The sequence below is a fragment of the Bombina bombina genome, chromosome 3, assembly GCF_027579735.1.
Source record: "Bombina bombina isolate aBomBom1 chromosome 3, aBomBom1.pri, whole genome shotgun sequence".
NCBI classification, from domain to species: domain Eukaryota; kingdom Metazoa; phylum Chordata; class Amphibia; order Anura; family Bombinatoridae; genus Bombina; species Bombina bombina.
The window spans coordinates 1,060,048,591-1,060,120,679 of record NC_069501.1 but is presented as its reverse complement, the minus strand read 5'-3'; the positions used below and the strand labels follow the sequence as shown (position 1 = coordinate 1,060,120,679).

At 40.4% G+C, this 72,089-nt stretch overlaps 1 protein-coding gene across 1 annotated transcript; it reads left to right on the top strand.

Moving 5' to 3' along the window:
• The first annotated feature begins 23,079 nt into the window (after positions 1-23,079).
• Positions 23,080-38,692, top strand: LOC128652612 (securin-like). The gene is made up of 2 exons (XM_053705544.1): positions 23,080-23,431; positions 38,151-38,692. The coding sequence occupies exons 1-2, from the start codon at positions 23,080-23,082 to the stop codon at positions 38,690-38,692; spliced, it is 894 nt and encodes a 297-aa protein (XP_053561519.1).
• Positions 38,693-72,089: the final 33,397 nt, after the last annotated feature.

The following is a 72,089-nucleotide window of genomic DNA, read 5'->3' as shown; positions in this document are numbered from 1 at the left end:
AAACGTTGCAAAGCCTTCAGAGAATCAGGTCTAGGCCACTCCAAGATGGCAGAAAGTTTAGTAGGATCCATTTCAAATCCAGATGCCGATATTACATAACCCAGAAAGGGTATGGATTTTTGATGGAAAGAACATTTCTCCAGTTTAGCAAACAGATGGTAATCTCTTAAACGTTGAAGTACTTTCCTGACGTGGTGCACATGATCTTGGTGACTTTGAGAAAAAATCAAGATATCGTCAAGGTATATGATGACAAAAATATTCAAAAAATCACGAAAGATCTCGTTCACAAAATGTTGAAAAACCGCTGGAGCATTGCATAGCCCAAAAGGCATGACCAAATACTCGTAATGCCCAAATCGAGTGTTAAAAGCAGTCTTCCATTCATCTCCTTGTCGTATACGGATAAGATTGTATGCACCACGTAGATCAAGTTTAGTAAATATAGTAGCTCCCTGAAGATAAGTAAAAAGTTCAGGAATAAGGGGTAGAGGATAACTGTTCTTGATGGTAATCTGATTTAATCCTCTGTAATCAATACAGGGTCGTAATCCACCATCCTTCTTTCCTACAAAAAAGAAACCAGCCCCTACAGGGGAAGAGGAGGGTCGAATAAATCCTCTAGCCAGATTGTCCTTAATATATTCTTCCAAAGCCACGTTTTCAGGTTTAGAAAGTGGATATGTCTTGCCTCGAGGATAGGTAGCCCCAGGAAGGAGATCAATGGGGCAATCAAAAGGGCGGTGAGGAGGAAGACGTTCAGCTTCCTTTTTGGAGAAAACATCCACAAAGTCATGATAAGGCATAGGTAGAGAATCGGGAGTTTCGATTGTGAGAGCAATAGTGAGTGGTAACTTGGTGATCTTTTGAAGACATTTAGTCAGGCATGTAGATCCCCAGGAGGTGAGTTCGCCACAAGTCCAAGAAAAAGTAGGATTATGCACTTGGAGCCAGGGTAGTCCCAAGATAATGGGAAATTGAGGAGTGGGAATGACATCGAAACAGATTGTCTCGGAATGAAGTATTCCTACAGTGAGAAGTAAAGGTTGAGTAGCAAACTGAATGTATCCGGAACCCAATGGATCTCCACTGACCGTAGAAACTGAAATTGAATATTCTTTCTTTAGTAAAGGTATAGAGTGAGTAGAGACGAATGTGGAATCAATGAACACTCCTCCAGCACCAGAGTCGATAAGAGCTTGGGTATGAATCTTACTATGTCCGGTTTGAAGGGTTACTGGAACAAAAAGTTTCTTGTATAGGGAATGACTACTGTTTTGGCTTAACCCAGTTCCCTGGACTAGAGTTAAGCCCTGGCTTTTACTGGCCTGGTAGGACAATCCCTTAATAAATGCCCTTTAAGGCCACAGTACAAACACAAGCCAAGAGAACGTCTTCTCAAGCGTTCAGTCTCTGTTAATTTTATACTTCCCACTTCCATGGGTTCAGCCTGATCTGGAGTAGGAGAGGCAGGAGTGACTGGATTAGAAAAACGAGGAGCCAAACGAAAAGGAGTTCGAGATGATGACCTCTGTGTTCTATCCTTTTCTTGTTGGCGTTCACGAAATCTGGCGTCGAGACTGATACAAAGATTTATTAAGGCTTCCAAGGATTCTGGAAGCTCCCGATACACCAATTCATCCTTGAGACGCTCCGAAAGTCCTTTACGAAAAGCGGCTCTAAGAGCTCCCTGATTCCAGGTAGTTTCAGAGGCCAGGGTGCGGAACTCAATTGCATATTGAGAAACTGGTTGACTACCTTGACGTAAATCCAAGAGAGTAGCTTCAGCAGCGGATGACCTTCCAGGTTTATCAAATACATTTGAAAATACAGAGAGAAAAGTATCAACATCCAGAAGTATAGGGTCATTCTTTTCAAGCAAAGGTGATACCCAAGCCAAAGCTTTTCCTTTCATTAAGGATATAAGAAATGTTATTCTAGAAGAGGGAGTAGCAAACAGAGTAGGGCTATTTCGGAAATGGAGACGACATTGATTGAGAAAGCCCCTACATTCTTCAGGATTCCCATCATATTTATCTGGAAGGGGTATCCTGGGACTCAGTTGTACCTGAGACTGGTTGTTTGAAATCGAAGGGGGTAATGCCTCATTAGGATTAGGATTGGGATTAGGATTGGGAGGTGTAGTAGCAACCAAATTTTGTAATAAAGCAGTTATTTGATCAAGTTTAGTGTCCAGGGATTGTAAGTGAGTGGCATGAGATCCTAGTAACTGTCCCTGGTGGGCCACGGCCATGGATAATTCAGTGGGGTCCATTTTTGGCCTGTTTGTAATGTCAGCCGTATAGGAATCAGTCCGGGGTGTAACCCAACTGCTAGTGTGAATAGAAAAACACACGCTAGCACACTGAGAAATAACCAGGACGTGACCCACTCAGGAAACAGACAAGATAGGTTTTCAAGAAATAATAATTGTTCCTTTAAGCAGGCTTGTAACAAACAAAAAGACAAAGTTCTCTTTTGCAGCTTGTAAAAGTAAATGTCCCTTTAAGCAGGTTTGTAACAAACAAAAAGACAAAGTTCTCTTTTGCAGCTTGTAAAAGTAAATGTCCCTTTAAGCAGGTTTGTAACAAACAAAAAGACAAAGTTCTCTTTTGCAGTTTGTAAAAGTAAATGTCCCTTTAAGCAGGCTTGTAACAAACAAAAAGACAAAGTTCTCTTTTGCAGCTTGTAAAAGTAAATGTCCCTTTAAGCAGGCTAGTAACAAACAAAAAGACAAAGTTCTCTTTTGCAGCTTGTAAAAGTAAATGTCCCTTTAAGCAGGCTTGTAACAAACAAAAAGACAAAGTTCTCTTTTGCAGCTTGTAAAAGTAAATGTCCCTTTAAGCAGGCTTGTAACAAACAAGAAGATATATATCCAAGAGAAGGTTTAAGGATAAGGCATAAGCAAGGTCAGGCAGGCAGAAGTCGGTATCCAAAAATCAGAAGCAGAGATCAGGCAAAAGCTAGGTCAGGCAGGCAGTAGTCGATATCCAAATAACAGTAATAGGGTAAGGCAAAAGCTTGGTCAGGCAGGCAGGAGTCGGTATTCAAACAACAGTAGAAGGGATTAGACAAGAGCTAGGTCAGGCAGGCAGAAGTCGGTACACAAGAGAAGCAATATATTCAAGTACTCACAGATGCCGGGGAATCAAACAAACAGGCCCCGAGTACGATCTCCCGCCGGAGTTTAAAGGCAGGAGCGGTGACGAATACAGAGGGGTGTGTCAGAGGATGCGTCACGTTGCTAAGCGACGTGACGTCATCCACACTGAGAAGCTCCGGGAGCCGCGGTGACACGGCGATGAACGGAGAATTCATGACATTACTTTTGAAAATACAGGGAAAGGGTTTTTTAAAATACTAACCCTGGAGCCAATGTTACAGTGAGAGCATATCTCTGCAAGGCGGTCTGCAGTGTGTTAACTCTCTGATAATCTTTGTTAATGTGTCGGCTGTCTTGGCGGACTTGTTAAGGCAATTTTGCTCTATTGTGTTCACACCAGCCTCACTGGTAACGAGATGTGAGACCAGTGTGGGGAAAGAAAGATAATACATCAATACAACAGCGAACTGCCATATTGGTCCCCTGTACTTTCATAAATAGAGGTTCCCTCACCTAAGAGAAGGCGGGGGAAGAGAGAGGAGGTGGAAGGAAAATAAAAGAGAGAATAATATATATTTTGAATTTATTATGCTTGCTACAGTTGTTATTTAATTTGTTGAAAAATTGTTTCTCTCTGATGTATAGTTCTGCTGTTAAAGAGATACTTGTTACAAGCCAATACATTTAGCTCACAGCAGGAAAACGATTATTACACTGTGGTTACATTTTGCTAGCCAGACAGGCATCTCCAGAATTTAACAGTGTTTTTTAACTAAAAAATGTGCTGAATTTATGCTCAAATGACTGTTTGTTAATAGAGACTGTTATATTAAAACCGGGGCTGAAGGGAGGTATATACATTTTAAGTCTGGAAGTTAATCCCAGTGGGGGGCGCAGAGGTTTTAGTGTGTTTCTTTAGTCAAATAGTGTTTTCAGGAGTTAAATACCCCAGTTCAGGTAGCTGGTTTATCTTCAGATAATTGGTGCTGTGGCGTCCTGTGGAGGAATCTTTTCTCCCTAATTCACCTTTTTTTTTTTTTTTTCACTTTTCTCACTTTTTTCTAGGATTTTTTTTTTTTTTTGTGTGCTATCAGAGAAAATGCGTATGCTCCTCTAGGGAGTTTACTACCAAAAATATTTTTACGAATTGACTACTGCGATTCTCCCGTTTCTATGGCTTAAATTCACTTAGTTTCAAGATATACACGTGAGCACCTCACAATTGTCTTTTGTATAATTCACTTCTTTGTTAGTGGACGTAGTCCGAATAAAACTGTTTTTTTTATTCACCTTTCTTTTTTTCTCTTTATTGTGCACGGTTCGTTCACCCTGATTTTCTATTCACTACTTTATGGATAAATACCTATCACAAGGGAAATCTTCCTCCCCCAGAATGCCGAGCAAAGTTAAAGATAAAAGAGTCAAAGTTCCGGAGACTAATATTGAGGATACAACAGAGTTATTGTCAAATCCTGTTGAGACTCACGCCTTGATTACTCAACTGTCTGATCTATTTTCTCCTCAATTTGACATGATTAAAAAAGAATTGGGTTCAATCTCTGCTGAAATTACCTCTCTTTCAGCGGAGGTAAGACAATTTGCTAATCGAATGCAGGAAGCTGAGAGTAGGATTTCTGACTTAGAGGACCAGGTCAGCGCCCAAGGTAATATTATCTCTCGACAGGATTCAAAAATTAATAATTTGCAGGGGCGGTTGGATGACCTCGAGGACAGGGCGCGAAGGAACAATATTAGAATTGTGGGTCTCCCAGAATCTCCGGAGTTTGATGATCTGTTGAAATTCACTTCTATGGTATTGCGGCAGAGACTGGGAGTCCCGCAATCAATGCTTCCCATTGCGATTGAAAGAGCCCATAGAATTGGTCAAAAAAAATCTCCAGAGTCAGCTCAGGGTAGATCCAGGATGTGTATATGCAAGGTATTGAATTTCCAAGATAAAATAGAAGTGGTGAAATTTTTCAAAAAATTGAAAGATCCTCTAATATTTGGTAATAACAAAGTCCTGTTGTTCCAGGACTTTTCAGTGGAAACCTCGCAGAGAAGGCGGACGATGGCTCCCCTCTGTACTCAGATTATTAATAAAGGTATTCAGGTGCGAATGATTTATCCCACTAAAATAATAGTTGAGTATGGAGGATCTCGCCTGATCTTCTCTGAGGTAGAAGAAGTTAAAGAATTTCTTAAAGATAAATAAGATGGATATGTGTTAGCGCTAGCATGATAAAATTAATTTTTAGAATACAAGAGTTGGTTAGAACTCAGATGTATTTACTGATTCTCTATAGGGTTGTTGTCAAAATTGACATGTTAAATGTCAAAAGTGAAGATTGTCTTTTTACTTTAGGCGAGATAAGGATGTTGCCCGTTTGTTTGGTTTTTGTGTTTTTTTGTTTTTTTTCTCTCCCCCCTTCCCCCCCTCCTCCATTTTTTAGGTTTGAATAAGCAAATTGTATTAATTAATGGAACTTAGGATAACTTCATGGAATGTGGGGGGGATCTCTTCACCCTCCAAACGCAAACTTATTATTAAACTTTTAGCAAGGAAAAAGTCAGACATTTCCTTCCTCCAAGAAACTCACCTGCATAAACAGGAAGCTAATAAGCTTAAGGTTAAATGGGTAGGGGAGGTGATAACCTCCTCAGTTAAAGGTAGAAAATGCGAAGTAGTAATCTTAATAAACAAACTTCTTGATTATAATATTATTCAGGCCGAGATAGATCCAGAAGCTAGATTTATTATCCTGCATATTTACATAAATAAAACTAAATTTACTCTGTGTAATATATATGGCCCCAATAAATTCAATGGAAAGTTTTGGGATAATATCAAGATTAAGTTGTTCCCATATGTCAAATAGAATCTAATAATTAGAGGCGACTTCAATATGACCTTATATCCGGAATTAGACAGGTTCTCATCTAAAAATTTATCGGAAAATAAGAGAAGTTCAAAATATTTTGTGAGATTCTGTAAGAAATTACAGGTCCATGATGTGTGGCGTGGATTGAACCCGGATGTACAAAGTTTCACCTGTGAATCTAAAGCACATAGAACGTTTTTGTGGATAGATCTCTTTTTGATTGCGGTTTCACTGTCAGGTGGGAAATTGGAGGCTGAAATAGGAGACATTATGATCTCCGACCACGCGATAATTTCGGTGTGTCTGTTTGTGCAAAATAGAATGGGTGATAATAGTTCCAGATTTTTTTATCCCAGGTTTCTCTCCTATGAACCTAGATTTATGTCCTGGTTAAAGGAAAAATGGAACGAGTACTACAGCCATAATGTGGCATACCTTCATAAAATTGAAACCTTTTGGGAAGCAGGCAAAGCGGTCTTAAGGGGGGAAATAAAGGGATTCCTATATGCGAGGAATAAGAAAATCTGCGCTAGAGAGGTACAATTAACTAATCAGGTAAGAAATTATTTTAGGAACTATCTTGGTTTTCGCTCTAGGATTAATTGGAATTGGAATTCTTATGTGAATGCTAAGAAAGAGAGGGATGCGGTTTTATTACAAAAACATCAGGAAGAAGAGGTGAAAATTAATCTGCGGTTCAAGAGTATTCATGGTAGTTCAGCGAAGAGTTTGGCAAGATTAGTAAAAGCCAGGAAAAATAAGAATCTTATTCCGGTGATACAGCATATGGGCAGATGCACTTCTGATACGGAAGAAATCGCAGGTATCTTTCTTGATTTTTATAGACAATTATATTCAGAAGGGGATTTTAATCGAGATAATGAAATTAACTTTTGGTCCACGATCCTGGTCCCTAAAATGCAATTAGAAGATTTGGATATGCTGAATGCTCCTATCACGGTTGAGGAAATCAGTGGTGCGATTTCACGGGTTAAACTGAATAAAGCAGCAGTACCGGACGGACTACCATCCGAATTTTACAAAACTCTATCTGAGCCGCTCATTCCAATATTAGAAAAACTGTTCAACAGTTATTTTATATCAGATAATATTCCCTCTTCATTATTTTCTGCTGCTAATATATCCTTGATCCTTAAAAAAGGGAAAAATCCAGAGGACCCGGCCTCATATAGGCCTATCTCAGTTCTCAATGCGGACTATAAAACTCTCGCTTCTATTATATCTCACAGGCTGGTGTTATGTCTGGAAAAACGTATTCATCTGGACCAGGTGGGCTTTATGCCAGCCCGGTCCTCCTCCAAGAATATTAGGAAATTAATAACTTTAGTTGACTATATCTGGAACTCAGAACAACCCAAGGAAAGATCCGATCTGGATAATATAGCGGTTTTCACACTAGATGCAGTCAAAGCTTTTGACTGCATCTCCTGGAAACATCTGTTCTCATCCCTGTCCAAATTCGGTTTTACTGGTAATTTCCTCAATTTTGTGCAAAAAGTATATCGAAAACCTGTTTCGTATCTATTAATCAATAGTAAGATCTCCTCTGAGATTCTTTTACAAAGAGGTACAAGACAGGGCTGCCCGCTTTCGCCTCTTCTTTTTAATATTGTATTGGAACCTCTGGCTATAAAGCTGCGACAAATTCTCCCCGGGATACCGTTGGGCGGTCAAAAGTTGAAAATATTACTCTATGCTGATGATATCCTTCTTTTCCTTAATAAAGCAGCTGATACAATCCCGTATGTGACAAATGCGATAAATCAATTCAGTACATTCGCAGGGTATAAAATCAATATGGAGAAGAGCGAACTGATGTGGCTAGGGACGTTGAAGAGAAATCAACCCGTAACTATTTTTCATAACGTGGATGCTGTTCGATATCTCGGGTTGGAGATTAATAGAAACCCGAAACTTTGGTATCAGGCCAACTTTGAAGGGTTATTTCAGAAAATCCAAGAAGATCTTAAGATATGGGCGGCATTCCCACTATCACTCTCGGCATCAGTCAACTTGATTAAAACAATAATCTTTCCAAAAATTCTTTACTATCTTCAAAACTTACCCCTGTTGATTATCAATAAGGATCTGAGGAAGCTGGCAGCTTGCTTTTCAAAATTCATCTGGAAATAAAAAAAATGCATCTCTCCCTTAATAGGCTTACGCAAAAATATACTAGTGCGGGACTAGCTCTGCCGAGTATCAGACTTTATAATTATGCCGCATTAAGTAAGTTCAATTTTGATTGGATCTCTCGATCCGAATTTTTTACTACCCTTGATATTGAATCATATATGGTTAAACCATGGTCACTGAAAGCCCTCATTCACTGTGCTCCTTACGCTCTCCCACCGGAGGTATCTTCACTTATTACATTTAGGAACATAATTGTAGCGTGGGATAGGATTTGTAAACTGATGAAAATTGATGCTTCCTTTTCTGAATACTTACCCATTAGAGGGAATCCATTATTTTCTCCTGGTATAGATCAGAAATGTTTCTATGACTGGCAGATTAAGGGACTTGAATATGTACACCAATTAGTTAATGATAATTTACAGATGCTCCCGTGGGAAACCATAAGGGAGCAGTTTTCTCTCTCTAGGTGGCAAAGGTTCGCCTATTTTCAGGCTCAGCATTTTGTTAATGCCCAGAAATGGTATAGATGGGAGGTCTGATTGGTCCGAGATTAAGATATGTATCAGTAAATTCATCCTGGGTGATTCTTCTATCTCTTTGATGTACGACATCATGTTGACGAAGCAAGGTATACTGGAGGAAGATAAACTAATCAATTCCTGGCGTCCACACATTATTTCTATAGATTTCGAGAAGGTTAGTAATAGTCTCGCGAGAGTCGCCAAACTTATGGTGCCTGTGAGTTGGAAAGAATCTCATCTAAAACTATTAAATAACTCCTATCTACCTCCGGCCCGTATGGCCAAGTTCTATCCTGATAAAAGTTTTCAATGCAAACATTGTGCTTATATTCGGGCAATTATGGTTGAAAGTCCAATTTTGGTATAACCGAGTTTTTGGATCGTCTATTGCCCTCGCGTTTGAGGATATAGTACTGCTCTTACCCGAAATAAGAAAAAGGGATAGAATGAGTATTCTTAATACAATAATACTTACAGTTAGATATAATATTTTTAAAAAGTGGATGGGGAAGAGCTCTCCCTGTTTGACTCAAGTCTTAAGAGATATACAAGCTCAGATTATTTTCGAGTCCTTTCATATACAGTTTGTTTCTGAAAGAAAAATTAGAGAATTTCTGGAAGGCTGGGCTCCGGTTATTAAGACATACCCAACCGGTCTCCAAAGACAGATCTTGAGACCCTTTGTGACCTCAGTAAGCTTTGCAGAACTGGTCTTACATAGGGTTTTTCCAGGTACTTGGATTAGAAATAGGAATATGGCAGAATAATCCTGGTTGTGGGTTGGTTCTGTGAGGAGAGGGGGGGTTGGTTTTCCCTTTCCCCTTTTTTTTTTTTTTCTCTCCCTGTCATCCTATTTTTGTTTTTTATACAGTGTGGAAAAATTAGCCACTTTGGTGTATCTCCTTTGGACACAGTAATAGTACTATTCCTCCTAGGAATATGTAAATATTGATCATTGATGATGTACTATTGATTTATGTTGATTGTGTGAAACCCTCTTTGATCCATTGAGATGATGAATATGTTGATCGCATGTTATTTTATATTTTGTTGTCTATATGCTTGACTGTTCTTGTTTTTTGTTTTTTTTTTCTTTGTTAATTGGCTAAGATTAAATAAAAATATTTAAAAAAAAAAAAAATTGCCCTTAGTGCAAAGTGCTCACGTGAGCTTGCGGGAACATTAACCAGCCACTTGTAAATTTGCCCCTTTACAGGCACACGTTAAAATAGTGCTCCACTTGTAATCTAGCCCTTAGTTGTGTGGATACAACTCAGATCCTATGTTATTTGAATGCTATTTTAACATTAGTGTTTATGGGGGGGTTTTCTTTTTGCTATTAAATGAACTAATGAAAAAGGGCTCAGAAGAACACTGTCAACACAGATTTAGACATGTCTTAACACAACTATAGCTCCTGCCAATAATCTAGTGGTAATTGTATTGTTAAATAACAGGAGATTGAGTCTTACTTTATACTGATTACTGTGTTAGATTTAGACAAATTCAAATCAAGACTAAACCAGATTTATTTTGTTTCCCCAAAGGCAAATGTCACAGGACGTGTTGTGCCGCTCTGATTTTATGAGATTTCTTTGTACTAATTATGTCACATTTAAACTGTCTGGGTGAATCAGGGTGATTATATCATGTGCTTTTAATATGTGCTCATCTGATTCTCTTTATTATTATTTTCTATTTGTCTCTGTCATATTCCAGCACTTGCTCTCTTAGAATATTGTCTTTTTTCTTATCCATTGGCTGACAAAATGTTATGTGACCCAGAAGCCAAGGGGTTATTGGAAGTATTACAGAGTAGTAACACGTTATATTCTATTAGAAAACGTTAATTAATATGCTATTGTGCTGCATAACAGTTTAAGGAGACAGTCTACTTGATTTTTTTGTAATGTTCAAAAAGATAGATAACGCCTTTACTACCCATTCCCCAGCTTTGCATAACCAACATTGTTATATTAATATACTTTATAACCTCTAAGATTGCCTGTTTTTAAGCCCCTGCAGGCCGTCCCTCATCTCAGTGCTTTTTTTAAGGTATTTACAATCTTGCACTACCGCCAGGCAGTGCTAGTTCACGTGTGGAATATAGATAACATTGTGCTCATTCATGTGGAGACTGATAATGGTTTCACAAGAACCAGCACTAATTGGATAAAATGCAAGATTAAAAAAGCTACAAAAAAGCCCTGAGATAAGGGGCAGCCTGTAGGAGCTTAGATGCAGGTAATTATAGAGGATAAAAAGTGTTGGTTATACAAAACTAGTGAATGAGCAATAAAGGGATTTGTTTTTAAGCAAAACCATTTTCAAGTAGACTGTCCCTTTAAGCTCCAAAGAGCACCACACTTAAAGGGACTTTGAACACTAGATTTTTCTTTGCATACATGTTTTGTAGATTATACATTTATAAAGCCCATCTGGGAGTGTTTTTATAACAATGTATAGTGTTGCTTATTTTTTAATAACATTGTGCTGATTTTCAGACTCCTAACCAAACCCCAAAGTGTCGGATGTATACGCTTGTTTACAAACTCCTGCTGGCTCCTGTTTATCTAATCTGTCTTTTCATATTCAGGGAAGGGGGGGGGGGTCTTTCACTGGGTATCCTATCTAACCTTATCAACAGTGCTAAACTTGGAGCTTCTAAGTACGTTTTTAAAAAGGTTTTATACTGGATTTTAGATCAGTGTCTGTGCATATTCTTCTTTATAGTAGTGTATAACACATGTAGTTATATGAAAATTGGTGTATACTGTCCCTTTAAAGGGATATTGTAGTCAGCTTTTTTCTTTGCTTCATTTGAGGATTAGTAGAAATTACCAACCCAATACTCCTTTATTCATTTCAGTTTAAAGGGACATAACATTGAAAGCAGTCTATGTTTTTTTGTTGTTGTTTTATATAATAGAGGACATTTCAAAATATGTTTTTTTTCCCACCACCAGTAAATCAAAGCCAGCTCTCCTTATCAGTGAGAATAAGTAGAAAGTACCAAACCAATACTGGTTTATTGAGTTCAGTTTAAAGGACATAAAATGCTTTAAGATTTTGGAAACGTTCCTTTTATACTTTTATTATTAAACTTTTCCTTGAAAATAACCAAAATGGTTTAAACACATAGATACAATCAGCTGCAGAGCAACAATGCACTACTGAGAGCCAGCTGAACACTTCTGGTGAGTTAAGAGACATGTGTATAGCCACCAATCACCAGCTAGCTCTAAGTAGTGTATTGCTGCACCTAAGTCTACCTAGGTATGCTTTTTTATCAAAGGGTATCAAGAAATCAAAGTAAATTTGATAATAGAAGTAAATTGAAAAGTCTCTTAAAATTGCAAGTTCTATCTGAATCATGAAAGATTAGTTTTGACTTTCATGTCCCTTTAAATGTAAACCGTTTCTAATTAACATTTGTAGTAAATATTCCTTTAACAAAGACAAACTTCTGAATAGAACATACAGTTGCATATTTTTTCTAGGTCAATAAGTTCCACGCCTAGGGCAGTAATATTAAGAGGGCTGGTGCTGCATAGTTTGAGAATGTGCTGCATCTACAATTATTTATGGAACATTGTAATACTTCTTTCTAACCATAGACAGCATTACATTTAGGTGTAATCTGAAGTTGAATGCTTTTCCACCATGTATGCACTGATCAGATAAAAATACATTGTTCGCTCAAGTTAATTACTGCGCTGACGCAAACAAAACCTTTATTATTCTATTCAACATGTAACTCACAGTGACTAAATTTTTTTTTGATATCACGTGTTTTTATTTTATTTTGTTTTGTTTGTGTATGCAAATTACTCTGTGGTGTACCTAAGAGTAAGAACTGGAAATTAGATATTGACTGATTGCTCACATGCCCTAGAGGAGGCCCAGTTAGGCTAAAACGTACGTCTTGGGTTTGTTGCTTTCCCTCACTCAGAGAAAATATGTCTGGTATTGTGGGCCTGGACTGTCTTTTTAGCAAGATCAGACTGATATGCCACATTATATTTCATCTCTGTGAAAGACATAGGGCTTGATTACAAGTGGAGCAATATTTTAACGTGCGCCCGTAAATTAAAATTTTCAACTGTTTTTTTATGTTGAAACTAGTCCTAAAGCCCGTTCACACGGGCCATTTTTTGGAGTACAGCGGTCCCACCCCTTGCTCTCTCTCTCCCCCTATCTTTTGCGCTCTCTCCCCCTCTCTTTTGTGCTGTCTCCCCCTCTCTTTTGTGCTCTCTCCCCTCTCTTTTGCACTCTCTCTCGCTCCACCTCTCTTTTGCTCTCTCTCTCCCCCCTCTCTTTTGCACTCTCTCCCCCTCTCTTTTGCACTCTCTCCCCCTCTCTTTTGCGCTCTCTCCCCTCTCTTTTGCGCTCTCTCTTGCTCCACCTCTCTTTTGCTCTCTCTCTCCCCCCCTCTCTTTTGCTCCCTCTTTCCCCCTCTCTTTTGCTTTCTCTCCCCCCTCTCTTTTGCTCTCTCTCCCCCTCTCTTTTGCGCTCTCTCTCCCCCCTCTTTTGCGCGCTCTCTCTCCCCCACTCTTTTGCGCTCTCTCTCACCCCCTCTCTTTTGCCCTCTCTCTCTCTCTCCCCCTCTCTTTTGCGCTCTCTCTTGCTCCACCTCTCTTTTGCTCTCTCTCTCCCCCCTCTCTTTTGCTCCCTCTTTCCCCCTCTCTTTTGCTTTCTCTCCCCCCTCTCTTTTGCTCTCTCTCCCCCCTCTTTTGCACGCTCTCTCTCCCTCACTCTTTTGCGCTCTCTCTCACCCCCCTCTTTTGCGCTCTCTCTCTCTCCCCCTCTCTTTTGCTCCCTCTTTCCCCCTCTCTTTTGCTTTCTCTCCCCCCTCTCTTTTGCTCTCTCTCCCCCCTCTTTTGCACGCTCTCTCTCCCCCACTCTTTTGCGCTCTCTCTCACCCCCCCCCCCCCTCTTTTGCGCTCTCTCTCTCTCTCCCCCTCTCTTTTGCGCTCTCTCTGCCCCCTCTTTTGAGCTATACCCCCTCTCTTTTGCTCTCTCTCTCCCCCCTCTCTTTTGTGCTCTCTCTCTCCCCCCTCTCTTTTACTCTGTCTGTCCTTTTTTTTGCTCTCTCTCTCTCCATCCCTCTCTTTTGCTTTTTCTCTCCATCCCTCTCTATTGCTCTCTCTCTCCCCCGCTCTTTCGCTCTGTCTCTCTCCCCTCTCTTTTGCTCTCTCTCTCCATCCCTCTCTTTTGCTCTCTCTCCCCCTCTCTATTCTCTCTCTCTCCGACTCTCTATTGCTCTCTCTCTCCCCCCTTCTCTTTGGTGGGAGGGTGGGTGTGGCCGGGCATTGCAGGGGCGTGGCCGGGCGTGGCGGGGCCGTGGTTGGCGCGACAGAGAGGGGAGAGAAATAGAAAGAGAGAAGAGAGAGGTAGAGACAAAAAGACATAGGAAAGAGCTAAAGAGGGGGGAGTGCAGAAGAGAGGGGGGGAGAGAGCAAAATAGAGGGGAAAGAGCAAAAGAGAGGGGAAAGAGCAGAATAGAGGGAAGAGAGAGCAAAAGAGAGGGGGAGAGAGAGCAAAAGAGAGGAGGCAGAGAGAGCAATAGAGAGGGGGAGAGAGAGAAAAAGAGAGATTTGAGAGAGCAAAAGAGAGGGGGGAGAGAGAGCAAAAGAGAGGGATGGAGAGATAGAGCAAAAGAGAGGGGGAGAGAGAGAGCAAAAGAGAGGGATGGAGAGAGAGAGCAAAAGAGAGGGGGGAGAGAGAGCAAAAGAGAGGGGGAGAGAGAGGGGGGAGAGAGAGCAAAAGAGAGGGGGGAGAGAGAGCAATAGAGAGGGGGAGAGAGAGTGAGCAAAAGAGAGGGATGGAGAGAGAGAGCAAAAGAGAGGGTGTGGGCGTGACCGGGCATAGCCACTCCCACGCTCCCACACGGCCACGCCCACTTTCGCCGCAAACACCAGCATGGATTGTCAGGTAAGGCCAGGTGTTATTGTCCTCGTGCTGTCTCTACTACGCATGACAGCTTCGGACAAACACACTTGGCCTTTTATATAATAGGATCATTTTTATTAACAAAAGGTTTTTCCATGCCGTGTACCTAAAAAAAAAATTGTTTTCAATACATGAGGTAAATATTACAGTCGTTAGAAGTTTCAGCCTACATATTGTATTATTTAAACATATAAGCTTGTAGATCCTCCCAAAAGTAAGAGCAAAATCAGGGACCTCCGGAAATTAGTTTCTGAAGCTTCTGGAAGAGTCCTTGTATTCAGTTTATCCAGAGAGTCTGTGGATAGGAATTAGCAATATTGTATACACATTGCTCTTCATGTTTTAATACATTAACATCATCGGCATGTTATAAATTACATAACATGAAACTTAACGAATTAAAATAAACATAAACATATACCTGGTTACTGGGAGCTTTGAATATGTGCCAGAGCTTGTCGCCTCAAAAACTCTTACATAAAATGTGTGGAACAGTATTACTATAGTTATGAACTCATATTCACCTAGATTACGAGTTTTGCTTACCGTGTGGTACGGCTATACCGCTGAAAAATTGGCCATTGCGCGTGGAATGGCCGGTAATGCATATTACGAGTCGCGGCTGTATAGGCTGTAACGCAAGCATTTTAGCCTTAACGCAACCCTCCATTCCGCACTCAAAAAATGCTGTTTGAGTGCTGGATTTTCCATAGTGCCGTATTACAGGTTGTGCCGTCCGGCTAAAATGCTTGCATTACAGCCTATAACGACATAATCCATCCCGCTATCTGAGACCAGTAGTTATGGATTTTGCGAAGAACAAAGATGTTTCACAAATCTCATAACTAAAAATGTTACTAAGTACACTAACACCCATAAACTACCTATTAATCCCTAAACCACCACCCTCCCGCATCGCAGACATTATATTACACCTATTAAACCCTAATCTGCCATCCATCCACCCACATCGCCGACACTAAAATAAACCTATTAACCCCTTAACCACTGGCCCCCCACACCGCAAACACTATATAAACCTATTAACCCCTAAACCACCGGCCCCCCACATCTCAACTAATAAATAAACCTATTAACCCCTAAACCACTGGCTCCCCACATCGCAACTAATAAATAAACCTATTAACCCCTAAACTGCCAGCCCCCCACATCGTAACTAATAAACTAAACCTATTAATCCCTAAAAAAACGGACCCCTACATCACAAAACACTAAATTAAACTATTATCCCCTAAACCTAACACCCCCTAACTTTATATTAAAAGTTACAATATAACTATCTTAAAATAAATAAAAACTTACCTGTGAAATAAAAAAAAATAACAACATTAAACTATAAATTAACCTAACATTACTATTCTAATGAAACTTAAAAAAAAATACCAATTTAAAAAAACTACGAAAAAAATAATAAACACTAAATTACGAAAAATAAAGAAACTCTAAGATTACAAAAAATAATAAACGAAATTATTAAAAATAAAAACAATTACACCTAATCTAATAGTCCTATAAAAATAACCCCCTCCCCAAATAAAAACACCCCCTAACTTACAATAAACTACCAACAGCCCTTGAAAGGGCCTTTTGTAGTGCATTGCCCTAAGTTAAACAGCTCTTTTACATTAAAATATTACAAAGTCCCCCTCTAAAAGTATCCATACGGAGCTTGATAAATATGCCCCAATACCTCTATTTGAAACACCTGATAAAGTTGTTTGTGCTGGTCTAGATGCATTGTAATAGTCTAATAGATTAGGGGGTCCCGCTTCTCCTAGCCACCTGTGTCTTGTCATAGTATGGAAGGGGATTCTTGTGTGTTTGTAACCATTAACAAAGTGGAGAGTTTCTGAATGCAGCATTTGTAAATCTGAACAGGGTATGGGTATTGGGAGTGATCTAAATAAGTAGAGAAGTTGTGGTAAAATATTAATTTTGATGGCCGAGAGTCTGCCATACCAGGAAATGTCATGTAGTTTCCACTTAATTATATCTTTTCTACTTTCTTTATAAAGTGGGAGGTAATTTGCCTTATATAAATCAGTGTATTGTGTGGTTAGGTTAATCCCCAGGTATTTAATATGTTTTAACCCATAAAAATGCAAAATTTTCTTCAATTAGTTTTTTAGTGTGGGCTGGCAATGTGATTGGCATTTCTTCACATTTGTCTATATTTATTTTGTTACCAGAAATAGTAGAAAATTTTGTAGGACAATGTATAGGTTTGGAAGGGAAATAATAGGTTTCGTCATTGTAAGTAAAACGTCATCAACGAATAATGAAATTTTGGAGAGTCTGATATTTGCTGCTAAGGGTTCCATGCAAATGGCGAATAACAGAGGGGACAATGGACAGCCCTGGTTGGTACCATTTAGTATTTCTATGGGATTTGAGTGATGACCTATAACTCTAACAGTTGCCCTGGGATTTGAGTATATCTGTGTTAATGCATTTATAAAAGGACCTTTGAATCCTAGTCGGTCCAGCACCGTGAACATGTAAGTCCAGTCTATTCTGTCAAATGCATTCTCTGCATCCAGCGATAGGAGCAGAGAAGGCATTTTAGTCCATGCCAGGTGGGTTATTATTGTTATCATGCGCCTGATATTATCAGGTGCTTCTCTGCCTTTTATAAAGCCAACCTGGTCCGGGTGAACAATATTGGGTAAGATGTGTTTTAATCTATTTGCTAGGATTTTAGTGAATATTTTAATGTCTGGATTGATAAGCAATATGGGTCTGTAGCTCGAACATATTTTCGGATTTTTCCCTGGCTTAGATATTACTACTATTCTAGCTCAGAGGAGATTCATTGGAATCTTGTGACCTTGCATAATGTAGTTTGAGAATTTGACTATAGTTTATAATATTCCCCAGGTAGGCCGTCTGGTCCCGGGGCATTCCCTGGTTTCAAGTCTCAAATATCCCTGTGTCCCTCATTTCCAGTTTCCAAGCTATAATTCTATCTAGTTTGCCTAACAGACATCTAGCGCCCATGCCTGTCTATATGACTGAAGGGAATAATATTGATTTTTCTCTTAATTTTAAAAATATCTTAAGACAAAAAATACCTTAAAAAATACCTTAAAAATACCTTAAGAAAGACTATGACAAAGCTGTTACAGGCAATTACCAGACCAAGGAAGCGCAAACGTAAATCTGGAAATTTATCTCATACTCCCTGTCACTCTCAGGGAAGTGATCATTTAGCTCTGTTACCATCTAGCTTACAGTCCTCTGACTCTAATGAGTCCTCTTCAGAATCTCCTGAGGGCGAAATCTCCTCACATGACCCTGAAATAGTAACTGAAACAGAGTCTGATTCCACTTCTAGATTTAGATTCGATCATATCTGTTTCCTTCTACAGAAAGTTCTGAACATCCTAGAAATGTCAGAACAGAATCCGGAAATTTCTAAACCTGTAAATAAGTTAAATAAGGTATTCAAGGCTTTACCAAAGGCCCCTCAGGCGTTTGAAGCTCCAGACTTGGTGACAGACTATATTGCTAAGGAATGGAAGAAACCTGGCATTCCTTTAACTCCTTCTAACATATTTAAGAAGATGTACCATTTTTTCAGAAAATAATCTGTCTGTCTGGGAGGTGGTTCGTAAAGTGGATGGAGCTATTTCCACTCTAACAAAATGCCCAACAATTCCCATGGAGGATAGCATCTTGTTTAAGGATCCTATAAAACAAAAATCAGAGTCCTTACTAAATAAATTATTTTCTCAATCAGCTCTGCAGCTTAGACCAGCTATTGCAGTCACTTGTGTGGCCGCTGCAGCATCTTTTTGGTGTGATTCTCTTTCCCAGTTGCTACCTGAAAAGACATCTGAAGATGTCTGAAACTGCATGTCTAATGACTTTACTTGTGATACAGTTTTTTTTTTTTTTTTTTTCAAATCTTTTTATTGAGAGAGCGGCATACATGTAAATACAAACAAATATCTCCATGTTACAGTATAAAGTCAGTTGAGTATTTTATACAGAGTAAGACAGTGCAATAGTATATTTACAGTATGTGACCTTCTCGGTCCTTCCTTCAACATATCTTGATTAGAAACATTAATTCCATATTATAATCCAAGTAGACTTTCAACATGATAAAGGTATCACATGGATACAGCTCTCAAACTTTTCTCTTTTCAACCCATTGCCCCCCCTCCTACCCCTCCTCCCTCCTATGCCCCCCCGCCCATGTGGAGATTAGCACTTCTCTCCCCACTATCGAGCCCCACCCCAGAAAACTACTCCTACCCTTATATTCAACAGTTATTCAGTGCCTAGGATATTCTATGTCCTGCATCTCACTCGATGAGCCGGTGTGAGAAAAAAAAAAAAAAAAAAAGAAAGAAAAGAAAGAAAAGGTATCAAGGGAAGAGACAAACGTAGGGGTCAACCTGCAATGTCCAAACTTTAGTCATCTAGGTGACTCCATTCCCCTCTCAGAGAGTCTTCCAGGAATGATACAGTGTTACGGAAAGGGATCAAAACTTGTCTTTGTACTTCTAATTCGAACGTCAATATCAGTCTACGCCATTTCCGAAGAAATGGATTTAGCCTATTTCCCACGTCTATTCTGACATCTACTTGTTCGGTAAATAGTTGGGTTCTCAGCATATTTCGAAAGTAAGCTATTGAGGGGGTTTGGGCAACTGTCCAATGTTTGAGTATGCATTTTCTTGCTAATAATATCAGTAGCGTCAGTTCAGAGTCAAATTGCCTGTGGTGTTGTTCCCAGTCTAAAAACAATATCATCTGAGGTGTAAAGTCAATATTTATGGCTAGCTTTTTCCTAACCCAATATTGTAGTTTTTCCCAAAACTGTCTAATCTTGGGGCAGTCCCAGATACAGTGCAACAGGTCCGGAGATTCCATTGAACACTTGGTACATCTGTTCGGCCAGTCGGGAATCCACTTGGCAAGGCACTTAGGGGTCATATATGCCCTATGCAAAAATCTAATTTGTGTCTCCCGTAGATTTGCCGACAATGTGGCTTTTCTAGTTTTCTCCAGTCCTCTCCGGGCCTCTTCCCACGTGATCTCTCCAAATCCCTCACTCTGCCAGCCCTGTAAAAGTTCTGGTTGCAGTAATTGTAGTCTTTTTTGTATCAAAGTTTGGTAGATCCCTGATAAAGAGAAGCATCCCATCTTAAATAAAGTTTGTGATACTCGGAATGGTGAGCCTTCCCAAAAATCCGGTTTATCTCTGGTTAGAGTCTCCACATAATGACGTGCCTGCAGGTATGCATAAAAATGCTTGTTTGGCAAGTTGTATTCTCTCTGCAGTGTCGCAAAAGATTTCATGGTTTTCAGTAGCGGGTCCACCAGTGATCCCACAGTTTTCAACCCAAGCGCCTCCCAAGTGCGAAATGGTTTCGTATCCATACCTGCAGGAAAATCTGGGTTACCACTTAGTGGTAAAAAGGCAGAACCTAGGTTCGTTTTGCCTAAAATTTGGGAGCTAGGTGCCAGGCCCTTAGCGGGTCCTGGTATATAAAATTCCCCTCCAATGTCCCTCCCATCTTTGGTTTTGGCATGTGAGGCAGGTATGCCAAGGCTATACCTCCTAGAGCCGCCCGTTCCAGATTATCGCTATAAAAGTGAGCCGAACTCACCTGCCAATCTACAACTAAGCGGATCAGGGCCGCCCAATTGTAGAGTTTGAAATCTGGCAGCGACAAGCCCCCATGTAGGTAGTTCAGGGTTAGTTTATCTGTTGCAATACGCGGTCTGCCGCCTCGCCACAAGAAGAAACGCATTGCAGAGTTTAACTCTTTTACATTCGCCTTGGAGAGTAGTAACGGTAGCATGAGCATAGGGTATAAGAGCCGTGGGAGGATAACCATTTTCAAGAGGCTAACCCTTCCAATCAGAGAAATCGGGAGAGATTTCCAACTTCTCATCTGACCACACAGTTTTGCACATAAAGGAGTCAAATTAGTTGCATACAGCTTATTGGGATTCACATGGATCTGGATTCCTAAATAAGTGATCATTTGGTTTGCTACCGTAAACGGGTAGTCATGGGCTTGGTTCTCCCCCTTATGCAACCAGAGAATTTCTGACTTTTGCATGTTGGCTTTGTATCCCGCGAACGCCCCAAAATCTGACAGCGTCTGCACAATTGATGGTATATGGGTTTTTGGTTCCTGAACAAATAGCAACATATCATCCGCATACAATGCGAGATGTTGGGGGTGCCCGGCCATGTCAATGCCCGGGAATATTTGACGCAGTTTAACTGCCAGGGGCTCCAGTGCCAGATTGAACAGCAAGGGAGACAGGGGGCATCCCTGTCTCGTGCCTCTTTGCAGAACGATGTCTGATGAGTAAAGATGATTAGAACATATATTGGCTATGGGGGACGAGTACAAATTTTTGACAAATGCCGTAAAGGGCCCAGAAAAGTTAAAGCTAGCCAGTGTATGGAATAAATGGCTCCATTCTACCCTGTCAAAGGCCTTCTCTGCGTCTAAAGACAGCAGGAAGGCCTCCGGGACTTGATCCCCCTCTCTAGAATTTTTCCTATTCCAGAAATGATGTAGTACCTGCAGTATTCTGCGTACATTCACTACCGATGATCTTGCCATCATGAAACCAGTCTGGTCTTCATGAATCAAGTCTGGCAACACAAACTTAAGACGCTCCGCTAGTAGTTTTGTTAAGATCTTATAGTCGGAGTTCAGTAGTGAGATTGGTCTATAAGACTCAGTAAGCAAGGCATCTTTGCCTGCTTTGGGGATAAGAGTAATATGAGCGGCTGTGAAAGTCGTGGCCGGCCTGTTTTCCTCTGTGAAATAGTTGGCAAACAGGTCAGTGAGCACTGGTGTTACTCTAGTTTTCAGCATCCTGTAGAACTCAATGGGCAGCCCATCCGGGCCTGCCGCTTTACCCAAGTTTAAGGTCATAATCGTCCTGTCCACTTCTTCCCTCGTAATTGGTGCATTTAACTGAGTCAGTTGCGACTCCGTTATCTGTGGGAGTTCAATAGAGCTCCAAAATGCTCGCCTCTTTTCTTCTGAATCACACTGATTGCTAGTGTAGAGCTCAGAGTAATAGGCAGCGAAGGCTTCCACAATCCTTTCAGGATCTTTCACTACAGTGCCCTTATGTTTGATGGCTGCAATAAAACGGGTGGAGGTTTTTAGATTAACCAGGGAGGCTAACAGCCTGCCTGATTTATCGCCGTAGCGATAATATTTGCCTCTTGTTCGCAGGAGAGTTTGTGAGGCCTGGTATGCCAGCATCGTGTCATATTCTTTTTTAGTGGCTATGTATTGCCTGTGATGTGTCAGTGTCATGTCAGATCTGTACAGGCCATAGTTGTTTGTCAACTTCTCTCTCAATTTCTCTAATCTCTCTGTTTGCAGTTTCTTCCTGCGAGATAAGAAGGCCAAAATATCCCCCGCAAGAACTACCTTGGCTGTTTGCCAAAAGAGCTCCGGGGTCGATGCATGCTGTGCGTTATTGGCTTGGTAGTCATCCCAAGCGCTTTCTAGGTATTGTTGGAACTCCTGAGAGGTCAACAAGTATTGCGGGAATCTGAGAGCCCTGCGATTACTGGATCTGGGCAAGGTGTCTAAGAAGAGACCCACAGGGGCGTGGTCAGAGACCACAATGTCTCCGATCTTAACATCTACTGTTTGGGGGATAAGGGAGTTCGAAATCAGAAATAGATCTATGCGAGACATAGTAGGAGAGGCCCGGGAGAGACACGTGAAGTCTTTGCCATCTGGATTTAGCTTCCGCCAAATATCAACAACATCCAAAGAGGACACCAGTGTTTGGAATGTTTTAAGTTCAAATTTGGTATTGATCTTCGGTTGTGCCCCGACCAAGTGTCGTGTGGGATCCCTAAGCCTGTCACAATGAGGATTAGGGGCCAGGTTGAAGTCCCCTCCTATTATAAGAGGGGTGTCTAAAAAGGGGGTTAGTAAGTCAATCAGTTTGTTCCAGAATGTCTTGTCCTTATTATTGGGAGCATATATATTACACAGTGTGTACTTTTTACCGGCAATGGTAACCCGGGCTATTACATATCGCCCTTCAGTGTCTGTCAATACTGTCACGTCCCCAACCTCTAGTTTCTTCCCAAATAAAATATCTACCCCTCTACTAGACGATTTATAGGAGGCAAATTCCACCCTACCAACCCAATCAGTCTTCAATTTCAAGTGTTCTGAGTCAGTAAGGTGCGTCTCCTGTATAAACGCAATATCTGCCCCTTTCTTCCTAAGTTGAGTTAATATAGTTTTTCTTTTTATCGGGGAGTGTATACCCCCCACATTCCAGGAGTAAATACTAAATGTCAATGATTTTCAAGAACCTCTGTGTGTTCATGGGTATTACAGATAGAGGAAGAGAGGGAGAGAGAAGAGAGAAAAAAAAAAATATATATATATATATTTCCTACCAGTTCCCACACCGGCCCATCATGTCCAAGAAACTCAGTTATCCTTACTGCCGAGGCACAACCTGCAAAGAGCAACATCAAAAAATAGCATATTATAAACCAAATTTTGCTATTCATAAAACCCTCATATTTAAGGAGTACTTTTCCTCCCTTATGAACATAACCTTTCCATACGTTACAAGTGATACAGTTTTTGACATAATTAAAATTGATGTTAAAAACATGTCCATTGCTGTCCTGTTAAGGAGAGTATTATGGCTTAAATCCTGGTCAGCTGATATGGTCTCTAAGAACAGACTTTTGTCAATTGCCTTTGAGGGTAAATTGCTTTTTGGATCAAAGTACGACTCTATCATTAAAACTGTTACTGAAGGTAAATGAGGTTTTCTTCCTCAGTACAAGAAGGGAAGATATAAACAAACTAATAGTTTTTGTTCCTTTCTCTCTGCCAGGGATCAGAAGTCCCCTTCCAATCAAAGGTCTGACTCCTCCAAACCTTCCTGGAAGCCTCTAAGAATAAAGAGACCAAAAAGCACATCTCTAACCAGAAATCTGCATGAAAGGATGGCCCCTTTCCAAAGGATTCTCTGGTAGGGGGCAGACTGATTCGATTTCAGGAAGCCTGGCACAGATCAGTTCAGGACGCCTGGGTTCTCAACATTATTTCCCAGGGTTACCGCATAGGATTTTGCACCAGGCCTCTCTGGCAATGGTTTAATCTGTTTCACGTTCCAAAGGAGCCTCAAAAGGCAGCTGCCTTTATTCAATGTGTTCAGGATTTAGAGAATTTGGGAGTAATTCAACCAGTCTCATTCTTTTAACAGGGAAGAGCTTTTTATTCCAACCTCTTCATTGTTCCAACAAAGGAGAACTTATATCGTCCCTTTCAAGATGGAAACAATCCTCACCATATTGCCCTTGGTACTAAAGGGACAATTTATGACAACCATATATTTGAAGGATGCTTATCTACACATCCAAATTCACAAAGACCATTTCCAGTTTCTAAGGTTTGCTTTTCTCAACAAGCATTACCAGTTTGTGGCCCTGCCCTTTGGTTTAGCCACTGCCCATCACATCTTTACAAACGTTTTATGGGCTCTGTTGGTGATGATCAGATCACAGGGAATTTAAACTGATCCTTCACCCGCCATAGACCTTCTTAATGTGGACTTACACACCCTCCCTAAGCATCACAGCCTATTATGCATATTCCTTTTTTCCTCCATCAAAACTAACATTGCTAGGTCCTGGAAAAAGGAATTCCCACCAAAATGGTCTGAAATCCTGAACACAATGGCATACCTGTATACCATGGAAAAAGACATATTTCACTTGCTTAACAAATCTGACTTATTTGAATTCACTTGGACTGACTGGAAAGATAATTATTATATTCTCTGGCATCCATCCGTTACAACAACTCAATAACTAACTGACTATAAGCCCCCCCAACCTCAATCTGCTCTTTGGCATGCTGACTAAATGAGGATTTAATCCCTCCTCCCCACTCCTTACCTGTTTTCCCCAGTTACCCACAACTGGACTGTAATGTATCAATTTTCTTTGATTCAGTTGTTTGTTTAAAAAGCTTCCTTCTGACATTATGGAAGAGCTATGAACAGTTTTAGAGACAGTTTACCCAAACATTTTCTCCCATTTAAATTGTTCCCAATGATTAATTTTACCTGCTGGAGTGTTTTAAATTGTTTACAAGTAGCTCCTTTACCCCTATTTTGGCATTTGAAACAGCTGATTTAGCCTGTGGTATCCCAACCTATACTGAAAGTTTCTATTCTGGAGTATATTTTATTAAATAGCCTAAGTAAACACAGCCAGCAGAAGAGATTACACTCTCAGTGGGGGGCATGATAGTTAAGTAATAAAATTATATATTTTCCATTGTTCTCTCTAAGTATTGAGCTTTGGTTTTCTAGACAAATATAAAATAAAGAAGCAAGTCTGTGTACATAAAAGTGATACCATATTGAGATCTGATATTACCTGAAGCCCAACCCATTGTAATAGGCTGTGGTTTGAAAGCACAAAACCAGCTACTTCATATACACAAATAAACCGAAAAATGCAATTTCTCATATATTTTATACTCTGCAGCTGGTATAACAAGTCATTGAAAATACATTCATATAAAAACAATTTTACAGTGTACTGTCCCTTTAAGGTTTCTAATACTGACTAGCACTGTACCTGCGTGTCCACACATCTCTTTCTTGTGTTTACTAGAACAGGGGTCCTGTGTGTCCTCTATTGTCACTTTAATTTATTTATTATTGCATGTGATTTTGTTTGATCTTAGAACCCTAATAAAATCTTTAAAAATACAACAACAAAAAAACTGATCCTTATTTGGATGACATCTTGATCCAAGCCCAGTCCTTTTCCCTAGCATCATCTCATTCCAAGAGGGTAATTTCCTTCTTTTAAGATCTTGGATGGAACATCAATGTTCCCAAGAGTTATTTATTCCCAGCTACAAAAGTAGTCTTTCTGGGAGTGATAATAGACTCAGATAATTTTCTCACGGAAACTCACAAACACAACTAACAAAAAGCCTGTTACTCGCCACAGATGGTACTAACAGTGGGTCTTATAGTAGCAGCGTCAGATCCAGTACTTGTGTTTGTTTTCATCTTTGTCTGATTTAGCTATCCATGCGTCATCAGTGGTCAAAAGATTATTTTCACCTAGAGCAGAAAATAGAGATCAGTTCATCAGTCAGACAATCTCTCTCATGGTGGAGGGACAGTCTCTTTTTGACCCTTGGAGCCTCTTTTCCTCAGCCTACTTGGACCATGATCCCTACAGATTCAAGTCTCAAAGGTTGGGGAGCTGTTTATGGGTTCCAGAGGGTACAGGGAGTGTGCTCTCCTCAGGAGGCGAGGTTACCCATCAACATTCTAGAACTTTGTGTGATCCTTCCGGCTCTTCACTTTTGGCCCCTCCTCAGTCAGGTTAAATTCATCCGTATTCAGTCAGACAACATCACGGCTGTAGCATACATGAATTATCAGGGAGGGACACGGAGTCCCCTTGCCATGCAAGAAGTTTCTCACATCCTGTCTTGGGCAGAGAAAAATCACTGCACACTGTCTGCTATTCACATTCCGGTAGTGAACAACTGGGAAGCAGATTACTTAAGTCGTCAGTCAGTGCACCCAGGAGAATGGTTGCAGGATGTGTTCAGTCAGCTAGTCCTAAAATAGGGTCTCCTGGAAATAGACTCTGGTGTCCAAGCTGAATCCCAAACTTCAAGTTTATTGCACAAGATCAAGAGATCCAAAAGCTCATATGATTGATGCTCTAGTCTGTCCTTGGAACTTTCATCTGGCCTACCTATTTCCCACATTTGTTCTTCTTCCAAGAGTCATTGCAAGAATCAAAAAGGAACTAACGTCAGTAATACTCATAGCTCCGGCATAGCCACGCAGAACTTGGTATGCGGATCTCATCCAGATGTTATACTTCCCTCCTTGGACTCTTCCCCTAAGGGAAGATCTGCTGTCCCAAGGTCCTTTTTATCATCAAGACCTCAGATCTCTGAATCTGAATTTGACTGTGTGGAGGTTCAACGCCTAGTCCTCAAGAGTAGAGGCTTCTCAGATTCTGTTATCTCTACTCTTTTGCAAGCTAGGAAGCTGGTGACACCGAGGATTTACCATAGAATTTGGAAATCCTATTTTCTTTGGTGTTCTTCTAAAGGTTTTTTTTGTGCAAATAATATAGAATTCCTAGAATTTTTCAGTTTCTCCAAGATGGCCTGAAGAAAGGTTTATCGGCTCTTTAAAAGGTCAAATTTCTGCCTTGTCTGTTTTGTTTCATAACAAGTTGGCTAAGTTGACTGATGTGCAAACTTTTGTTCAGGCCTTAGTAAGAATTTGCCCTGTTATTAGGCCTATTTCTCCACCTTGGAATCTTAATCTGGTTTTATCTGTTTTGCAAGGTCATCCCTTTGAACCTATGCATAATTTGGACCAAGCATTGTTATTTTGAAAGGTTATTTTTCTTCTAGCCATCTATTCAGCTAGACAAGTTTCTTAACTCTGCTCTCTCTTCTGATCCCCACTTTTTATTTTTTCATCAGGATAAAGGAGTCCTTAGAACCAAATATGATTTTCTTTAGAAGGTTGTCTCTTCTAAGAGCATTAATCAGGAAATTGTTGTTCCTTCTCTGTGTCCAAATCCTTCTGATTCTAAGGAACGTCTTCTACACAATTTGGATGTGGTTAGAGCTTTAAAATATCATCTTCAGGCTACTAAAGATTTTAGACAGACCTCTAGCTTATTTGTCCATTTTCAGGTAATATAAAAGGGTCAAAAGGCCACTTCAGCGACTTTAGCTTCTTGGCTGAAACAGACAATACGTAAAGCTTACTTGGTAGAGAGAAAACCACCTCCAAAACGAGTTACTGCACATTCCACTAGATCTTTATCTACTTCTTGGGCCTTCAAAAATTAGGCTTCCTTGGAACAGATTTGCAAGGCTACAACTTACCGATAAATTTCTTTTAGGATGAGGAAAATCTATGGGACCCACCTTATTTTTGTAGAATCTAAGAACGACTGTTCTTATTTGCACTTCTAAACCCTGCTTTCGGTCTTTCCTTCAATTTTTATGTTAAATGGAGAGGAGTAGAGTTGGGAGGGATTGAAAGCTCTTGTGAGGGTTCTTGACCTACACCTGCTGGCAGGAAGTATATCCCACATGTTATGGAAACCCATGGACTCTCCTCATCCTGAAAGATAGAAATTTATTGGTAAGTATAAATTCTGGTTTTCACCTATCTGCATGATCATTGTGGTAACACTAATGTCAAATACAAAGTAACCACCTTGTATGCTGAGCCTAACAGGTTAATTTTAGTATTGCAACATTACATAGAGCTTGTGAAAGCTCTTGGAAATGTTAGTATTCATTTGTCCTCTTTCTCTTTTCATTTTTTTTGTAATTGATACTCTTCAGCTGTGGATCACGGCAATTTAAAGCCTCAGGCAGACTTATTAATACTATTCTTCATACAAGCTATATCCTTTTATATCACATATATCATAATCATTATTTTCTGTTTAATTTTCAAGCTTTACTATTTAGCTTCAATTCATTTAAAGACCATTTTGATAATCAATTAGTTAAACATTACAACTTGTTATGCATATGCTGTACACATCAATATTTTAATATATACATCCACCAACAGCTAAAAACAAGTCAGGGAAAGTGGTCTTATACAGGGTTACACATTCCATTAATTTGGATGATGCATCTTTTTGGTTTATTAAGGGTTGCTTTGGTTTGCCAAAACAAATGTTGGCCTCTTTCTTGCCTTTTCAACTCCAGATGTGGGAGATCCAGATGTTGCTATACTTATCAATTACATTTACTAAAGGTACTCACAAGATAAATTAATAAATTAATGGGAATACTGTTTTGCATAATTAATGTTTTCTGCCAAGTAGAAAAAAATAATCAACAGACAGACTTAGTAGTAGGATTGGAATCCCCTACTAATTAAATAGACAGTTAACACTATATAATGCTAACATACATGTAAAAGAGCACTATTTCAACATGTTAATATATATATATATATATATATATATATATATATATATATATATATATATTAATGTTTACTGTATATCTATACTTTTATGGATATGGATGGAGTGCTATTTAGCACCCAGGGCTGGATGTTGCTGAGTCACAGGATGTGTACCTGGTCCGGTCTTGGAGTGCAGTTCCCTTCCATGTTTTGTATTTTCTCTGGGTGATTACATCCACCTGTGCATCCCTTCTTTGTTCTCAGTCTGTTTGGCTTTGTGAGCTCACATGATGGTGTGGCTGTGTTAGGGACTCAGGCAATGGAAAGGACCTTGACGTGGTGCCTGAGCTTTCCCATTTGGCCAGATGCGGTAACTAACCTTTCCAGTTGTAATTTTATCTTAGCTGTGAGCTAGCTGGTGAGTGCTGGGTGTTTCTATGTGTTGCATTACTTTTTGTTTGTAATCCGCCTTGTTTCTTGCACCCATTCCGGACTGGGGTTAACTGCCTGTGGCTCTAGTGACATCACACCTTTTTTGGAATGCTATTTAGCACCCAGGGCTGGATGTTGCTGAGTCACAGGATGTGTACCTGGTCCGGTCTTGGAGTGCAGTTCCCTTCCATGTTTTGTATTTTCTCTGGGTGATTACATCCACCTGTGCACCCCTTCTTTGTTCTCAGTCTGTTTGGCTGTGTGAGCTTACATGATGGTGTGGCTGTGTTAGGGACTCAGGCAATGGAAAGGACCTTGACGTGGTGCCTGAGCTTTCCCATTTGGCCAGATGCGGTAACTAACCTTTCCTGTTGTGATTTTATCTTAGCTGTGAGCTAGCTGGTGAGTGCTGGGTGTTTCTATGTGTTGTATTACTTTTTGTTTGTAATCCCCCTTGTTTCTTGCACGCATTCCGGACTGGGGTTAACTGCCTGTGGCTCTGGTGACATCACAGCTTTTTTGGAGTGCTATTTAGCACCCAGGGCTGGATGTTGCTGAGTCACAGGATGTGTACCTGGTCCGGTCTTGGAGTGCAGTTCCCTTCCATGTTTTGTATTTTTTCTGGGTGATTACATCTACCTGTGCACCCCTTCTTTGTTCTCAGTCTGTTTGGCTTTGTGAGCTTGCATGATGGTGTGGCTGTGTTAGGGACTCAGGCAATGGAAAGGACCTTGACGTGGTGCCTGAGCTTTCCCATTTGACCAGATGCGGTAACTAACCTTTCCAGTTGTGATTTTATCTTAGCTGTGAGTTAGCTGGTGAGTGCTGGGTGTTTCTATGTGTTGTATTAATTTTTGTTTGTAATCCCCCTTGTTTCTTGCACCTATTCCGGACTGGGGTTAACTGTCTGTGGCTCTGGTGACATCACAGCTTTTTTGGAGTGCTATTTAGCACCCAGGGCTGGATGTTGCTGAGTCACAGGATGTGTACCTGGTCCGGTCTTGGAGTGTAGTTCCCTTCCATGTTATTTATATATATATATATATATATATATATATATATATATATATGCCGTCACGGCCAAAAATATTGGCACCCTTGCATTTCTGTCAGATAATGCACCACTTCGCCTAGAAAATTGTTGCAATTACAAATGTTTAGGCATTCTAATGTTTATTTCTTTTGTTTGTATTGATATGACACAAAAAAGTGGAGAAAAAAAGCCAAATCTGACACATTCCACACAAAACTCCAAAAATGGACTGGACAAAATTATTGGCACCTTCTCAAAATTGTAAGAAATAATTGCATTCCAAGTTTGTGAGGCTCCTGTAATTTGTTATTAAACTCACCTGTAATAATTAACAGGTGCTGACAATATGGAAATCACACCGTCAACCAGTTAAAATGGTGAAAAATGTACTCAACCTTTCTGTTGTGTGTCTGTGTGCCACACTAAGCATGGAGAAGAGAAAGTTCAGCACAGAATTGTCTGAGGATTTGAGAACAAAAATTGTGGAAAAGCATGGACAATCTCAAGGTTACAAGTCCATCTCCAGAGATCTTAATGTTCCTGTGTCCATGACACTGTAGCTAATCTCCCTGGAACTGGATGAAAGAGAAAAATTGATCAAAGATTGCAACGAAGGATTGTTTGAATGGTGGATAAAGAACCTCAATCAACTTCCAGACAAATTCAAGCTGACCTTCAGGCACAGGGTACAAATGTGTCAGCTTGCACTGTACGTCGCCATCTGAATGAAAAGAGACACTATGGTAGGAGACCCAGGAGGACCCCACTGCTGACACAGAAACATAAAAAAGCCAGATTGGAGTTTCCCAAAACTTACCTGAGGAAGCCAAAATCCTTTTGGGAGAATGTGCTGTGGACAGACAAAACAAAATTACAGCTTTTCGGTAAAGCCCATCATTCTACTATTTTCAGAAAAAGAAATGAAACTTTTAAAGAAAAGAATACAGTCCCTACAGTCAAACATGGTGTAGGTTCCCTGATGTTTTGGGGTTACTTTGCAGCTTCAGGCACTGGATGTCTTATCTGTGGCATGGCATTATGAAATCTGAAGACTAACAAAGAATTCTGTGGTGCAATGTAGGGCCCAGTGTCAGAAATTTGTGTCTCTGTCAGAGGTCATGGGTCTTACAGCAGGACAATAACCCAAAGCACACATCAAAGAGCACCCAGAAATGGTTTAAGACAAAGTGCTGGAGAGTACTGAACTATCCAGCAGTGAGTCCAAATCACAGATCACCTGTGGAGAGATACAGATAGAAATATATATATATATATAGGAATATCTATTTAAACTACATATTCTGCTATGTGCAAAACATTGGAATATCAAATATTTACAGCAAATACATAGTTAAAACATTTATTAAATATTAATATTGCATAAATATGCTGTTACATGTTTTCATCTACTTGACTGCAAAGGGCTACAATCCATATATATATATATATATATATATATATATATACTTCTGTAAATACCTATATACACATTTAAACACATAAATACATATGTACACACATATAAACACACACACATATATATAAATATACATACATATGCATATTTAGACATGTTAAAGCACTTTGCCTACCTTTTTTTTCTAACACCTGAGATGTCCCTATTGTCTTCCTCACACCTTACTACCTGCCCACTTGACCCTATTCCTTCACATCCAATACCTTCTCTGTCTCCCACCCTCACTATCCCTTTCTACCAGTTCATTCCCTGCTTCCTTCAAACATTGAAAGGTCACCCCCATGCTCAAAAAACCCTCCCTTGGCCCTAACTCTCCTGCAAACTACCGCCCCATATCACTGCTCCCGCTAGCTTAAAAAATCCTTTAAAAACTAGTTTTCCATTGCCTAACCCACTTCCTGTCCTCCAACTCATTGCTTGACCCCCTGAAATCTGGTTTCCGTCCCCAACACTCAACTGAGACTGCCCTCACCAAGGCTACTAACGATCTCCTTTCTGCTAAAAACAATGGCTACTATTCTATTCTCATCTTACTTGACCTCTCCTGTTGACCATCCCCTCTGCCTATGGACTCTCAGCTCTTTTGGGCTCTGTGGCACTCTCCTGGATTCACTCTTATCTGTCTAACAGATCCTTCTCTGTCTCTTTTACTGGTGACTCCTCCTCTTTATTGCCTCTGTCTGTTGGAGTACCCCAAGGCTCTGTCCTGGGTCCTCTACTCTTCTCTGTTTACACTTCTTTACTGGGTAAACTTATCAACAGCTATGCTTCAACTATCACCTCTATGCTGATGATACCTAGATCTACCTATCCACCCCTGCACTCTCTCCTTCTGTCAACTCTTACATCGGCGACTGCTTATCTGGCATTTCCTCCTGGATGGCCTCTCACCACCTAAAAATAAACATGTCCAAGACCGAACTACTTCTAATCCCCCCTCTAACTCTACTCCAGTTTCTAATTTTTCTATCACTGTTGGCGGCACCACTATCTCTCCATCACTCCAAGTCTGCTGCCTTGGAGTCACACTTGATTCAAATCTGTCCTTCATTCCCCACATTCAATTGCTCTCTTCATCCGGCAAAAAACTCCTACGCAATATCTCAAAAATTTGTCAGTTTCTGAGTGCTGAAACTACTAAACAGCTAATCCACTCCCTGGTAATTTCCCGACTTGACTACTGTAATAACCTACAAACTGGCCTTCCTCTCTCCCACCTCTCTCCCCTTCAATCCATCCTAAATGCATGCCAGGCTAATCCACCTCTCCCGACGCTCTGTTTTTGCTGCACCTCTCTGTGAGTCCCTTCACTGGCTCCCCATTCACAGCAGAGTTAAATTCAAAATTCTCACCATGACCTACAAAGCCCTCACCAATGCTGCTCCACCCTAACTGTCCTTGCTCATCAACAAATATACTCCAGTCTGCCCCCTAAGATCCAATAATGACCTGCTCCTTGCGTACTCTACCATCACCTCCTCCCATGCTAGACTACAGTACTTCTCTCATGTGGCACTAACCTTCTGGAAAGCACTTCCTCGAGCTGTCAGACTTTCCCCTAACTTGTCCTCCTTTAAACGGTCCCTAAATACCTTTTTATTCAGGGAAGCTTATCACCCGACTCAGTAACAAATTAATTTCACTTACTGTCACGGATACCAGATGGCTAAGGCTATCCCCCACCCCTCTACAACCTCACCCCTGTTGTTTCTCAGTGGTTTTGGGCTCCTCAGAGCAACCACCATCTCTGGAAGCTGTTTGTTTGTTTGCTTTGTTTTGGCTTGTTTTTGTGTTCAGAGAACAGTTGGTTTATGACCAGGAAAACCCTCCTAGGCTGGCTGGGCTCCTGGAACTCCCGGTCGGCCACCTCACAACGGACACCCGCCTAACCCCTCTCAGGCTGGCCAGGCTCCTGGAACTCCCGGTTGGCCACAGGACAGAACACCCGCTAACTTTAACCCAGGTCGCTCCAGCAACCATGTGCCCCAGACCTCCGCTCTTTTGGGGATTAGTAGCCCCTAGGGAGGACAAGAGGTGGGCAAATTACCGGAGGGGAGCTCCTTTGGGAACTGGGGGTTTTGGACACCCCTAACCCCATAACTTCAACGGACTGTAACTCCGATCCCCAGTAACTAATCATGCTGATTTTTGGACTGTGAAATATGGGGACCGAGAGCTTTAAAATGACACCCTGGAAGTGCCGCTCCACCAGGATCACCCCGAAACCGCCACCCCTTTGTATTGAGATTGTGTGGGACTGTGGTTCCTATGGAGGCGCCGGTCAGTCTGGAGGGGCGGGAATGGCGGGAAAATTGTGGGATTGTCCTTTGTGTTATCAAGATGAGCTGTGTGTATAAAAGGAGTGTATGTTTTACAATAAAATCAGTTCCTGATTAACCTGGATGCTAGTCTGTCTAGTTATTTGAGTTTACTCCAGCTAAAATCACTTTCCTGAGCTACATAGCAGCCTGTTCAAGGCAGAGGAAGGACACGCTGGAAGAGCTACCTAGTCTGGGTAGCTGGAGTCTGCCACAGGGTGGGACCCTGAGTACTGGTGCTGTCAGGCATCAGGAGTGGCTACAGGCTGTGGTCACTTGCCAGCTACATAGCTGCAGTCGGCAGGGAGGAAGCAGGACCCCTTTTGGCGGAGTTACCCAGTCGGGGTAGCCGGGGTATCAGTCACATTGGAGGCAGCGGTGGGATCTGCTTCTTCTACAAGGTTCCTGCTGACAGAGGAGACGTACCACAGTAGCCGGTAAATATGGAGGCAGAGTTCCTAGGGAGAGTACAAAAGATGCTGACCAGAACAAAGGATCCTTGTTCGGAACAGGACGTTCTGGCATGGAGGAACCTTGCCCTCTGAGACCTTTGGTGGGAGGCTCTGCAACAGGAGCAGGAAAATGGAAAGGTCCTCCCCACGAATGACACGAGATTCCGGGTTCGGTGGACCGTGATACTGCCTTTCCTGGGAGAACAGCCAAAGAAGGAATGGCTAGCTGTTCTACATAGACTGATCCAGCAAGAGATGTGGGTGGAGGATGGCTATCGGGCCCTCCAATGGCTCGCTATGCAAGCGCAGCCATGGCTGGAGGAAGACTCCCCCACAGAGGGCTTTGGCTTCGGCGGCCCTGGATTGCTGTTTACAAAAAGGACAGAGGACCCACAGTTTGGCAGCGAGACAGACCAGGGTCTGGAGGATATCTCTTGGCTCCAAGAGGAACTGCTGGATCTCTTGGAGGAGACCTGGCTGTTGGATGATCTGGATTTTATAATTGACCAGGAAGAGGCACTGGTCAAAGAATACAAGAGGCTGCTGGATCTCGCTAAGCAGCGTGCCAGGGGCATACAGATCTGGGGTGCAGCCCTCTGGGATTCATGGAGCTCGACTGTGGAGGAGTGGCAGCAAAGAGAAAGGGAACCAGGGCTGCTGGATCCTGATCAGCAGTCTGGCTCTGAGCTTATAGACTTGGACAAGGGAACCACCCCAGCAGAAGTGCTGACAACAGGGCAGAGAGCCGCCGGCCTCTGTCCAGCACCTGTAACAGCTCCACGAAACCTGGGTGCAGAGGTATTCATCCTCCCTCCCCTTACAGAGAACCCCTTGCAGGTAGAGATGGATGTCAATAACTCTCCCCAGCAACAGAACCCCTTCCCGGGAGTGGAGACAGTCGGTCTCTCTCCCCAGTGGCAGAGCCATCCCCTGGGAGCGGAGGTAGTCGTCCTCCTTCCCCGTAAACAGAACCCCTTCCCGGGAAAGGAGACAGTAGGTCTCTATCCCCAGCGGCAGAGCCAGGATCCGGGAGAGGAGACAGTCGGTCTCTCTCCCCAGCAGCAGAGCCATCCCCTGGGAGCGGAGGTAGTTGTCCTCCCTCCCCGTAAACAGAACCCCTTCCCGGGAGAGGAGACAGTTGGTCTCTCTCCCCAGCGGCAGAGCCAGGAGCCGGGAAAGGAGACAGTCGGTCTCTCTCCCCAGCGGCAGAGCCATCCCCTGGGAGTGGAGGTAGTTGTCCTCCCTCCCCGTAAACAGAACCCCTTCCTGGGAAAGGAGACAGTCGGTCTCTCTCCCCAGCGGCAGAGCCAGGAGCCGGGAGAGGAGACAGTCGGTCTCTCTCCCCAGCGGCAGAGCCATCCCCTGGGAGCGGAGGTAGTCGTCCTCCCTCCCCGTAAACAGAACCCCTTCCTGGGAGAGGAGACAGTTGGTCTCTCTCCCCAGCGGCAGAGCAAAGAGCCGGGAGAGGAGACAGTCGGTCTCTCTCCCCAGTGGCAGAGCCATTCCCTGGGAGTGGAGGTAGTCGTCCTCCGCTCCCTCCCCGTAAACAGAACCCCTTCCTGGGAGAGGAGACAGTCGGTCTCTCTCCCCAGTGGCAGAGCCAGGAGCCAGGAGAGGAGACAGTCGGTCTCTCTCCCCAGCGGCAGAGCCATCCCCTGAGAGCGGAGGTAGTCAGCCTCCCTCCCCGTAAAAAGAACCCCTTCCTGGGAGAGGAGACAGTCGGTCTCTCTCCCCAGCGACAGAGCCAGGAGCCGGAGAGGAGACAGTCAGTCTCTCTCCCCAGCGGCAGAGCCATCCCCCAGGAGTGGAGGTAGTCGTCCTCCCTCCCCTTACAGAGAAACCCTTGCAGGGAGAGACGGGTATCGATATCTCTCCCCAGCAGCCGAATCCCGTCCTGGGAGAGGAGACAGTTGGTCTCTCTCCCCAGCGGCAGCACAGTTTCCCATGGAGCGGAAGTAGCAGACCTCCCTCCCCAGTGGTAGATCTCCTTCTCGGGAGAAGAGACAGACAGACTCTCCCCTCAGTAGCTTGGCAGGGTCTCTACCCTTTTCTTGTCCCGGAGTATTTCTCACAGGGGGCAGGCGTTGCATTGGGCAAGGAGGATAAAAGTGTATTCAGTTGGTGCCACATGTTTGGGCACTCAAGCTTTACCTGCCTCACCAAGGAGCAACCTCCCCCTCTGGTCTGGGGTGGGAATACAGCTGGGAAACCGGCACTAGCTTTGTTTGTGGGTGGGTCACAGAGTGTCACAGAGAGAGGCAGTGTGGCCATAGAACATAAGGACACTAGAACTTGTGGGACAGCAATTGTTTTGGAGCCGGCCTTAGAAAACTTGCTTGGGACGTTGTCTTTTGTGACTATCCCTGCTCCCAGGGCGCAGGGTATAAACATCAGCAGGAACCCACCAGGATGCCCCAAGCTCAGGAGAGATGGGATAACCTCTCCCAGCAACCGAGAAGTGGAGGGCCACCGTCGGACAGCCCCAGGCCGACCTGTTAAGGGACTAGCCGGGTCTGCCGAACTGGAGGGCGGGAGATGTCACGGATACCAGATGGCTAAGGCTATCCCCCACCCCCCTACAACCTCACCCCTGTTGTTTTTCTGTGGTTTTGGGCACCTCAGAGCAACCACCATCTCTGGAAGCTGTTTGTTTGCTTTGTTTTGGCTTGTTTTTGTGTTCAGAGAAGAGTTAGTTTATGACCAGGAAAACCCTCCTAAGCTGGCTGGGCTCCTGGAACTCCCGGTCGGCCGCCTCACAATGGACACCCCCCTAACCCCTCTCAGGCTGGCCAGGCTCCTGGAACTCCCGTTTGGCCACAGGACAGAACACCCGCTAACTTTAACCCAGGTCGCTCCAGCAATCATGTGCCCCAGAGCTCCGCTCTTTTGGGGATTAGTAGCCCCTAAGGAGGACAAGAGGTGGGCAAATTACCGGAGGGGAGCTCCTTTGGGAACCGGGGGTTTTGGACACCCCTAACTCCATAACTTCAACGGACTGTAACTCCGGTCCCCAGTAACTAATCATGCTGATTTGTGGACTGTGAAATCTGGGGACAGAGAGCTTTAAAATGACACCCTGGAAGTGCCGCCGCTCCACCGGGATCACCCCGAAACTGCCACCCCTTTGTATTGAGATTATGTGGGACTGTGTCTCCTATGGAGGCGCCGGTCAGTCTGGAGGGGCGGGAATGGCGGGAAAATTGTGGGATTGTCCTCTGTGTTATCAAGATGAGCTGTGTGTATAAAAGGAGTGTATGTTTTACAATAAAATCAGTTCCTGTTTAACCTGAATGCTAGTCTGTCTAGTTATTTGGGTTTGCTCCAGCTAAAATCACTTTCCTGAGCTACATAGCAGCCTGTTCAAGGCAGAGGAAGGACACGCTGGAAGAGCTACCTAGTCTGGGTAGCTGGAGTCTGCCACAGGGTGGGACCCTGTGTACTGGTGCTGTCAGGCAACAGGGGTGGCTACAGGCTGTGGTCACTTGCCAGCTACATAGCTGCAGTCGGCAGGGAGGAAGCAGGACCCCTTTTGGCGGAGCTACCCAGTCAGGGTAGCCGGGGTATCCGTCACACTTACCTAACATTTGCCCTCATCTATCTCCTCACTTATATCATCCTCACCTTTGCAGTCCCCACCTCCTGTTTCCCATCCTCCTACCCATCTAGATTGTAAGTTCCCACGGGAATAGGGCCCTCAATTCCACCTGTATTTGTCTGTAATATTTAAAAAGTTATAACGGCTCAAAAATAGATGGTATAAGGTGTTTGTAAAAAAAACAACTTCTGCAAAGGATTTTAATATATGCATACGGGTAACAGGTGTTATTTGTGTTTGTTTACGAAGAAAGACGGCAACAATGATTTATGTCGACCAAAGGAATGGAGACCTTCTCACTAGTCTATCATCTAAAGATCAGTCAACTGAACTTGTAGCTTCCAGGAAAGCATTGGGGAATGTCAATAAACAGGTGGTACCTCAGAAAGTGGCTATGACACTCACTGCCTTGAAGAAACTTAAAAGGCATGCAGCTGCAGCAAAAAAGGCTGCTAAATTAGCTTACCTTGCTAGGCCTCGTAAAGAAGATTATCCTGAGATTGAAAACTTTTCCCCATACAATCCTACAGATTTTGAAAGATTTGAGGTCCCTGAAGAGCACAGGCTCAGTCACATTTGCTTAGCTGGTATTCCTCATATGGTGCATGAGAAAGAGATGGCAAAGTTTGAGGCCCTGATAAACCTAGAACCTGCTCCAATGAATCTGCTTCTCCTGCCTTGGGAATCTGATACTACAGACACTGTACCAACATTCCTTGCCGGTCTTGAAGAGATCACACTGGAAATGCCTCCTATTGACTACTGAGTTTGTCTGTTTTTATGTAATATTTAAAAAAAAATAAACTTTTTTTTTTTTTTTAAATAAAATGATATATATATATATATATATATATACATACATTCACATGTCTAAATATGTGTTTGTTTGTATATATATATATATATATATATATATATATATATATATATATATATGTGTGTGTGTGTTTGTACAGATGTATTTTAAAGTGACAGTCTACTCCAGAATTTTTACTGTTTAAAAAGAGGGATAATTCCTTTATTACCCATTCCCAATGCCCCATCTATATGACTCAGGGGGATAACACTGACTTTCATCTGAGTTCAAGAATACCTTACAGAGAACTATGACAGAGCTGTTAGAGGTGATTCCTAGACCAAGAAAGCGCAAACGTAAATCTGGAAATTTATCTCACTCCCTCAGTCACTAACAGAGGACTGAATATCTTACTCAGTTACCACCTAGTTTACACACCTCTGACTCTGATGAGTCCCTTTCTGAGAGTTCTGAGGGTGAAATCTCCTCAGAAGATCCTGAGCCGGTAAATGAGCCAGAGCCTGACTCCCTATTCAGATGTGTGGATCATATTAGATTTCTTTCTACAGGAAGTTCTGAACACCTTAGAATGTCGGAACAGACTACAGAAACTCCAAAACCTGTAAATAAGTTGAATCAGGTTTTTAAAGATCCACCAAAAGTCTCTAAGGCTTTTAAGCTCCAGGCATTCCATATATTCCTTCTAACAGGTTTAAGAAGATGTCCTCTTTCAGAAAAGAATCTGACAGCCTGGGAACCTAAGGCGGATGGAGATATTTCCACTCTAGCAAAACGCATGACTATCCCTTTGGAGAATAGTTCCTCATTTAAGGGCCAATAGACCGCAAATTGGAGTCTTTGCTAAGGAAATTATTTTCTCAATCAGCTGTTCAGCTTAGTCTAGCAGTGGCAATCATTTGGTTTGATTCTCTCTCTCAGATGCTTACTGAACATCTGAGTATATCCGTAACTGCATTAAAGTTCTTATAATATCTAATGATTTCATGTGCGATGCAGTTTTTGACATCTTTAATTAAAAAAAATGTCAATTGCAGTTCTGCTAAGGAAAGCTTTATGGCTTAAATCTCGGTCAGCAGATATGGTCTCTAAGAATAGACTCTTGTCAGATCAGAGTTAGACTCTATTATTAAAACTGTTACTGGAGGTAAAGTAGTCTTTCTTCCTCAGGACAAGAAGTCTAAAGGAAAAGATAGGCAAACTAATTAATTTCATTCCTCTTCCAATCAGAAGTCTGACTAATCCTATCCTTCCTGGAAGCCAGGATCTTCCTGGTTAAAGAATAAACAGACCAGGAAACCCAACTCCAATCAGAAATCTGCAGGGTGACATGGCCCCCTGTCCAGAGGATTCTCTGGTAGGGGCAAATTGATTACATTTTAGAAGGCCTGGCGAAGATCAGTTCAGAATCCCTGGGTTCTCAACATTATATCCTAAGGTTACCGCATAGGACTTCGCACCAGGCCTCCCTGGGAATGGTTTCATCTGGCTCACGTTCCAAAGGATCCTCTAAAGGCAGCTACCTTTATTCAATGTGTTTGGGATTTAGAGAATTTGGGAGTAATACAGCTTGTCCCAACCTCTCAACATGGAAAAGGATTCTATTCCAACCTCTTTATTATCCCAAAGAAGGAGGAATCCTTCTGTTTCATTCTGGATCTAAAGACCCTGAAAAATGTGTCCGGGTTCAATCATTCAAGATGGAAACGGTCTGCACCTTTTTGCCCCTGGTTCAAGAGGGTCAATTTATGACAACCATAGAAAGCATTACCAGTTTGTGGCTCTACCTTTTGGTTTAGCCACTGCCTTCACATTTTCTAGAAGGTTTTAAGGGCTCTGTTAGTGGTGCTCAGTACACAGGGAATCTCTTTTGCTCCTTATTTGGACGACTTGTTGATACAAGCATTCTCTTTCTCTGGCATCTTCTCATACCCAGAAGGTGATTTCCTTCCTTCAGGAACATGGATGGCTCATCAATTTTTCCAAGAGTTCTTAGAGGCCTATTGTTCTCTACAGATGACTTACCCATCTATAGCACAGTGCATGGAAGTTGTGGGTCTTATGGTAATAGCATCAGATGCAGTACCTTTTGCTAATTTTTATCTTCGTCCCCTTCAGTTATCCATGTTTCAACAATGGTCAAAGGATTGCTTTCATCTGGAACAGCAAATAGAGCTCAGTTCATCAGTCAAACGGTCTCTCTCATGGTGGAGGGACAGCCCTTATTTGACCCATGAAGCTTAATTTCTTCGGCCTACCTGGACTGTGGTCACTACAGATGCAAGCCTGATGGGTTGGGGCTCTGTTTGGAAGTTCCGGAGGGAACATAGAGTGTTATTCTTTAGCCTCTCTATTCTTGGCCTTTCTCATTTGTTTTCAATCAGGCAACATCACGGCTGTGGCGTACATCCATCATCAGGGAGGAACTCAAAGTCCTCTAGCTATCCAAGAGGTTTTTCACATTCTGTCTTGGGCGGAGGAAAATCACTGTCCTTGGAACTTTCAGTTGGCCTATCTATTTCCCCCATTTGTTCTTCTTCCAAGAGTGATTGCAAGAATAAATCAGGAATTGGCTTCATTAATTCTCATAGTTCCGGCATGACCCCGCAGAACTTGGACCCCGCAGAACTTGGTATGCAGATTTCATCCAGATGTCATTCTCCCCTCCTTAGACTCTTCCTTTTAGGGAAGATCTTTTGTCTTAAGGTCCATTTTATCATCAGGATCTCACATCTCTGAATTTGACAGCGTGGAGGTTGAACGACTATTTCTCAAGAGTAGGGTTTCTCAGATTCTGTGATCTCCACACTTCTGCAAGCCAGGAAACTGGTCACACAGAAGATTTACCATAAAGTTTGGAAAATTTATTCTCTTTGGTGTTCTTTTAGAGATTTTTTCTTGGAAATTATTAAGAATTCCCAGAATTATTCAGTTTCTCCAGGATGGTCTGGAGAAAGGTTTATCGACTAGTTCTTTAAAGGGTCAGATATCGACCTTGTTTCATAAAAAGTTGCCTGATGTTCAAACTTTTGTAGAAGCCTGGGAGAGAATTTGCCCTGTTATTTGACCTATATCTCCACCTTGGAATTTGAATCTGGTTCTATCCATTTTGCAAGGTCCTACCTTGAACCCATGTATAATTTGAGCCTAAATTTGTTGTCTTGGTAGGTTCTTTTTCTTCTACAAAAAACAGATTGCAAGGCAGCAGATGTAAAAAGTTAAAAAATAACTTTTATTATGTACATTAAAATGACATACAAACAGGGTCAAGAGGCCAGTGCAGCACCGGTCTTATGCGTTTCAGCTTGCGCCTTCCTCATAGACCGTGCTTCACTGACCTTACAGCCTCATTACAAATATGTGTGATCCTGTGACATCAGTCTGTACAAAAAAAGACTAAGAGTATTAACTCTTAGGGACCTAAATATGTTGTTAGTATGATTTAACTCTTACCCAATCTAATCGAAAAACTACTATTTATCTAGTGTATGATGAAAAAGTACATAATTATATATTTAATCAACCTATCTCAAAAATTATATGATATATGAGTTAACCTGGCTTCTATTATAGGATTACTTAAGTTTTACCTCTATAATCTAGTATTCATACAGATGTACAACTCTATTCCCAAAAGTTTATTAAGTCTGTATGTATATTCAAACCTTCAGGTGCTCTGGTTTTCAACTTAAAAATCCAAAACGCTTCACGTTTTTGCAGGAGCTTGTCCCTAGTACCCCCTCTCCATTGGGTTTTGACATGCTCTATTATCTGCCATTTAAGGCCATCCAGTTGCTTATTATGAACATATATAAAGTGATAGGTTGTGAATTCAGAGTAAGAGATTTTACCTCATATATGTGTTCTTTTATTCTTTCTCTTGCTTCTCTAGAGGTAAAACCGACATATTGTAAGTTACATTCCATACATGTGACCAAATATACTACATATGTTGTTCAACAATTTGTACATGAGGTAATGTCAAAAACTCTTTGCGTAATGGATGACTGAAACTGTTTCCCTGTAAGGGTATCAGAACAAGCTCTGCAGTTCCCTGTACCACATTTGTAATGACCCATGCAGTGCAACCAGCTATTCTCTTTTTGTGTTCTTTTCATTTTAACTTCACCTGGGTATAAGATGTTGCCCAGTGTCTTATTTCTTCTAGATACAGATTTGCAACCATTTTTAATCCAAGGATAAAGAGATTTGTCTCCCTGTAAAATAGGTAAACATTTTTTAACTATGGTAGCGATGTCTTCAAATTGATTACTATAATTAGACAAGAATAGGTTGCATATCCTCAATCTTTCTATTTTTGTATTTACATTGAGATATCATAGTATGTCTATCTAGCATTTCTACTTCTGTATAAGCTTTCTCTATTAAATATGTAGGGTAACCCCTTGTTTGAAAGGCTCTCAAAAATCTCTGCCTCTTTAACATAAATCTCATGGGATGAGCAATTTCTTTTAAGCCTTATAAATTCACCTTTTAGTATCCCATATTTTGTGTGCCTTGGATGCATGCTTTTTGAATGGAGTAGACTATTTCCAGCCATTTCCTTTCTATGAAGATTAGTTTATATCATTTTAGATAAAGGATTCCCTTCTAGGGTCAGATCTAAGTACTCTATCTTAAAGAGGTTTGTAACACTTGTGAACCTTAATCCCATATTATTCTGATTTAATTCTTTCAAAAACACATCACATTCTGTCACGGTACCTTCCCATAGAAATAGGAGGTCATCGATATATCTCTTATAAAGCATAATATTTCTCCTCAGGGGACAGCCCTCCCCACAAATATATGACAACTCCCACCAACCCATATAAAGGTTGGCAAAAGCTGGCGCAAAAGGTAGCACCCATTGCTGTCCCTCTTTTTTGCAGGAAGAACTGCCCTCCGAAGGAGAAATAATTATGCGTTAACAAAAATGTTAGTACTCTCAGTATATAACTTTTAAAATAGTCTGCATAGTTAGTAAATTTATCTAGAAAGAAGCTGATTGCCTCTATTCCCTTATCTAAGGGTATACTGGAGTATAGACTGACTACATCTATAGTCATCCAAAATATGTTTCCATTCTATACTGTCTACTATACTAAGTAACTGCTTTGTGTCTTTTAAATATGAAGGTAATACCCTTACCAAGGGTTGCAATATTTTTTCAATCCATTCTCCGAAAGGCTCCAACAGGGACCCAATACCAGAGATTATAGGTCTCCCCTGTACATTTATCAAAGATTTATGAGTCTTTGGGCGATGGTGAAAAATAGGTACCTTCGGATTTTCCACATTCAAATATTTACATGTTTCCTCATTTATAATGCTCATTTCTTCCCCCTCATCTAGAATACGGGCTAAACTCCTTTTATAGGTTAAATTGGGATCAAAGTCTAACCTTTGGTAAACATCTTTATCTCCCAACTGCCTAAAAGCTTCCAAGAGGTAATCACTTTTATTTAATACTACAATATTGCCACCTTTATCACTGCATCTAATGACAATATTATCGTTATCTGCTAGCTTTTGAATAGCATATTTTTCCTGTTTATTAAGATTTGAACTACTATAGGAAAAATGATCCTGTAATTTGTGTAGTTCTTGTTTCCCTCTTTTTGAAACGACTCTAAAAATATACCTATAACACTGCCATAGGAACTGACGGCACATTAACAGAGTATTTAAGCATGCAAGTCATATCTGGGACTCCTCATCACAAGACCCTTGATATTCAGAAAGCTCTCAAGCTTTACCTTTTCCCTCAAACCTGTGTGTCGGCTGATACACAAGTTGGTGGGACCTAAGGATTCAAATTTGATATCATAATGTGCTTAAATATGTATCAACCTTGTTCTCTGTTGATTTGATTTGCATATATTTCTTACAAGTTATATTTTTCTTTTTATTATTCAATGCTTGCTTCACCCGTGTTAGAATTTATTATAGCTAAATAAAGATTTTATTATAACCACATGAACATTGCTAGCTAGTGTTCCCTATAATACATAAATATTTATATATATTTGTTAATTAACAGATCTAGCCTAGGTTCTAGAAATCTATAAACTATGGCTTTGTCTCCAATGATATAGAATTTAAAACATTTATTCCCCCCCCCCCCCCCCTTTTTCTATAATAACTATAGCTTTGTCTTTGGTTTTGTTTTTAAATAACTTGACTTTTCCCACAAATGGTCAGGTAAAATAATACTTATACAGAATGCCACTCTATAACTTGATATTTAATATTTTCTTAATTCTAAACTCTGGCCCCTACATTTTCTATAACTTAACCTCTAACTTATATGAGGATATCTTTCATATCTACTTTTTAGTGAAATTATATCATATTATACAGGGGCCTGAACTCGGTTACAGATTTTACCCACCTATGTTACCGATACATAGTGGTCATTTAACATTAGCAGATTATATGATATTATAGCCACCATTGTCATTTGATTCCAGGAAATTATTTTAGTAGAAAAAAAACATTGTAAAGTATTCTCCTAGCAGTTTATTATATTGCTATTGGCGTGGCACTACTTCTTAATGGCAAAGATAACCACTGAGTTCAAGGGTGACCTCAAAACTCATCTCCATATACTCTTCTTCCTGTCCCCTTTGCTCTATTCACAACCTCCTTATCTCCTCCTCTTTTTTTATCTTCTTACCTCTTCCCATCTACAGGACTTCTCTAGAATGGCCCCTATTTTGTGAAATTTTCTGCCTCCCTTCACAAGACTTTCCCTCTAGTTTTCATAGTTTCAAGTGATCCTTAAAGACGCTACTGTTCAGGGATGCATACAATACATGCTAACCTTTCTTACCACAGTTCATCTCCTCTTTTGTCATCCCTCATTTCAGTTCTTTTGACAGACTTGCATTTTAGCCAATCAATGCTGACTCCTAGGTAACTCCACAGGCGTGAGCACAATGTTATCTATATGGCACACGTTAACTAATGCCCTCTAGTTGTGAAAACTGTCAAAATGCATTCATATAAGAGGTGGCCTTCAAGAGCTAAGAAATTAGCATATGACCTACCTAGGTTTGGCTTTCAACTAAGAATACCAAGAGAACAACGCAAAATTGATGATAAAAGTAAATGGGAAATCTGGGGGAAGGTGGGGATAGATACGATTTCTAGGATAATAGGGGATGACGACCAGACTATTCACACGTTTGCACATTTACAAACTATATACAACATACCATACCATCATCACTATGCCTATTTACAGGTTAAATACTATGTGGCCGATTTGATATAGTTTAAAAAACTGCCAACAAAAGATAGCAAACTCAACCACTTTCTGAACATTTATGCTCAAGACCAAAAGTCAATTTCAGCAGCGTACAAATTATTAGTAGCAACTGAGAATACACGCACGTTGCAACACGTCTGCGAAAAAAGGTCACACATTCTGGAGGATGAATTACCTACCACATTGATACAACAAAGCATAGCAAAGACACGTAAAGCCACATTATCCACCAACATTAGAGAATCCCATATCAAAATCCTTAAACTAGCCTACATAACACCCAAGATACACAAAACTTGGGAATCTGACAATGTGGGGAAATGCCCCAAATGCTCCCTCCCAAAGGCAGATTTACTGCACATGATATGGTCCTGCCCTAAACTGTACAAATTCTGGGGTATGCTGGCTAGGTGGGAGTCACATGTTGCCGGTACAAAAGTAAGCTTCACTGCAGGCACAATATTATTTCTGCAACGTTGGCTGAGCGATACAGCTCCAACTTTAATGCAACTTAAACATAAAATACATCAACAGCTAGTATACGAGCAGGCAGACACGTTGAGAGATCTTCAAGGCAGAACAGCACACTTTATGAAAAAGTGGGAACCCCACATACTGACTTTAAACAAAGCCCAACAGAGGCAATTAAAGGATTACTTTCTTTTATAATTTTTAAGCTAAACAACTAACATATTAAAGTTAATAAACATTAATTAAAACCTACTGACCTATATTTTCTGCAAAACAAAGTTTCATAACGTTCTAAAAGTTATATCTTTTATTCGCCGATGATGTCACGTTATCCTGCCCACTATTTTCAGCACTGCATGTTCAAAATACTTAAACCAATAACTTTGTGTTTCAAGCGCCATTTTGAAACCTAGGTATTGTAAACGGATTGGTACAGAGCAAAGGATACCCACGGAGTGGGTTTGGAAAACAATTAAATTTGCAGACAAGATTTCTGATATACGGTAGAGATATGTTAATGAAATGCTATTGATAAAAAGCGTATTTGGGGTTTTTAGTTAGTAACAGGCATAGAAAATATTTACTAAAAGTGGCCCTTTAATCTATCCGATTAGAAACACAGAATACATTCTAAACGCTCAGCTAAGGGGTGAATGGCAAATAGACCAAAATCAATAAGAGACATAAATAGCCATGAACTCGCTTCCTCTGTGGTACATGGGTGTAAATGGACTGTACGGCGCCCTGGGGAAGAAACTGGAAGTAGCGGTAAAGATTGTTATGCGGCATAGAGGGGAAAGACCTTAAGGATGGGCCAAGGCCCGGATGTTCTTGTTTTGTTGGTGTTTATTTGTCAGAGTTTCCCCTTCCCCTGTCCCTCTTCATCCCTTTGTTTTAAGGAACTTATAAAGTAAATTGGAAAGTTGTTTAAAATGACATGCCCTATCTGAATCATGAAAGTTTATTTTTGACTAGACTGTCCTTTTGACTGCTGCATCTATTACAAGATATCAAAATTCACTAAATTGTGGTCCATATTAGGAGTGGCGTGCTATCGTTAGCACAAGTAGAGTAAACGCAATTGCGAGATCACAGTGTTTTTTTATTCTCAAATCCATTGCAAATTAATTTACGCAAACTTGCGGTAATTTACGGTCCCCATGTTTCTTATTGGCAGTGTCAAGCGATAATGTCTGCTCGTATAACAAGTTGAAAGTAAATTAACCTGAAAGTTTGTGTATAGAGTTTGATCAGAGGACAAAGTTGCACTAAACTACACTATTAACATCTAAACTACACTATTAACCCCTAAACCACGACACACCCCATCACAAACTACCCCTCTACACTATTAAGCCCTAAACCGTTGCACGCCCACATCGCAAACAACCCCGCAATACTATTAACTCCTAAACCGCCACCCAATCTCTAAGTGCCCACTACCCTATAAAGCCCTAAACCATCACACCTGCACATCGCTAATACCTGCTACACTATTAACCCCTAAACCATCACACCCACACATCGCTAAGTACCCGCTACACTATTAACCCCTAAACCCACCAAAACCCCTATATAAAATTACTCACTAACCTTAAAAGTGTAGTGGGGACTTAGCAATGTGTGTGTGTGTGGGGGGGGGGGGGGTTGGGGTTAATTGTGTAGTGTGGACTTTGTTAGTTTCAGGGTTAATAGTTAATAGTGTAGTTTACTTTCAACTTGTAATACACAATCTACCCGACACACGCAAACAGCCAAAGTCGAGTGTATTTAGCGTGTGAGCAGGAGCGGTAAATAGCGATCCACTCGCAATCTAGCCCTATGTGGTTAGACAACACTTCTGTACCATTTATCTTAGAGGGGCACTCATTAAGTATAAAGCACAACAAAACGTAATAAGGAGGAGCACTTATTGACTAAAAAACCTACTCTAAAAATTGCCCTGGGCATTTGGTAGGGCAGTGCCCTAAAGCCCTTTTGCTGCCCAAAAGAAAAAAAAAAAAAAAAAAGCATATCACTAAACCCCAAAGATGGCACTCACCAAATTTGAATCCAGTCCCTACATGATCGATAGGGATGGGCGAATGTGTACATTTTCGAATTTCGAATGTAGAACGAATGTTATTACCGAAATTCGAATTCTAAATCCGAATGTCGATAAGAACGAATATTCTTAAAAATTTAAAAATCGAATGTTATTTACAGTTTTCGAATGTCACTTTCGAATTCGAATGTTTATAATTATATTGAATGTCCACATTCGAAATTTCGAATTTAACATTCTATTTAACAAATACTATTCAGAAGTTCAATAGTTCATGTGGTAGGGCGGGAATCTAGTAAATTGATACATAAATAGATACAAATATATCATTTTGAATGTTTCCATATAGAATATTGCATAATTCGAATATTACATTTAAAGAAAGCATTATAAATACTATTACAAACATATAAATTTGAATTTTTCAAATTCGAATATAAATTCGAATTTTTCTAATTCGAATATTGCATAATTCGAATATTACATTTAAAGAAAAAGCATTAGAAATACTATTACAATCTAAATTTGAATTTTTCGAATTCGAATACAGGTATTGCATAATTCGAATATTACATTTAAAGAAAAAGCATTAGAAATACTATTACAATCTAAATTCGAATTTTTCGAATTCGAATATTGCATAATTCGAATATTACATTTAAAGAAAAAGCATTAGAAATACTATTACAATCTAAATTCGAATTTTTTGAATTTGAATATTGCATAATTCGAATATTACATTTAAAGAAAAAGCATTAGAAATACTATTACAATCTAAATTCGAATTTTTCGAAAAAGAATATTTTCGAATGTAATCGTAAAATTCGAAACCGAACATTCAAAAATCGAATGTTAGAATGTTATGTAAACATTCGAAATTCGATTTGAACGAACGAATGTGTTAAAATTCGTGCCGTTTTTCGAATGTTGCGAAACATTCGCCCATCCCTAGTGATCGACAACTGCGGTGCTCTTTTTCTATCCTGGCGGCGGTGGTCTTCTATCTTCACCCCTGTGGCGGTAAAGGAGGTCTTCTATCTTCATCTCGCCGGCAGCGGTGGTCTTCTATACAAATGCAGTCATAAACTGATTCCTATGGTTTCATACTTGCCTAAATTAAAAAGGGATCAGGGGGATAAACTGAAAGACTTCCATTAGGAGAAGCATTTATTCTGCACTTATGCAACTGCTAACTCTACAAATAGCATTATAAACCAAATCTTATAAATTCATACTTGGCTAAACTATTAAGGAGATGATGGAGATAACCTGAAATACTTCAATATACCTCAACTTGGAAGTGGAACAGAAAGCTCTCCTCTGCCTCAATCAGAAATGTATTTTTAAAGGGACTAAATCCAGTAGATTATCAGAAAGAATGTTGAAAAAAATGTAAACTTTAAAACAAATATTTACTCCTTATCCAACCCAGCAACTCTATCAAGTAGTAGGCATAGCTTATGTATTTGAAACAATTACTTCAAGCTATATAATTTAGGTAAGCATAATGCACAATCTGGTATAATATTTTAAGCAAAGCACCTAAATGCAACTGAAACATTTTAGGTACCTTATACTTTTAAAGGATATTTCAGGGACTGCTATTAATGCACTTATTGTGCTTTTATAACAAGTGGTGGGTTAAGTGGTGCAGTCAAGCTCAATCCACAATACCTCTGTAAAATGTAAGGCTCTTTGAGACCTGAAGTAAACCATTATTATCAATAGTACAGAACTACACAAAGAACTCTAATACTTGCCACCATTGGCTTAGTGCCTCCTCAGCTTAATGCAACATCGGCTTAGCACTAACGATATCCAACACAAATTTTACTAGACATCCCCACAGGAGTTTATTATGTGAGGGATTTAAAAGCACCTGCACTAACGGACATGCAGATGTTAGCACACCCTAAACATTTGTTCAATATAAATAATAAAAATAACTTTGAGTGCAAAAATAGAAGCGATATTGATTGTGCTTGAGTAATTTTAATGCACAATAGCACTAATATTTTTGCTCCCCCCTTGTAATATCGGCTATTTTTTATTTTTGTGACCAACTAGTCCCTCATTTAGTGGTTGTCTTTAATACGGTGCAAGATGCTTCTCTGTTACCAGGGTCAATGCCAGAGGCTCATATCAATGTAATTCAAAAACTACCTACAACGCAGGCTAATTTTTGGCCAAAACAATAATAAAATTGAATTATCAAAATGTATAGCCAACAGGTTGAATGTGTTTCTTTCCAACTTGATCCATTTAGATCAAGCTGAGTTTGTGCACCATCTGAGCCCAAAGATAAGACTATAAAAATCTTTAAAATCTTAGGTTTTAAAAAATGTGATAGTATTCTTATGATGCTGGTATATGTAAATGCAGAGAATTCCATAGAAAGTGTTAATTTCAGTTGTTCTAACTTTCATGATTCATATAGAGCATGCAATTTTAAGCAACTTTCTAATTAACTCCTATTATCAATTTTTCTTCATTCTCTTGGAATCTTTATTTGAAAAAGTAAGAATGTAAGCTTAGGAGCCGGCCCATTTTTGGTTCAAAACCAGGGTAGCGCTTACTGATTGGTGGCTACATTTACAGTCTTGTCCTGGATTTAACATCCCTAATCATATTGGTCAGGGTCCCCACTTGTATAATGGGAACATTCCTCACTGTTTTTAGCCTTAATCCAAAGGGTCAGTTTATGGCTATTATAGACCTCAATGATTCATATCGGCACATCCCTATACACAGGAATCACTTTCAGTTCCTAAGGTTTATATATCTGCAAAACACTGCCAGTTTGCCACTCTGTGTTGGATACAATCTTGCCAGTGATCAGAAACAGGACATCTCAGTTGCTCTATATCTGGATGACATTCTAGTGTCAGCTTATTCCCTGTCACTAGCTATTGCTCATACTCACAAGTCTTCTTTCAAGGCCATGGTTGGAGTATCCATGTACCTTAAGTTCCTTATATCCTGCTATAAGGGTAGCATTTAAGAGAGTCATAATAGACTCAATTCTTATGCATCTAGTTCCTGATGGAACTTCACAATATAAAGATCAGAGGGCATGTATTTCCCTACAAAGAGCTACATTCCATCATTAGCCCAGTGCATGGAGGCTGTGGGTCTTATGGTAGCTGCTTCAGGCACAGTTCCTTTTGCCCCTCTTCACTTGAGACCCCTTTAAATGGCTATGCTACCTCAGTGGTCAAATAATTATCTACATTTGGAACAACAGATTGCTTTGGATGTCTCTGTCAGACAATCTTTTTCTTGAGGACACAAAGTCTTTCTTTGACCCTTGGGACATCCTTCCTTCGCCAGTCTTGGTCTATTCTGCCAAAGAACGCCAATCTCTCAGGTTGGGGGTGGTCTGGGTTTCTCAGAATGCAAGGAGTTTGGTATCCACTCAAGGCAATGTTACCAATCAACATTCTGGAACTTTGAGCGACCTTCGGGCTCTTCAGCGCTGGCCCCTATTAAAGAGGAAAAGCTTATCAGTTTCCACTCAGAAAACATCTCAGTGGTGGCCTACATAAATCATCAAGGGGGTAACAGCAGTCAATTAGCCATGCAGGAAGTGTCTAAAACTCTGTCTTAGGCAGAGAGGAATCATTGCTCCCTATTGGCAATTCACATACCAGGTGTGAAAACTAGAAGGTGGATCATCTCAGCAGTCAATCGGTCCATCCAAAAAAAGTGGTCTCTCCGTTAGGACATTTTCGATCGCTCATTGATCAAAATGGGCTAACAGGACATAGAACTGATGGCCTCTCACTTAAATCACCCGCTTCCAAGCTATTGTGCAAGATCAAGAGATCCAAAGGCTCACATAACAGACACCTTGGTATGTCCATGAGAGTTTTATCTAGCATACCTGTTTCCTTTTTTGTGTTCTTCTTCCAAGAGTCATTACTCGGAACAAACAGTCAACAACAGTAATATTAATTGCTCCAGCCTGGCCCCGCAGGACTTGGTATGCGGATATAGTGCAGATATTCTCTTGCTCTACATGGCTTCTTCCTTCTCTGGGACAAGATCTGTTGTTTTAAGGTCCTCTTTTCCATCCAGATCTCAAATCTCTAATTTTAATGGTGAGGAGTTTGAACGCCTAGTTTTGAGACATAGAGGTTACTCAGATTCGGTCATGGAAACTTTTAATGCAGGTCAGAATACCTGTGACACAAAAGATTTATCACAAGATTTGGAAGGCATATTTTGAGTGGTGTTTTTCCAAAAGGTTTTCTTGGTATTCCTTTAGGATTCCTAGAATCCTTCAGTTTTCACAGGATGGCCTTGACAAGGGTTTGTCCACTAATTTTCTAAAACGGCACATTTTGGCTTTATCTGTTCTTTTTCATAAGAAGTTGGTTATGTCCAGGTGTTAGTAAGAATTAGGCCAGTTATGAAACCTATTTCCCCACCCTGGAATCTGAATCTAGTTATCTCTGTATTACAAGGTTCTTTTGAACCAATGCATTCCATTAATATCTTCTATTGTTTTGGAAAGTACTCTTACTATTAGCAATCTCTTCAGCAAGGAGAGTTACTTAGTTGTCAACTTTGTCTTGTGATTCTCCATTTCTAATTAGTCACAAGGAGAAGGCTGTACTTTGTACTAAATATGATTTTCCTCCTACGTTAGTTTCTACGGAAAATAGCAATCAAGAAATGGTTGTTCCTTCATTGTTATCCTGTTAACTCTAAGTAGTGGCTATTATATAATATTGATGTAATTAATGCTTTGAAGTTCTATCTCCAAGCTACTAAAGATTTCAGACTTACTCCTAGTTTGTTTTTTTCACCACTCTGGGACTCGTAATGGGCAGAAAGCTACTAATATAGCAATAGCCTCTTGGCTTAAAAAAAGTGATTTGCAAGGCTTACTTGAATGCGGGAAAGTCGCCTTCTAAGCGTATTACAGCTCTTTCTACAAGAGCAGTTGCAAGATTGTGAGTTTTTAAAAATGATGCATCTTTGGAGCAGATTTGCAAAGCTGCAACATGATCTTCTCTGCGTACTTTTTTTTCAGATTTTATCCCTTTGACATTTTGCTTTTTTGCAAGCAGCTTTTTGCAGGAAAGTTCTTCAGGCCACAGTGTCTGCTAAATAGGAACTGCCAGAAAAATTGTCCAACTCTTTCCATAACATAGAGACGAGAGAGAAAGAGAGAGAAAAAGAGAGAAAGAAAAAAAGTTGCTGGGATATTGGTTTTGAAAAAGGTCTCAGGGTGAGACTGAAATGTCAATCTGACCAAACACAGTCAAAACTATGAATAAAAAGCTGGAAATATTTTGTAAAGTTTTCAAGGCCTGTGAGTGCTTCTTCACACACAATTGATTCCTTAAAGGGACAGTCTACACCAGAATTGTTATTGTTTTAAAAGATAGATAATCCCTTTTTTACCCATTCCCCAGTTTTGCATAACCAACACAGTTATATTTATATATTTTTTACCTCTGTGATTATCTTGTATCTGAGCCTCTGCAAACTGCCCCTTTTTTCAGTTCTTTTGACAGACTTGCAGTTTAGCCAATCAGTGATAGCTCCCAGGTAACTTCACGTGCATGAGCACAGTGTTATCTATATGAAATTCATGAACTAACACTCTCTAGTGGTGAAAAACCTGTTAAAATGCATTCTTAAGAGGCGGCCTTCAAGGTCTAAGAAATTAGCATATGAACCTCCTAGGTTAAGCTTTCAACTAAGAATACCAAGAGAACAAAGCAAAATTGGTGATAAAAGTAAATTGGAAAATTGTTTAAAATTACATGCCCTATCTAAATCATGAAAGTTTATTTTGGACTAGACTGTCCCTTTAATATGATTTAGAAATAAGCACTTGGGCAAATAAGTAGAAATCAGGGAGTTCATGGAACATTCTAATTGGATTTATATATATATATATATATAGATTTAAATTTTTACCCATGAAAAAGGTGAAATGCATGACTGCATAACTGTGCAAAACTACTACTTTATTAGTAGACAGTGATACATATAATATATATATTTCAGTACATGAACATCTGTTTTACAGAAAGCTTTAATATATTATAAAAACCCTTTTTTATATACAACAAAGGAAAAAATATTACTTTAATGTTCTTTTAGAATTGAATTGGACACTTTCTGCACCATTAAAAGTTTTAAAGAGCATGCCTTAGTAGAAATCCATGTGCTTTTAAAGGTTTGCATTGCCCTCTAGTGTTCATAATTGGGTATAACTAGTTATGTCTTCTACATGCAACATTAATTAAAAAAACAACTCATGAGTCCTGTTTTTTTAATGTACCCCTTTTGTCAGAGCTCCTAATAAAAGTCAGTAGATCCTGTAATTATAAAGATTAGCCACACTTATGGATGCATCTCCGTTAACTGTTTGGCTTTCATACCTGTTTGATAAATTTAGTGTGTAACTACTTTTTTGGATAATTTGCTTTCACATCTGGAGCCTGGCATATACTTCCCCTACCCCTCCTCCTTTCTTCCTAGTGTGGCCCAACTCCCTTTCATGGAAATTTTTACTTTGTCATACCATTATTTACCTGTATCTAAGCTGTGCAGTCAGGACTGACTCTCTACTTCTATTAGTGACAATCAACCACCACTCCCATCTTAGTAGGTGCTCTCACCATGACTTGTCATCATCCTGTGATACTCAGAGGCAAGGAGAGTGCTACTCCCATTTGTTGACACAGGTTTTTCAATTTCTTCATTTTTTTTCTCCCGCTTTGTCCCTCCATTGCTGCTCATGTGCCAAACATGGCCTCTCTACATTTCTACTCTCACAACATTAAAAAGCTGAACTTCCATTTAGAGAAGTCTTCTCTTTCAGGCACTACGGGAAGTCCTTGCCCAGTTCGTCCTCCTCAAAGAGACTCGCTGGCTGGTAGATGAGCCACTGCCCCTACATTCTCAGCAGTGCCCTACAGTTGAGGCTACTTCCTACTTTCATAATGCGAGAGGCGTTGCTATTCTAATAGATACTGTAGGAGCATGTGTAGGTAGATAGGTAACAATCTGGTAGATTCCTTATCTTAGTCTGTAAACTTAATAATCATCATTTGACCCTGGTCTCTGTTTACACCTCAAATTCCAGACTGAGACCTTTCCTTTGGTGTTCCTTGGCCCACATTGACAGACAGAATCAAGGCACCCTGATCTTAGGGGGAGACATTAACTTAGTATGGCACTCACTAGTAGATAAGAGTGCCATCTAAGAAGTTAGACCATTCCATTATTTCCCTTTCAGTAGATTTCCTTTCACCACATTGGAGAGATGCTCTCAGCCCCTATAACTTCTAATGAACTTTGTGCAGAAATCCTATCCTTGAAGAGTTTTAAATCTATAGATGCTGATGGCTAGATCATTTTCCTATAAAAAAAAAATCCATAAGCTACTTGCCCCCTTTTGGCACAGTTTTTGAATCGGTTTTCTTCTAGGCTCCATTCCACCAGAGTTTTTTAAAGCTACAATAATTACCATTCCTAAGCCTAAGCATTTTGATGACGAATCCGGCTTCCTCCAATCGTTGCGTGCCCCATGAGCTGGACACCAAAGGGGGCACGCAACGATTGGAGGAAGCCGGATTCATCATTGATCTGCTAACTACAGTATTAGATGCGGACGGCGGAGGATCGGCGGTCTGTTTTCCATAACGCAAAGGTAAGTATTTTAAAAAAAGAAGCGGCATTGTAAAGTTTAATGAATTAAAGAGCCCCTGTTTTAAGATTTTTTTTTAGCCAACTGGCACTAATTCCTTAAATTTTACAATCACTTTAATGAATTTTTACTTGGTCTGGTGTTTAGCAAAATGCCCATAATCAGCTAGCCTCTGATAATAACTTTGTATTCAGCGATGTCTGGCGGACATGATACGCTACAGCATATCATGTCCGCCAGGCAATAATAAATCGACTCACAATTATCCCACCAACTGTATTCTACTTAGTAGCTGCAACAACTGCTGCTCCTAGGATCAGTAATACAAAATGGCATGCGCTAATAATTTAGAGTGTAATTTTTGCATTACAACACCCCTTTTACCATCAAGCCCTTTGTTAACATCTTGTAAACTACCCCTAAATACTCCATAGTACAGCACATTGTTTTTATTTTTTTTTTATTTTTTTACTCCCAACTATTCTGCCCCTTCTTTGATGCATAATAACTTGTTTTTCCTCTTGTAAAATCTTCTCACACTCACAAGACATTTCTCTTCCTTCTCCAATGGCTGGACAGGAACTTATTTCCACAATCAATTAGTTTCCAAACCTAAATCTCTTCAAATAGAACCTGAAAATCTGCTTGTACAGGATACAGCATATTGTCAGTCATGATAAAGATCACTCCTATTACCCCTATTACAACCATTTACTACTCACAATTTGTCACACTGTTTACTATACAGAAAATACCTGTATGTCATCTAGACTGTACTGTCATGTCATTGTGTCTTTATGCCTCCTGAGCACAAGTAATTTCTGTTATATACTGGTGTCTACTGTAACCTTTGTTCATTTCCATTGATCTATCAGCCTTCTATAAGACAACAGGAAACTAAGTGGTTGCCATACAAGTGCTGGTAATTTAATTTATCTTCAAAATATCTCCCTTTCTTTTTGTGTGTTCATTACCCAGCTGATCCTGTGCTTTAACCCTTACTTGTTGTGCTTTCTTTGATTTGCAAACATTTCTTCTTCTCCTCCATCTTCACTCCCGATGTCATTCTCTTTTATTGTCATTTTGCTCCCTACCACAGCCCTATTTCTTATTCTTATTTACATATTTAGATTCTTCTTGTTCTTTTTTCCCTTTAACTATTAACACCCCCCCCCATCTCTCACAAGAAGATACATTATTTCTTCTATAAAGGGGAACCTTTATATAAAGAGCCCCATGTACAAAGCCAGGTGCAGCCAAAGATTCCGACTTAGGAACCTGTCCTCCCGGCTTCACGGCGAAGAGGAAGGATACACTACACCAGCTGCTTGGATGTATCATTACACAGTTGCGTGTGTAGTAGCCCCACCTTCTCTCACATGACCAACTCAGAGGTGGCAGAGAGGGTAAGAAGCAGAATTTTGGTGACTGCTGCTTCATACATTGTGAAAACCAATCTCTCATGTGTGAGCCTGCCCCATAAGGGCTCAAAAGCACCATACGCTGCTTAGTAAATTGAGATCAAAATGTTTAGTTATGTGTAATGAAACAACTGTGCAAAATAGTTTCATTATTTTTTCCCCTTTTCATGTAAGTAAGCTCTGAAAATTGAGCAATTTCTAATTCTCAGAACTTGTAATGCTCCTGATAGCTTCTCAAGGCAAACTCTGCTACATAGCTGTCCCTAATTGGCTTTATAAGATAAGAACTGCAAAACAATGCATTTTATACTAACTCTATGACAGTTACTAGTTTAGGTTGACCAGAGGGGGAAAAAGTGACACTTCATCAACGACACACAACATACTCAAAATGAAAAGGATGAATTATTAGACTAGGTTTGGAGCATTTCAAACCATTTGTTTTAAATTAAATAATGAATAAAAAATAATAGCTGACATTATTATTACTGGTATTAATTAACATCTTCACATGCAACATTGCTGAACACCTAAAGACTACAATATATACCAGACATAAGCAGTTGTAGTTCCTACCAGTCATAACTGGTGATTTAAGTTAGTTAGGCAGAAGACACCATCTGTGTATGACCCTTTTTATTTTATCTTTTGAAAGGTGTTTCTTCTTCCTCTTACACAATATAAATATAATATTCTCAAAAGCTATCACGTCACAATAAAATAGAGTGGTAGTTAAAGTGAAAGTCAATCGTAGCGTTTTTGAAACGCTAGGATTGAATATTGAAACAAATAAAGGGGACTTTCATTTATGAAGTATAAGGTACTTTATATAGAAAGCTCCTTTATTTGTTTCAATCGATTGCCGCTCTTAGCTGCTCTGGCAGCCCACGGCAAACAAATATTTTGCTAAGAGGTGACGTTTTCACCTCTTAGCCAATAGCCGTGCGGTAAATCCGGCTCCCATGGGCGCCAAGCCGGATTTACCGCATGGCTATTGGCTAAGAGGTGAAAACATCACCTCTCAAGCTAAACAGCGATCTGCCGTGGGCTGCCTGAGCAGCTAAGAACGGCGATCGCTTTAAACAAATAAAGGAGCTTTCTACATGAAGTATCTTATAGTTCATTTATGAAAGCCCCCTTTATTTGTTTCAATAGTCAATGTTAGTGTTTCAAAAATGCTAGGGTTGACTTTCACTTTAAACTCACAGATTAATCTCTCTGCTGTTCAGCCCTGTCTCTGCATTTCAATTTTTCTCTTTGCTCACAAGCCTCCCACCCCCACTCCCAATCAGACACCACGAAAAGCGCGAGCAAACTTCTCCCGCCTCCATTCACATGTCCACCACCACATCAGGCAGGGAAGTGTAGTTTCCGAGCTGCCTAGCTACTAACAGCTGCAGATATTGCATACCAAGCCATAGCGCTATGATGGACATAAAATAATACCAGCGTGAGCATTGTGAATATATATAATTCAAAATTAAATAAGTAAACAGAAATGATAAAAAAAGGGACATTCCTTCAAATAGTTCTGGGGACAAAGGGTCAGACAAAAACAAGACAAACCTGTTAAAAACGGGACATCTGGTCACTCTAGGCCACTGGTTTTCAAACCTGTCCTCAGGCCTCCCCAACAGGCCAGGTTTTCTGGATAACCTTGGGTGAGAGACGGTAAAATAACCATGGTTACTAATCAGCTGATTATTTCATCTGTGCTCTGGTTCAGTTATCCTCAAAATGTGGCCTGTTAGAGAGGCCCAAGGACAAGTTTGAAATTAGCTGTATTGTCTGTGGAATAAAGCCCAGAATGTCTATTTCAAATAAGCAAATGGTGAGTGTGGTTTGCTTATTGAAAAATAAATGCAGAAAAAAAGGATGTTAATTTGTTATTAAAACTTTTAAGAATTGGCTAATATTTTATTCTATAGAAACGTCTTGCAATTACTGTCCCTTTAAGAGACTGAAGTACAATAAGAAAACGCTCTGGTGTGTTATAAAGCATGTTACTATTGCACTATTGCTTACGTATAACTATGTGTTTAACTCCTGTAAACTTGTCAAACATAGTAGAAGTCAGATCCAGGGAAGTAATGCACTACTGGCAGCTAGCTCAGCACATCTGGTGAACCAATTACAAGACAAGCAATGTATAGCTCCCAGTAGTGCATTGTTGCTTCTGAGTCTACCTTAGTATGCTTTTCAACAAAAGAGTCTAAGAGAGCAAACCAAATTTGATAACATAAGTAACACAAAATGGTATGCTCTATCTAAACCATGAAAGTTTATTTTTGACTTTCATGTAAACTGGATGCATATTTCAAAAATGCTAAATCAAAGCGTTTACAATTTTTGGTATGCAGCTTTCTAAACAGATTTGGACTATAGATAAGAACCTCCGTACAAGAGGTTAAACACATAAACTCGGCTCCAGAGTAGCAATGTACTACTGGGAGCTAGCTGAGCACATCTGGTGAACCAATTACAATATTTGTAACTATAAATCACCATCAAGCTTCCAGGAGTACCTTGCCGCTCCTGAGCATATCTAGATATGCTTTTCAATAAAAGATACCCACAGAACAAAGTGATGGCAGAAGTAAGATGAAAAGTCTCTTCAAATGGTATGCTCTAGCTAAACCATGACTTTCGTGTCCCTTTAGGTCATGCAGTGTCAGACAGGACCAGAATAATTCATCATTAAACTTATAGTGATTGCAAGATGTTTCTGTTGTCTTGCTATAGAATAACACATCAGCCAACTGTAAACATAATAACTAAATTTACTACATTTACATACGCCTAGATTTAGAGTTGGGCGGTAGCCGTGAAAACCGTTAGAGGCTCCTAACGCTGGTTTTTACCGCCCTCTGGTATTTGGAGTCAGTCAGGAAAGGGTCTAACGCTCACTTTACAGCCGCGACTTTTCCATACCCCAGATCCCCCTACGCCATTTGCGTATCCTATCTTTTCAATGGGATCTTTCTAACGCCGGTATTTAGAGTCTTGGCTGAAGTGAGGGTTAGAAATCTAACGACAAAACTCCAGCCGCAGAAAAAAGTCAGTAGTTAAGAGCTTTCTGGGCTAACGCCGGTTCATAAAGCTCTTAACTACTGTGCTCTAAAGTACACTAACACCCATAAACTACCTATGTACCCCTAAACAGAAGCCCCCCCACATCGCCGCCACTCGATTAAATTGTTTTAACCCCTAATCTACCGACTGCCACCAACGTTATACTTATGTACCCCTAATCTGCTGCCCCTAACACCGCCGACCCCTATATTATATTTATTAACCCCTAACCTGCCCCCCACAACGTCGCCGCCAGCTACCTACAATAATTAACCCCTAATCTGCCGACCGCAAAGCGTCGCCAGCTAAGTTATCCCTATGTACCCCTAATCTGCTGCCCCTAACACCGCCGACCCCTATATTATATTTATTAACCCCTAATCTGCCCCCCCCCAACGTCGCCGCCACCTACCTACACTTATTAACCCCTAATCTGCCGAGCGGACCGCACCGCTACTATAATAAAGTTATTAACCCCTAATCCACCTCACTCCCGCCTCAATAAGCCTATAATAAATAGTATTAACCCCTAATCTGCCCTCCCTAACATCGCCGACACCTAACTTCAAACATTATCCCCTAATCTGCCGACCCGGAGCTCACCGTTATTCTAATAAGTGTTTTAACCCCTAAAGCTAACACTAACACCCCCCTAAGTTAAATATAATTTAAATCTAACGAAATAAATTAACTCTTATTATATAAATTATTCCTATTTAAAGCTAAATACTTACCTGTAAAATAAACCCTAATATAGCTACAATATAAATTATAATTATATTGTAGCTATTTTAGGATTAATATTTATGTTACAGGCAACTTTGTATTTATTTTAATCAGGTACAATAGCTATTAAATAGTTAATAACTATTTAATAGCTACCTAGTTAAAATAATTACAAAATTACCTGTAAAATAAATCCTAACCTAAGTTACAATTAAACCTAACACTACACTATCAATAAATTAATTAAATAAAATACCTACAATTATCTACAATTAAACCTAACACTACACTATCAATAAATAAATTAAATACAATATCTACAAATAAATACAATGAAATAAACTAACTAAAGTACAAAAAATAAAAAAGAACTAAGTTATAAAAAATAAAAAAATATTTACAAACATTAGAAAAATATTACAACAATTTTAAACTAATTACACCTACTCTAAGCCCCCTAATAAAATAACAAAGACCCCCAAAATAAAAAAATGCTCTTTTACCTTGCCCTTTGCGGGGCATGCCCCAAAGAATTCAGCTCTTTTGCCTGTAAAAAAAACACATACAATACCCCCCCCCAACATTACAACCCACCACCCACATACCCCTAATCTAACCCAAACCCCCCTTAAATAAACCTAACACTAAGCCCCTGAAGATCTTCCTACCTTATCTTCACCATACCAGGTTCACCGATCCGTCCTCGGAAGTCTTGACCCAAGCCTCGCAAGTGTTGATCCAAGCCCAAGCGGGGGGCTGAAGAGTGACGTCCATCCTCGGGCTGAAGTCTGGATCCAAGCGGCGGCTGAAGAAATCCATCATCGGGCTGAAGTCGGAAGTCCATCATCGGGATGAAGTCTTCTATCAAGCAGCATCTTCAATCTTCTTTCTTCCGGAGCGGAGCGGAGCCATCTTCTTCCCAGCCGACGCGGATCCATCCTCTTCTAACGACGCCTACTAGCCGAATGACGGTTCCTTTAAATTATGTCATCCAAGATGGCGTCCGTCGAATTCCGATTGGCTGATAGGATTCTATCAGCCAATCGGAATTAAGGTAGGAAAATTCTGATTGGCTGATGGAATCAGCCAATCAGATTCAAGTTCAATCCGATTGGCTGATCCGATCAGCCAATCAGATTGAGCTCGCATTCTATTGGCTGTTCCGATCAGCCAATAGAATTGCGAGCTCAATCTGATTGGCTGATTCCATCAGCCAATCAGAATTTTCCTACCTTAATTCCGATTGGCTGATAGAATCCTATCAGCCAATCGGAATTCGACGGACGCCATCTTGGATGACGTCAGTTAAAGGAACCGTCATTCAGCTAGTAGGCGTCGTTAGAAGAGGATGGATCCGCGTCGGCTGGGAAGAAGATGGCTCCGCTCCGCTCCGGAAGAAAGAAGATTGAAGATGCTGCTTGATAGAAGACTTCATCCCGATGATGGACTTCCGACTTCAGCCCGATGATGGATTTCTTCAGCCGCCGCTTGGATCCAGACTTCAGCCCAAGGATGGACGTCACTCTTCAGCCCCCCGCTTGGGCTTGGATCAACACTTCCGAGGCTTGGATCAAGACTTCCGAGGATGGATCGATGAACCTGGCATGGTGAAGATAAGGTAGGAAGATCTTCAGGGGCTTAGTGTTAGGTTTATTTAAGGGGGGTTTGGGTTAGATTAGGGGTATGTGGGTGGTGGGTTGTAATGTTGGGGGGGGTATTGTATGTTTTTTTTACAGGCAAAAGAGCTGAATTATTTGGTGCATGCCCCGCAAATGGCCCTTTTCAGGGCTGGTAAGGTAAAAGAGCTTTGAACTTTTTTAATTTAGAATAGGGTAGGGCATTTTTTTATTTTGGGGGTCTTTGTTATTTTATTAGGGGGCTTAGAGTAGGTGTAATTAGTTTAAAATTGCTGTAATATTTTTCTAATGTTTGTAAATATTTTTTTATTTTTTGTAACTTAGTTCTTTTTATTTTTTGTACTTTAGTTAGTTTATTTCATTGTATTTATTTGTAAATATTGTATTTAATTAATTTATTGATAGTGTAGTGTTAGGTTTAATTGTAGATAATTGTAGGTATTTTATTTAATTAATTTATTGATAGTGTAGTGTTAGGTTTAATTGTAACTTAGGTTAGGATTTATTTTACAGGTAATTTTGTAATTATTTTAACTATTTTAGCTATTTAATAGTTCTTAACTATTTAATAGCTATTGTACCTGGTTAAAATAAATACAAAGTTACCTGTAAAATAAATATAAATCCTAAAATAGCTATAATATAATTATAATTTATATTGTAGCTATATTAGGGTTTATTTTACAGGTAAGTATTTAGCTTTAAATAGGAATAATTTATTTAATAAGAGTTAATTTATTTCATTAGATTTAAATTATATTTAATTTAGGGGGGTGTTAGTGTTAGGGTTAGACTTAGCTTTAGGGGTTAATCCATTTATTACAGTAGCGGCGAGATTCGGTCGGAAGATTAGGGGTTAATAATTGAAGTTAGGTGTCGGCGATGTTAGGGAGGGCAGATTAGAGGTTAATACTATTTATTATAGGGTTATTGAGGCGGGAGTGAGGCGGATTAGGGGTTAATAACTTTATTATAGTAGCGGTGCGGTCCGCTCGGCAGATTAGGGGTTAATAAGTGTAGGCAGGTGGAGGCGACGTTGAGGGGGCAGATTAGGGGTTAATAAATATAATATAGGGGTCGGCGGTGTTAGGCGCAGCAGATTAGTGGTACATAGCTATAATGTAGGTGGAAGCGGTATACGGAGCGGCAGATTAGAGGTTAATAATAATATGCAGGGGTCAGCGATAACGGGGGCGGCAGATTAGGGGTTAATAAGTGTAAGGTTAGGGGTGTTTAGACTTGGGGTTCATGTTAGGGTGTTAAGTGCAGACTTAGGAGGTGTTTCCGCATAGCAAACAATGGGGCTGCGTTAGGAGCTGAACGCTGCTTTTTTGCAGGTGTTAGTTTTTTTTCCAGCTCAAACAGCCCCATTGTTTCCTATGGGGGAATCGTGCACGAGCACGTTTTTTAAGCTGGCCGCGTCCGTAAGCACCGCTGGTATCGAGAGTTGAAGTTGCGGTAAATATGCTATACGCTCCTTTTTTGGAGCCTAACGCAGCCATTCTGTGAACTCTAAATACCAGCGGTATTTAAAAGGTGCGGCCAGAAAAAAGCATGCGTAGCTAACGCACCCCTTTGGCCGCAAAACTCTAAATCTAGGCGCTTGTTTGCTGTAATTGTTTTTTTAATAACAAAACTCCACCTACCAATTGCATTATCTGAAGCCAATAAGGATTTGTTTTGGAGCCAACAAGACTAGCTACAGTCACTACGGCCTAGATTTGGAGTTTTGCGGTAGAAGGGCTGTTAACGCTCCGCGGGCTTTTTTCTGGCCGCACCATAAATTTAACTCTGGTATCGAGAGTTCAAACAAATGCTGCGTTAGGCTCCAAAAAAGGAGCGTAGAGCATTTTTACCGCAAATGCAACTCTCGATACCAGAGTTGCTTACGGACGCGGCCAGCCTCAAAAACGTGCTCGTGCACGATTCTCCCATAGGAAGCAATGGGGCTGTTTGAGCTGAAAAAAAACCTAACACCTGCAAAAAAGCAGCATTCAGCTCCTAACGCAGCCCCATTGTTTCCTATGGGGAAACACTTCCTACGTCTGCACCTAACACTCTAACATGTACCCCGAGTCTAAACACCCCTAACCTTACACTTATTAACCCCTAATCTGCCGCTCCCGCTATCGCTGACCCCTGCATATTTTTTTTAACCCCTAATCTGCCGCTCCGTAAACCGCCGCAACCTACGTTATCCCTATGTACCCCTAATCTGCTGCCCCTAACACCGCCGACCCCTATATTATATTTATAAACCCCTAATCTGCCACCCCCAACGTCGCCTCCACCTACCTACAATAATTAACCCCTAATCTTCCGACCGCAAAGCGCCGCCACCTACGTTATCCCTATGTACCCCTAATCTGCTGCCCCTAACACCGCCGACCCCTATATTATATTTATTAACCCCTAATCTGCCCCCCACAACGTCGCCGACACCTGCCTACACTTATTAACCCCTAATCTGCCGAGCGGACCTGAGCGCTACTATAATAAAGTTATTAACCCCTAATCCGCCTCACTAACCCTATCATAAATAGTATTAACCCCTAATCTGCCCTCCCTAACATCGCCGACACCTAACTTCAATTATTAACCCCTAATCTGACGACCGGAGCTCACCGCTACTATAATAAATGGATTAACCCCTAAAGCTAAGTCTAACCCTAACACTAACACCCCCCTAACTTAAATATAATTTACATCTAACAAAATAAATTAACTCTTATTAAATTAAATTATAATTATATTATAGCTATTTTAGGATTTATATTTATTTTACAGGTAACTTTGTATTTATTTTAACCAGGTACAATAGCTATTAAATAGTTAAGAACTATTAAATAGCTAAAATAGTTAAAATAATAACAAATTTACCTGTAAAATAAATCCTAACCTAAGATATAATTAAACCTAACACTACCCTATCAATAAATTAATTAAATAAACTACCTACAATTACCTACAATTAACCTAACACTACACTATTAATAAATTAATTAAACACAATTCCTACAAATAAATACAATTAAATAAACTAGCTAAAGTACAAAAAATAAAAAAGAACTAAGTTACAAAAAATAAAAAAATATTTACAAACATAAGAAAAATATTACAACAATTTTAAACTAATTACACCTACTCTAAGCCCCCTAATAAAATAACAAAAAACCCCAAAATAAAAAATTCCCTACCCTATTCTAAATTAAAAAAGGTAAAAGCTCTTTTACCTTACCAGCCCTGAACAGCAGCATCCATCCGGAGCGAAGCGGCAGGATCCTGAAGACCTCCAGCGCGGAACATCCATCCGGCCCGACGACTGAACGACGAATGACTGTTCCTTTAAGGGACGTCATCCAAGATGGCGTCCCTCGAATTCCGATTGGCTGATAGGATTCTATCAGCCAATCGGAATTAAGGTAGGAATTTTCTGATTGGCTGATGGAATCAGCCAATCAGAATCAAGTTCAATCCGATTGGCTGATCCAATCAGCCAATCAGATTGAGCTCGCATTCTATTGGCTGTTCCGATCAGCCAATAGAATGCGAGCTCAATCTGATTGGCTGATCGGATCATCCAATCGGATTGAACTTGATTCTGATTGGCTGATTCCATCAGCCAATCAGAAAATTCCTACCTTAATTCCGATTGGCTGATAGAATCCTATCAGCCAATCGGAATTCGAGGGACGCCATCTTGGATGACGTCCCTTAAAGGAACAGTCATTCGTCGTTCAGTCGTCGGGCCGGATGGATGTTCCGCGCTGGAGGTCTTCAGGATCCTGCCGCTTCGCTCCGGATGGATGCTGCTTGGATGAAGACTTCAATCGGATGGAAGATCCTCTTCTGCCCCGCTTGGATGAAGACTTTGACCGGATCATGGACCTCTTCAGCCCCCCGCTTGGGCTTGGATCAGGACATCGGAGGAGCTCTTCAGGACGGATCGGTGAACCTGGATGGTGAAGACAAGGTAGGAAGATCTTCAGGGGCTTAGTGTTAGGTTTATTTAAGGGGGGTTTGGGTTAGATTAGGGGTATGTGGGTGGTGGGTTGTAATGTTGGGGGGGGGTATTGTATGTTTTTTTTTACAGGCAAAAGAGCTGAAATTCTTGGGGCATGCCCCTTAAAGGGCCCTGTTCAGGGCTGGTAAGGTAAAAGAGCTTTTACCCTTTTTTAATTTAGAATAGGGTAGGGAATTTTTTATTTTGGGGGGCTTTGTTATTTTATTAGGGGCTTAGAGTAGGTGTAATTAGTTTAAAATTGTTGTAATATTTTTCTTATGTTTGTAAATATTTTTTTATTTTTTGTAACTTAGTTCTTTTTTATTTTTTGTACTTTAGCTAGTTTATTTAATTGTATTTATTTGTAGGAATTGTGTTTAATTAATTTATTGATAGTGTAGTGTTAGGTTAATTGTAGGTAATTGTAGGTAGTTTATTTAATTAATTTATTGATAGGGTAGTGTTAGGTTTAATTATATCTTAGGTTAGGATTTATTTTACAGGTAAATTTGTTATTATTTTAACTAGGTAACTATTAAATAGCTATTGTACCTGGTTAAAATAATTACCAAGTTGCCTGTAAAATAAATATAAATCCTAAAATAGCTATAATATAATTATAATTTATATTGTAGCTATATTAGGATGTATTTTACAGGTAAGTATTTAGCTTTAAATAGGAATAATTTATTTAATAAGAGTTAATTTATTTCGTTAGATTTAAATTATATTTAACTTAGGGGGGTGTTAGAGTTAGGGTTAGACTTAGCTTTATTATTATTTATTATAGTAGCGGTGAGCTCCGGTCGTCAGATTAGGGGTTAATAATTGAAGTTAGGTGTCGACGATGTTAGGGAGGGCAGATTAGGGGTTAATACTATTTATTATAGGGTTAGTGAGGCGGATTAGGGGTTAATACATTTATTATAGTAGCGCTCAGGTCCGCTCGGCAGATTAGGGGTTAATAAGTGTACGAAGGTGTCGGCGACGTTGAGGGGGGCAGATTAGGGGTTAATAAATATAATATAGGGGTCGGCGGTGTTAGGGGCAGCAGATTAGGGGTACATAGGGATAACGTAGGTGGCGGCGCTTTGCGGTCGGAAGATTAGGGGTTAATTATTTTAAGTAGCTGGCGGCGACGTTGTGGGGGGCAGGTTAGGGGTTAATAAATGTAATACAGGGGTCGGCGGGGTTAGGGGCAGCAGATTAGGGGTACATAAGTATAACGTAGGTGGCGGTCGGCAGATTAGGGGTTAAAAAATTTTAATCGAGTGGCGGCGATGTGGGGGGAGCTCGGTTTAGGGGTACATAGGTAGTTTATGGGTGTTAGTGTACTTTAGGGTACAGTAGTTAAGAGCTTTATGAACCGGCGTTAGCCCAGAAAGCTCTTAACTACTGCTATTTTCCTGCGGCTGGAGTTTTGTCGTTAGAGCTCTAACGCTCACTTCAGAAACGACTCTAAATACCGGCGTTAGGAAGATCCCATTGAAAAGATAGGATACGCAATTGACGTAAGGGGATCTGCGGTATGGAAAAGTCGCGGCTGAAAAGTGAGCGTTAGACCCTTTAATCACTGACTCCAAATACCAGCGGGCGGCCAAAACCAGCGTTAGGAGCCTCTAACGCTGGTTTTCACGGCTAACGCCAAACTCCAAATCTAGGCCTACATTAGCAAACTGCATTGTTTTGCTGTTCTAATCATCTCTGCTGAAGACAATTAAAGTGAAAGTAAATCCTAGCGTTTATACTTCATGCAGAAAGCTCCTTTATTTGTTTCAAGCTTTGCCGCACTGAGCTGCTAGGGCAGCCCGCGGCAGAACGCTGTTTTGCTTGAGAGGTGATGCTTTCACCTCTTAGCCAATTGGCTTTTCTCCGTGTGGCGCCAGAATACCGGCACGCTATTTGCATTTCCAATTTACGTCTATTATCAATTTTTCATCCTTTTCTTATTATCCTTTGTTGAAAAGCATGAAGGTAGGCTCAGGAGCGTGCCATTAACAAGAGCACTAGATGGCAGCACTATCCAGATATCGCTTCAACAAAAATAACAGAAGAACAAAACAATTTTGATAATAGAAGTATATTGGAAACTTTTTAAAAATGGTATTCTCTATCAGAATCATTCAATACATTTTTTGGGTTTCATATCCCTTTAAGGCGGAAAGGGTCACTTGTTTCTGTGCCAAACAAGTAACTAGTACAGGGTTGGTTAACCCTGGTCGTCAAACTCACCACCACTGCTAATCACCATCTTAGTTACTGGCAGACAGTCTGCCAGTATGCAGTCTAAGGGTCTTTTTTATTATTTCACTGTAGAGACGCCTCCTCAACCCTCCCACATTCCGGATCCCTCCCAAATAGTTCTCTTACCCTTCCCCCTCTCGCCATAAGCTGACATCTTAGGTACTGGCAGCCAGTACCCAGTTTGTAGTATTTCTATTTTTTTATTTATTATTTATTAGTAAAAAGAAAGTTCTGTAGTGCAGCGATCCCCCTCTACCCTCACCAAGCAATTTTAACTAGGGATGCCCTCCCTCACAAAACAGTTTTTTTCTGTAGCAACAGGGCAGGTCAATGGGAGACAGCTTATTTCCTAAGAATTATTAATACATAACTAAAACTATATTTAATGACTTAAAAGTACTGAAGCGGGAATATTTACTGTATATACCGGATGTTTATATTAGAACTTACTGAACAGCCTATTGAGCAGTTAATATATAAATCCATCTATTTAATACCGGATACATATTCCATGAACACTTATAACATAATTTATGTAAGAACTTACCTGATAAATTCATTTCTTTCATATTGGCAAGAGTCCATGAGCTAGTGACGTATGGGATATACAATCCTACCAGGAGGGGCAAAGTTTCCCAAACCTCAAAATGCCTATAAATACACCCCTCACCACACCCACAATTCAGTTTAACGAATAGCCAAGCAGTGGGGTGATAAAGTAAGGAGTAGAAAGCATCAACAAAGGAAATTTGGAAATAAATGTGCTTTATACAAAAAATCATAACCACCATAAAAAGGGTGGGCCTCATGGACTCTTGCCAATATGAAAGAAATGAATTTATCAGGTAAATTCTTACATAAATTATGTTTTCTTTCATGTAATTGGCAAGAGTCCATGAGCTAGTGACATATGGGATATCAATACCCAAGATGTGGATCTCCACTCAAGAGTCACAAGAGAGGGAGGGAATAAAATAAAAACAGCCATAATATGCTGAAAAAAATTAATCCACAACCCAAAAATATAAGTTTATTTCATTTGAAAGAAAAAAGCTTAAATCAAAAGCAGAAGAATCAAACTGAAACAGCTGCCTGAAGAACTTTTCTACCAAAAACTGTTTCCGAAGAAGCAAATACATCAAAACGGTAGAATTTAGTAAATGTAAGCAAAGAGGACCAAGTTGCCACTTTGCAAATCTGATCAACTGAAGCTTCATTCTTAAAAGCCCACAAAGTGGAGACTGATCTAGTAGAATGAGCTGTAATTCTCTGAGGCGGGGCCTGATCCGACTCCAAATAAGCTGAATGAAACAAAAGTTTCAACCAAGAAGCCAAGGAAATAGCAGAAGACTTCTGACCTTTCCTAGGACCAGAAAATAAAACAAATAGACTGGAAGTCTTCCTGAAATCTTTAGTAGCTTCCACATAATATTTCAAAGCTCTTACCACATCCAAAGAATGTAAGGAACTTTCCAAAGAATTCTTAGGATTAGGACACAAGGAAGGGACAACAATGTCTCTACTAATGTTGTTAGAATTCATAACCTTAGGTAAAAATTAAAAAGAAGTCCGCAAAACTGCCTTATCCTGATGAAAAAATCAGAAAAGGAGACTCACAAGAAAGAGCAGATAACTCAGAAACTCTTCTAGCAGAAGAGATGGCCAAAAGGAACAACACTTTCCAAGAAACTAGTTTAATGTCCAAAAAAAGCATAGGTTCAAATGGAAGAACCTGTAAAGCCGTCAGAACCAAATTAAGACTCCAAGGAGGAGAAATTGATTAAATATCAGGCTTAATAATAACTAAAGCCTGTACAAAACAGTGTATATCAGGAAGTATAGCAATCTTTCTGTGAAATAAAACAGAAAGAGTGGAGATTTGTCCTTTCAAGGAACTCGCAGACAAACCCTTATCCAAACCGTCCTGAATAAACTGTAAAATTCTAGGAATTCTAAAAGAATGCCAGGAGAATTTATGAGAAGAACACCATCAAATGGAAGTCTTCCAAACTCTATAATAAATCTTTCAAGAAACAGATTTACAAGCTTGTAACATAGTATTGATCACTGAGTCAGAGAAAACCTCTATGACTTAGTACTAAGCGTTCAATTTCCATACCTTCAAATTTAATGATTTGAGATCCTGATGGAAAAACGGACCTTGAGATAGTAGGTCTGGCCGAAAGGAAGTGGCCAAAGCGGGAAACTGGACATCCAAACCAGATCCGCATACCAAAACCTGTGTGGCTATGCTGGAGCCACCAGCAACACAAATGATTGTTCCATGATGATTTTGGAGATCACTCTTGGAAGGAGAACTAGAGGCGGGAAAATGTAAGCAGGATGAAAACACCAAGGAAGTGTCAGCGCATGCCCTGCTTCCGCCTGAACATCCCTGGACCTGGACAGGTATCTGGGAAGTTTCTTGTTTAGATGAGAGGCCATGAGATCTATTTCTGGAAGACTCCACAACTGAACAATCTAAGAAAACACATCTGGATGGAGAGACTACTCCTCTGGCTGTAAAGTCTGGCGGCTGAGATAATCCGCCTCCCAATTGTCTACACCTGGGATAAGCATCACAGAGATTAGACAAGAGCTGGATTCCGCCCAAACAAGTATCCGATATACTTTTTTCATAGCTTGGGGACTGTGAGTCCCACCCTGATGATTGACATATGCCACTGTTGTGATATTGTCTGTCTGAAACAAATGAACGGTTCTCTCTTAGTAGAAGCCAAAACTGAAGAACTCTGAGAATTGCAAGGAGTTCTAAAATATTTATT

Bases quoted from the DNA above. Each gene is read 5' to 3' on its own strand.
- LOC128652612 (XM_053705544.1), top strand. From the start codon at position 23,080: ATGTCCAAGAAACTCAGTTATCCTTACTGCCGAGGCACAACCTGCAAA. The intron at 23,432-38,150 runs GTAAATGAGGTT...TACGGGTAACAG, and splicing joins CATTAAAACTGTTACTGAAG to GTGTTATTTGTGTTTGTTTA.